This window comes from Gopherus flavomarginatus, chromosome 11 (genome assembly GCF_025201925.1).
Source record: "Gopherus flavomarginatus isolate rGopFla2 chromosome 11, rGopFla2.mat.asm, whole genome shotgun sequence".
Taxonomy (NCBI): Eukaryota; Metazoa; Chordata; order Testudines; family Testudinidae; genus Gopherus; species Gopherus flavomarginatus.
In genome coordinates, this window is record NC_066627.1 from 12,440,213 (window position 1) to 12,512,301 (window position 72,089).

The 72,089-nt window shown below is 40.9% G+C and overlaps 2 protein-coding genes and 3 pseudogenes across 2 annotated transcripts; 1 reads left to right on the forward strand and 4 right to left on the reverse strand.

Annotated features, from left to right (window-relative positions):
- Nucleotides 1-3,185: 3,185 nt before the first annotated feature.
- Nucleotides 3,186-4,117, reverse strand: LOC127031243 (olfactory receptor 14C36-like; annotated as a pseudogene).
- Nucleotides 4,118-9,594: 5,477 nt separating this feature from the next.
- LOC127030778 (olfactory receptor 14I1-like) lies at nucleotides 9,595-10,508 on the reverse strand. The gene is made up of 2 exons (XM_050917519.1): nucleotides 9,981-10,508; nucleotides 9,595-9,855 (listed from the first exon to the last, which is right to left on the reverse strand). Exons 1-2 carry the CDS (start codon nucleotides 10,506-10,508, stop codon nucleotides 9,595-9,597), a joined length of 789 nt encoding a protein of 262 aa, XP_050773476.1.
- Nucleotides 10,509-11,552: 1,044 nt separating this feature from the next.
- LOC127031225 (olfactory receptor 14C36-like) lies at nucleotides 11,553-12,488 on the forward strand (annotated as a pseudogene).
- A 10,723-nt stretch (nucleotides 12,489-23,211) lies between these two features.
- Nucleotides 23,212-24,148, reverse strand: LOC127030779 (olfactory receptor 11L1-like; annotated as a pseudogene).
- Nucleotides 24,149-65,965: 41,817 nt separating this feature from the next.
- LOC127030780 (olfactory receptor 10A7-like) lies at nucleotides 65,966-67,009 on the reverse strand. The gene has a single exon (XM_050917520.1). It carries the CDS (start codon nucleotides 67,007-67,009, stop codon nucleotides 65,966-65,968), a length of 1,044 nt encoding a protein of 347 aa, XP_050773477.1.
- Nucleotides 67,010-72,089: the final 5,080 nt, after the last annotated feature.

The following is a 72,089-nucleotide window of genomic DNA, read 5'->3' on the forward strand; positions in this document are numbered from 1 at the left end:
GGGAAAAGGACATTGCCAAATGTACTTGGAGGTGGGTCTTTTGCTCACGGTTTGTGTTATAATCCTGTTTGTGGTGTTCCCCCAACATAATGCCACATTGTTTCCTTCCTTTATTAAAAGGATATTGCTACACTCGGAGAGGGGAAGTATTGCCTCCTAGAGGCGCCTGGGGGGGGTGGTATGTAATTATCCCAGGTCACTGGGTTGGGGCTCGATCCAGTTTTGTATTGTGTTATTGAAACGAAACCCCTAGATTCTGAACCCGGCCCTTGTTGCTTCCAGCTCAGAGAGGCAGAAGGGTTACAAGTGTATTTAGATTTTTAGAAAGCCTTTGACAAGGACCCTCACCAAAGGCTCTTAAGCAAAGTAAGCTGTCATGGGAATAGAGGGAAGGTCCTCTCATGGATCAGTAACTGGCTAAAAGATAGGAAACTAAGGGTAGGAATAAATGGTCATTTTTTCAGAATGGAGAGAGAGAAATTGTGCTGTCCCCCAGGGGTCACTACTGGGACCAGTACTATTCAACATATTTATAAATGATCTGGAAAAAGGGGTAAACAATGAGGTGGCAAAATTTGCAGATGATTCAAAACAATTCAAGAGAGTTAAGTGCAAAGCAGACCGTGAAGAGTTACAAAGGGATCTCACAAAACTGGATGACTGGGCCAAAAATGGCAGATAAAATTCAATGTTGATAAATGCAAAGTAATGCACATTGGAAAACATAATCCCAACTATATATTTAAAATGATGGGGTCTAAATTAGCTGTTATCACTCAAGAAAGAGATCTTGGAGTCAATGTGGATAGTTCTCTACAAACTTACACTCAATATGCAGTTGCTATCAAAAAAGGCAAACAGAATGTTGGGAATCATTAGGAAAGGTATTGCGAAGACATAAAATATCATATTGCCTCTATATAAATCAATGATGATCCCATATCTTGAATACTATGTGCAGGTGTATTTACCCTATCTAAAAAAAACATATATTGGAATTGAAGAAGGTTAAAAAAAGGGCAACAAAAATGATTGTGGGTATGGAATGGCTTTCGGTATGTGGAGAGATTAATAAGACTGGGACTTTTCAGCATGGAAAAGAGACGACTAAGAGGGATAATGATAGAGGTCTATAAAATTATGACTGATGTGGAGAAAGTAAATAAGGAAGTTTACTCCTTCTCATACCAGGAGAACTAAAGGTCACCCAATGACTTTAATAGGCAACAGATTTAAAACAAACAAAAGGAAGTATTTCTTCACACAAAGCATAGTCAACCCATGGAACTCTTTGCCAGAGAATGTTGAGAAGGCCAAGAATATAGTATGGTTCAAAGAATTAGATAAATTCATGGAGGATAGGTCCATCAATGGCTATTAACCAGGATGGACAGGGATTATGTCCTATCTTCTGTTTGCCAGAACCTGGAATGGGTGATGGGATGGATCACTTGATGATTTCCTGTTCTGTTCATTGCCTCTCAGGCACCAGACATTGGCCACTGTGAGAAAACAGGATACTGGCTGGATGGACCTTTGGTCTGACCCAGTATGGCCATTCTTATGTTCTTATGATGTCTAGTTTCATATGTGTTCCAGGATTTGAGATTCTCATTACTTAGAACCTCCATCCCATTTAAATAACCATAAAATATTCTGTGATATTGATATCACGGTTCATAGAGAGAAACCTGTGAAATGGGCACCCAGCTGGGAAATTGGCTGATGAATATATAGAAAATCGCTAGGTAGCATAACAGAGATAATGAGGAATCAGAAAGCAGGAAAAAGCCTAGTTATGGACACCCACCCAGAGGAAGGATTTGCTCCAGCAGGACACAGGCCTCCTCAGAGGTATCCCAGGAAAGAGTGGGGAAAAGTGTTGTCATGTCTGTAAAAAACTGGGTTGTATCTCTCAGAATTGCCCCATCTATCCACGGATGGTGAGAATAGTCCCAGAACAACTCTCTGTGTTTATGGAGTTAACTTTGTGACTGGTTCAGGCTCTTTGCACACTCAGGAAGATGTAGCTGCATCATTATACCCTATGCATTTTCCCCCTCTCAGAGCAATTGTCTCAGGCTGCCTATAGATTGAGGTAAGTGTTGCACTGGTTAACTGAAGACAGCCCACTCCATCCCATGAGTGATTGGCTCATGCAAGACTCAGGGAGACATTGCTCTATTGATTACACTTGGCTTTTGTCTTGGGGAACATTTTCAAGCTTTTCTTCTCAACCATGAGGACTAGAAAATGGCTATAGTTTAGGAAATGGAAGCTGAGATTCTCTTGTAATGTCTTGACTCCTGGAGCTGAAGCCCTGGACACTGGTTTATAGTCCTTAAATTTTAATCAAGCCTTAAATGCTTTCCTAATACCACATTTCTGTATGCAGAGTTGCTTATGTTGGGACATTGTGTGAACTTGAACTGGCAAAGGATATAGTCTCTATAATTGTGTCTGGGTGGAGGCAGTTGCTGAGATAATGAAGGAGAGGGGACGTGTGCAGAAGGTAATCTCTCTAATAACATTAAAATAATTGTTTAAAAAGGAACTCAGCTAGCCACACACCTACAGAAACTTTTTTTTCAATTCTTCAACCCTAGGGAAAGGAAAACCTCCAGTTTCTCCGAAAACCCCTTTAAAGAGATTATGACATTGACATCTTGAATAAATGACAAAATAATCTGATTCCTACATTTAATCAAACATATTCCACCCTGCAAATTCCTACTGTAACAAAAAAAAGTCATCAATGAATCAACAAAATGAAAAATAAAAAAGAAATAATCAAGTAATCAAACAAGCCAAACCTCTCAAACTCCACCCACAATTTTTACCTCCAAAAGAAGAAGAGAAAGAGATTACACGTTCACTAGTGACTTAGCTATGGCTGTTATTATTCTGTGCAACACGCTCAGATAGTATGGCAATGTTAGCAGTATAAATCCCAAAGAGAGAGAGGTGTGTATGTACATTTATGGATAGATATTTAGATTCTGATCTTATTTACACTGGTATAATTCTAAACTAACTAATTTATCTTCAAAGGAATTAGTCTGGATTTTATGAATTCATAAACAGAGTGCACCCTGTTTTTTCAAGGAGAAAATTTTGTCATCAGTTGATTATATCCAAGAAGAATCTCAGAATGATATCTCAATCAAGGAGCAATGATGGACATTTTAATTCTTGGTGAATAACCTCCACACAATCAGTTTCTTTAAGGCAGCTTTGATCTCCTTGTTCCTCATGCTGTAGATGATCGGATTCATCACTGGAGGCACCAGTGAATAGAGAACACCCATCATGAGATTCATATTTGATATTGAGCTGGAGGTGGGTTTCAGGTAGGCAAAGAAGACAGTGCAAATAAACAAAGAGATCACAGTGAGGTGAGGAAGGCAGGTGGAGAAGGCTTTATGCTGGACCTGCTCAGAGGAGATTCTCAGCACGATTTTGAAGATCTGAACATAAAACACAATTATAAAGACAAAGAAGTTTAAACCTAAAAACCCACTAAGGCAAGCAGTCCAACTTCACTGAGGTAAGAGTCAGAACAGGCGAGCTTGAGCAGCTGAGGGATTTCACAGAAGAACTGGTGGATGACATTTGTCTGGCAGAAGGGTAACCTGAAAGTGTTCCCAGTGTGCATTGCAGAGTAGACAATACCACTAATCCAGGCACTGGCTGCCATTTGGACACAAGCTCTACTGTTCCTTACACTCTCATAGTGCAGTCATTGGCAGATGGCGACATATCGGTCGTATGCCATGATGGTGAGTAAGGCAAGATCAGTTGAAGTGAAGATTACAAATAGAGACACTTGGGTGACACATCCAGGAAAAGAAATTACCTTGGTGTTCATGAGAGAATTGACCATGGATTTAGGGATGGTGACGGAGATGGAGCCGAGGTCTAGGATAGATAGATTCATCAGGAAGAAGTACATGGGGGTGTGAAGATGGTGGTTGAGGGCTATGGCTGAGATGATGAGATTACCCATCAGGCCTGCCAATTAAATCATCAGGAATGCCACAAAGTGCAAAATCTGCAGCTCCCAAATGTCAGAGAATCCCAGGAGAAGGAACTCGGTCACCGTGGTTCGATTGGACATTTTCTTTTTCAGTTCATTGTGTGATGGCTGCGGAGGGAATCAAAAAGACAGTGGTGGGAATTACAGTGACAGTAGGAGTGGCCCTGTTTCCATGAAACGATATCTCATAATGTGAGTGTCAACAATGCACAGCACTCATCACTGCTATTAACTAGGAGCGGTGAGTTATCACACGTGTAAATTGGTGTGTGTCCCTTAAAGTCAATGGAGCTGCATCAGTTTGCACCATCTAAAGATCTGGCTCAGGATGTGGGTTAATAAAACGTCGTGTGAAGGATAGAGCAAAGCACAACGCAATGCAACATTCTAGCCAAGATTGATTCTTTCTTGCTACAAACAGAAGATTGTGAACTTGGGCTTGAAACTAAAATGCCAACACTGCCTGATATCCACTTTCCAGGGAAATATGACATAGACTCACTTAATATGCTTCATTAGGGCGCGTCTGGTATTGATTCTACTGCAGGACCACATAGATTACCTACTGCCTGCTTATGTATTGATTTATGATACAAAAGCCCACTTCTATCTCTGTGTACCGATGAGAATTTCTCAGCTACCTCACTGCTGCATCGTTTACCTCTGTCATGTTATGTTTGTGTGAGTCATTGGCCATCAGGAGACTTGGGTTCTTGGCTCTGCCACTGACCTGCTGTGTGATCTAGGGCCAGTCACTTCTCTATGCCTTTGTTTCCCCTCCATCCTGTTCTCTGCCTTGCCTGCTGTGATAAAAGACTGTGCCTTCTTATGTGTATGTTCGTGCCCCCATTTACAGCATTTGTGTTTAGCGGGCAGCCGTGTAAGACAGAGGATTTAGATTCTAATCCCATTGACTTTTTCTATGTCCTTGGCACGGATAAGAGAGACAGGCTTTGGCTGGGGGCTTCAATTCTCTGTTCTTCATTTAAGGCACTAGTATGTTTAATACCGATGCTGTTTACTGCCAACTTTGCTGCTTACTCAATTTTATGAGTCACCAAATATCCCTTTGAAATAGAAAAAAAACCATCATTGTAGTATAGTGACTGGGTTCAAATTTTATTATTATTGCACATCATCAATGTTCCCACTCCCGCTTACTTCTAATTTCTAATCTGGGATATTCAGACATTTTCTGTTTAAATTATTTCAAAGGAAAACTGGGTTTTCAAATAAAGAAATATTCTGAGGAAGCCTATGTTATTCTTGAAACTCATGTATTGGAAAACTCAAAATACTTTTTTTTCTTTATTTTAGTGAAAATGTTTCTGTTTCCAGCAGTTTACCTGAAATTGTCTGGATATCAATGAACAAAAATAAAACACACACACACAAAAATGATTTTCACAACATCTATGAAAAGTCAATGGTTTATTGCTGAGGGAAAATAAAATAAAAAAAAACAACAACCCTCAGAGCAGCTGTAAATGTTTAATTAAATCAAATAAAAAGCCTTGAAGAGTTCCAATTGTAACTCCTAGTTCTGTTATGAAATTTGACTAACATATAAATGCTAAAAGTGTGATTGAAATAAGAAACTTACTGTGCTGGTCTTTGTGGAATGTTTCCCGGCCCATGACACATGAGACACTTCACAGCCAGGGTCCTTCGGTCATTGCCTGTCTGTATAAATAACACCCTAATCGCCCTGTTATCCAGCAGCTGTTTCACTGTTGCTTCGCCATGTTTCCCAAGCAGCTGGGTCTCTCTGCAGTTCCTAGCAGGCAGGGACCCACTCCACAGATGGGTGCTCGCTGCTCCCCATCTCGGGCAGGCTTGGCTGAGAGGTGAAGGACTAAATAGGATGGGGGAAGAAATCTCCTCCCATCACTGAACACTGATCCTGGCTTGTTCGAGCTGCTTGTTCACAACCCAGGATGTCCCTGTTCTGGGGCAGGGGCCTAAATAATTGGAGGCTTTGAGCTGAGCTCTGAACTCACCTCAGGAGTAAACAACACTGACAAGCTGCCCTAGCTGTATCTGACCCCCCAGAGGGGGAACACAACATGCCCTGGATCTCACATGATGGCAGCACCCTGAAAGGATCCCTAGATACACATAAGGCAGGGCTAAGCCCCAAAGGGTGTCGGAAGAATATTACACAATAAACTATATATTTGTAGCACAGACATGTGACCTACAACAGCTCAGAGCCCAGTGGCAACAGATCCCCAGCTGGCTGGAATAGCCTGTTCCTTCATTAATGCCACATAATTAGCTCTGAGAGAGTAGAGATTTTTTTTCTCCTGCTATGCATCATCAGCTCTTGGGATGCACCCAGCAGAGGAAGCCACAGTTCAGGCTGCCCTTTCTATCTGATGTTGGTCACTAAGAAGCAGTCAGAGGCAAACACAAAAAGCTCCTGGTTACATCCTAAACTGGTGTAAATTGATACAGTTCCACTGAGTTCCGAGTAGTTAGGGCTCTTTACGGCAAGTGGAAATTTGGCCATTTGATTCCAATGCAGCCAATCTGATTTCCATTAGCTGGGGATCTGGCCCTAAGATGCCCATGCAGCTATGTCAGTTTTCACCAGCTGTGGAATCTGGCTTCATTAACTCCACTGGAGCTACTGCTGATTTACCCCAGCCGTGGTTTTTGCTCATTAACACCAATGGAGCTATGGCTGATATTGACCTGCTGGGGATCTCGTCTCATTAAAACAGTTTCAAATCCATTTCCTTTGCCTGTGAAGCTGAACTGAAGAACTTTTAGTCGCAAAAAAAGGGCTTCGTCATGTGGACGGGTCCAGGCTTAAATCGAGGTAATGCTCCTAAATTTGACCATAAATCGTAGTGTAGACCAGGCCTCAGGCAAGAGCAAAAACAATTGATGCAGGATAGATTTACCCCCACAGGGTTACCAATCTGTAAGTTCTCAAAGGCCTCTAGAAAGGCATCATCGAGATGTTGAGAGATTTTCAGAAAATAAAGTGTAAGTTCCCACTACTTGTTTTAGTTTTACACAACCCTAGGTCAGTTCCTAACCCCATTACACCCCATCCTTGACCATCACTTCTTAATCATCCATTTACCTGAAGTCTTTTCCATTAACCTTGTCCATTGGTGACTCCTCTGAGACGTGGTCGCCTTCCTCCATAGGGGTGGACAACAAGAGGCCTTCACACTCATTCGGTCTTCCTCATGAGCAGTTGAGTTTTGGGGTTAGGTTCTGGCGTATCCAGCAATGGTTGAGTCAAAGGGCCCTCGTCGGAACTGTCGCTGATGTAGCGCTTTTTCCACACAATTCCAAAGATGCTCCATGTTTCCTTTCAGCATTTCCACAATTTCTAAAACATGCATTCTTGGTAAGAAGTTGACTCTTCTGCCCGATGCTGGGATTAATGGGGTGGTGGTGCTGTGCTCTGATTGGCACAATACTTGTATGAGGTGAATTTAAAATATTATTTCTTTTATTTATCACTTTTACAGTGCAAATATTTGGAATAAAAAATAGTAACATAAAGTGAGCATTATACACTTTGTATTCTGTGTTGTAATTCAACTCAAAATATTTGAAAATGTAGAAAAACATCCAAAATATTTAATAAATCTCAATTGGTATTCTATTGTTTAGAAGTGCAATTAAAACAGTGATTAATCTCCATTAATTTTTTAAATAACATTTAATTTTTCAAGTTATTTGCATGAGTTAACTGTTATTAATCAAGTATCAGGGGTAGCCGTGTTAGTCTGGATCAGTAAAAGCAGCAAAGAGTCCTGTGGCACCTTATAGACTAAAGACATATTGGAGCATGAGCTTTCGTGCATGCATCCAACAAAGTGGGTATTCACCCATGAAAGCTCATGTTCCAATACATCTTTTAGTCTAGAAGGTGCCATATGACTCTGCTGTTATTAATCGATAGCCCCAATTTCTAGTCAACACAGCTTCAAGCTCACAGACAATGCATTTCTTATGGTTCTTGTAAATGAGCTATGGACTAAGAACTATTCACAGAAATTCTTTTATATGTAATGCTGAATAATGAATTCTCTCAAAGAAATCATGAGCTGAAAATTAACATTCATTGACAGAAAAATGGCAAAATAATTGCCATCGATTATTAATGTTTATCTATCTATCCATTGATCTATCTCTCTAGCCACATATTCTGCTTTTATCTGTTGTACATATAATGTACACAATTATGCACAAACATGATTTATTATTACTACTAATAATATTAATAATTAATAATAACAACAGTCAGCTTCTGTGATCTAGACACATTTAGATCCTTGTGTGATGAGAAACCACTGGCCAAATCCAAATCAATCCTTTGAAGTGAATGACTAAATCCCATTTGTTACGGTTACAGGGATAGCTGCACCTCTGCTTTCTTCTCTGGTGTCTGAGTACACACCCTCAGGTCTCAGCTTTGTGCCTGTCCCTCTATTAGGATGCAATCATGTGATTCTTCCCCTTCAAATTAGTTCCCAACCTGTAGCACCTTATGCACTGACTATGATTTCTCCCACTGGGTTTGATACCAGCACTTATTCCCAAAGAAACTGTGACCAGTAGCAGGTTGAATGACTAGCTGGCCTTCTCCATGCAAAGAATGATTTATGAGTAAAGCATAACTATGAGAAAATATGAGAGACCAATTCCAGCCCCATCACAGCAATAGTTTATAGGACAAACATTTGGTCTTTTTATCCAGACTCAATTTGACTTTTGGAAACATTGTTGTAGCTTTCTCTCCCAAAAGGCCCTTTTCATCATAGCAAGAACAATACTGTATTTAATTATTTAAATTAAAAATATAATAAATGTAATTAGATAAGGGTCTAGATGCCCTAACACATCATAAATAACACAGTAAAATCTCATCAGCATTAAAATAATCTTCAGAACTGGAACCCAGCTCTCCAGACACCTAAAAAATCTTTTTTTTCCCCCAAATTCTTCATCAATGTGGAAAGCAAAATGTCCAGTCTCTCAGAAGACTCCATAAAAGAGATTAGGACATTGACACTTTGAATATATGGCAAAATAATGGATAATTTAACCAGATTTATTCCACCCTCCCAAACTCCTACCCCCAAAAGAAACTAACCAACCGATCAACAAAATGAACCACAACAAATAATAAACAAGTAGTCAAAACACACAAGCCAAACCACTCATACCCCAAGCACAAATTTTACCCCAGAGACTTCAACAAGTCCACTGGGGGACTTAGCTGTGGCTATTGATAGTCTGTGCAATGTGCTCAGATACAGTCATGGCAGCAGCCGTATAAAACTGATAAATAGATTAGATTAGATTAGATGTGTATGAAATGTAGGCATAGATATATAGATTCTGATCTTATTTACACTGGTGTAATCCTTCACTAACTCATTTAACTTCAGTGAACTTAGTCTGTCTTTTATGACTTCATAATTGCACCAAGGAGAAAGATCGTCAGTTGATTATATATATTTAGGAATTCAGAATGAAATCAAAGACAAGGAACAATGACGATCATTACAATTCTTGGTGAATAACCTCTACACAATCAGTTCCTTTAATGCAGCTTTGATCTTGTTGTTCCTCATGCTATAGATGATCAGATTAATCATTGGAGGCACCAGAGCATAGAGAACACTCATCATGAGATCCATATTTGATGTGAAGCTGGAGATGGGTTTCAGGTACACAAAGATGCCAGTGCAAAGAAACAAAGAGGTCACAGTGAGGTGAGGGAGGCAGGCGGAGAAGACTTTAAGCTGGCCTGGCTCAGAGGGTATTCTCAGCACAGTTTTGAAGATCTGAACATAAGACACAATTATAAAAACAAAAGAGTTTAAACCTAAAAACACACGAAAAACAAGAAGCCCAACTTCACTGAGATACGAATCAGAGCAGGTGAGCTTGAGCAGCTGGGGGATTTCACAGAAGAACTGGCTGATGACACTGAATTGGCAGAATGGTAACGTGAAGGTGTTCCCAGTGTGCAGTGCAGAGTAACAATGCTAGTAGTCCAGGCACTGGCTGCCATTTGGACACACGCTCTCCTGTTTATCACTCTCTTGTAGTTCACTGATTGACAGATGGTGACATATCGGTCATATGACATGACAGTGAGTAAGGCAAGAGCAGCTGCAGTGAATACTAAAAAGAGAAAAACCTGGGTGACACATCCAAGATAAGAAAGCAATCTGGAGTTGATGAGGGAATTGGCCATGGATTTGGGGATGTTGACAGAGATGGAGCAAAGGTCTATAATGGACAGATTCACCAGGAAGAAATACATGGGGATGTGGAGATAGTCATCGAGGGCTATGGCTGTGATGATTAGAAGATTCCCGATCAGGGCTGCCAGGTAAATCACCGGGAACATCACAAAGCGCAAAATCTGCAGCTCCCAAGTGTCAGAGAATCCCAGGAGAAGAAATTTGATCAAGGTGATTCGGTTGGACATTTTCTTTCTCAGTTCATTGTGTGACGGCTGTGGAGAGAAGGACAAGGACAGTGGGGGGATTACAGTGACAGAGGGAGTGGCCCTGATTCCCTACAGCAATATCTCTTAATGTGAGTGTCAGTGATGCACAGCACTCGTCACTGCTGTTAACTAGGAGTGGTGAGTTATAACATGAATGGAAATTGGTGCAGCTCCCTTAAAGTCAATGGAGCTGCATCAGTTTGCACCATCTGAAGATCTGGCTCAGGATGTGGCTTGGTATAATACAATATGAAGGATGGAGCAAAGCACATACAAACCCAAAGATCTAGTCAAGATACCTCCCCTGTTGCTCCAGACAGCAATGAGGGGAGGGGAAGTGACTGGCCCAAGGTCACACAGCAGATCAGTGGCAGAAACAAGAATAGAATCCAAGTCTCCTGATGGCCAGTGACCTGCACAGCCATAAAATGACAGAGGTAAAAATGCAGCAGCGAGGTAGCTGAGCAATGCTACTAGCTCATGAGTACACAGAGATGGAAATGGGATCCTGTGTCACAAATCTATACGTAAGCAGGCAGAAAGCTGTCTATGTGGTGTTGCAAGGGAATAATTACAGACGAGATGTCATGCAGGAAACTGAATTACTGTATGTCATATTTTCTTGGAAAGTGGATATCAGACAGTGTAGGCATTTTAGTTTCATGCCCAAGTCCAGAGCCTCCTGTTTGTAGCAAGAGGGGATCCAGTTTAGCTAGAATTGTTGCATTGGGATTGTACTTTACACCATCCTTCACATGGCATTTTGTCAAGTCATATCCTGAGTTAGATCTTCAGATGGTGCGAACTGATGCAGCTTCATTGACTTTAAGAGAGCTGCGCCAATTTACATTCATGTGATAATTCACCACTCCTAGTTAATAGCAGCGACGAGTGCTGTGCATCATCGACACTCAAATCATGAGACACTGCTGAAGGGAAACAGGGCGACTCCCATTGTCAGTGTAATCCCCATTGTCTTTGTCCTTCCCTCCACAGCCATCACACAATGAACTGAAAAAGAAAATGTCCAGTCGAACCACGGTGACAGAGTTCTTTCTCCTGGGATTTTCTAATATTCGGGAGCAGCAGATTTTGCACTTTATGGTGTTTCTAGTGATTTACCTGGCAGCCCTGATGGAGAATCTTTTCATCATCACAGCCGTAACCCTCAACCACCATCTTCACACCCCCATGTAGTTCTTCCTGGCTAATCTGTCAATCATAGACCTCGGTTCCATCTCTGTCACCATCCCCAAATCCAGGATCAATTCCCTCATGAACACCAGGGTGATTTCTTATCCTGAATGTGTCACCCAAATCTTTCTCTTCGTAGTCTTCATTGCAGCTGATCTTGCCTTACTCACCATCATGGCATACGACCGATATGTCACCATCTGCCAATGACTGCACTATGAGAGAGTGATGAACAGGAGAGCGTGTGTCCAAATGGCAGCCAGTGCCTGGATTACTGGTATTGTCTACTCTGCCCTGCACACTGGGAACATCTTCAGTTTACCCTTCTGCCAGTCCAATGTTATTAACCAGTTCTTCTGTGAAATCCCCCAGCTACTCAAGATCGCCTGCTCTGACTCGTACCTCAGTGAAGTTGTGTTTCTTGCCTTTAGTGTGTTTTTAGGCTTAAACTGCTTTGTTTTTATAATTATGTCTTATGTTCATATCTTCAAAATTGTGCTTAGAATCCCTTCTGAGCAGGGCCAAAATAAAGCCTTCTCCACCTGCCTTCCTCACCTCACTGTGATATCCTTGTTACTTTTCACTGCCATGTTTGACTATCTGAAATTCACCTCCAGCTCAGCATCTAATCTAGATCTTTTAGTGGGTGTTCTGTATGCTGTCATGCCTCCAGTGATGAATCCGATCATCTACAGCATGAGAAACAAGGAGATCAAAGCTGCATTGAAGAAACTGATTGTGTGGAGGTTATTCACCAAGAATTAAAGTGTCTGTTATTGTACCTTGACTGTGATTTCATTCTGAGCTTCTTTATGGATATAGTGAACCTATGATGAAATTGTCTCTTTGAGAACATAGGTTCCAATCTGTTTAGGAACTTATGAAATCCAGACTAACTCCACTGAAGTCAAATGAGTTAGTTTAGAATTACACCAGTGTAAATAAAATCAGAATCTAAATATTTATCCATGACTGTACATACACACCTATCTATCTGTCTTAGGGATTTATACTCCTACCATCGTCATTCATGCTGCACAGGATATCAACAACCATAGCTAGGTCACTCCTGGACTTCATGAACTTTCTGGCCCTTCTGCTTTTTTGGGATAGAGATTGTAATTGGGGTATGAGACAATTGGCTTGTTTGTTTCCTTGATTCTTTCTTTTTCATGTTGTTTCATTTTATTGATTCATTGGTTGACTTGTTTCCGTGTTCCAGGCGACTTTTGGAGGATAGGAATTTGCAGGGTGGAATATGTTTGATTAAATGGGTGTATCTGTTAATTTTATCATCTTTTGAAAGTGTCAATGTCATAATATCTTTGAAGTGGTTTTCTGAGAGACTTAAAGTTTTCCTTTCCCCAATGACGAAGAATTGAAGCAAAGTTTCTGTGTGTGCCTGGATAGCTGAGTTCAAATTATTATTTTAATGTTGGTGGGAATTTTATTGTCTTATTTTTAATGTGTTAGGGCACAAATTATGAGTATTATCTTTTTTTATTTCAGTAAATAAATACTGCATACTTCTTGCTATAGTGAAGAGGTATTTGGAGAAAAAGCTATTGCAACGTTTCCTAAAAACAAGTAATAAAGCCAGTTTTTATCCTACCAAACTACTGCAATGATAAATCTGGAATTTCTCATATTTTCTCTTATGTTATGCTTTATTCCTACAGTGGTAAATAAATCGTAAGTTGTATGGAAAAGCCCGGCTAGTCACTCAACTTACTACTGGTCACAGCTCCTATGGGAAGAATTCCAGGTACCAAACCTGGTTGGAAAAATCATCGTTGGTACACAAATTGCTATAGCCTGGTACCCAGTATGAGAGGGGATGAATCACGCTATTCCACCCTAAGATGCAAAGGTGCAAAGCTGAGACCTCAGGGTGTGAACTCAGAGACCAGAGCAGGGAGCAGAGGTTCAGCTAAACATGTAACCATAATAATTGGGATTTAGACATTTGTTTCAACGGGTAGCATACATATGAGCAAGTATGTTTGTGACCTTGGCACAGATAAATGGCCTACTGATTGCTCTTTAGATCTTGTTTTCCTAAGACCCAATGGTCACTACAAGGTACACCACAAAGAACATGGAAGTAACAACCAAAAACCAGTCTGATTCCTTTGATCCACTCCTGATTTTTACACAGAAGGGAAAGAAGCCTCCATTCGGGCTTTCTAATGGCCTTGGAACAGGTATAAGTGGCAAAGCAATTTAATAGGCATTGCTTGGGCACAGAATGAAAGCTTGATTTTTCCATCTCACAAAATGCACACCAGTTTAACTCCAAGATTGGGACAGATCTGCCGCTGAAGTAAACCAGCCCAACTGCATTGACATCAGTGGAGTTAATCTGGATTTGCATTGGTGAAACTGAGAGCAGAATTTGGCCCATTTGTGTATAAACTGTGTTGTCATGGAAGTAGCTAACATGGACTGGGAGACACAAACTGAAAGAGTATTTATTGGACAAAGATAGACAGTTAATTCTTGGTGAATAAAGTCCCCCCAGTCAGTCTCCTCAATGCAGCTTTGGTGTCTTTGTTCCTCATGCTATAGATGATTGGTTTCATCACTGGTAATGGTTGGAAAGAACTGGTGAGATGTCCTCTTTATTCCATCCATTTTTTTGGGGGGTGGGAATTCCATTTCCCAGTCGGTCCTCTTTCCTCAAAAATATTTGGTTTTTCTTTGAAAGATAGAAAATCCAGCAGAAAAAACATTTTTTTCCGGTTTGGGCAGTTTTGGATGTTGATAAAGAGGCACTACTAACTCAAGAGCATCAGGTCCATCTCCAGTTAAAAGGGTCAGGTGCTGACAACCCTAACCATTCCTGGTGGTATCTTCAAGGATGCTAAGGTACGTATAAACACGGGGACTAGACTGTAGCTACCTTTTCCCCTTGAAGAAACAGCACCAGCTCAGAGCTGAAGCAGATTGTCCAGGTAATGTGGTGGGGGGGAACTGTTCTGTGGCTTCTGAGCCCTTTCACCCATCACTAAAAACCTAATTTTCAGAAGTATCAAACCACCACCCTCCCTCACTGCATTGCCCAGGCCTGCTTCCACTTCCTGGTGTGATCCACTGAGTTCATCCTCTTTGTTGTCATGTCCTTCAAACACTATGTGACCATCTTCCACCTGCTGTAATATGCCAACATCATGAACACTCGTGTCTGCATCCAGTTACAAGCTGCCTAATGTACATGGGGATTCCTGGCCTTGATTGTGCTCACTGTCCTGGTGGCCCAGATGCCGTACATCTTCGGTTAAACTAACTGTTGTGAGCCACAGGCCGAGAACCAGCAACACTGTTGTCATAAACAGATAGCTAAGGGTTAATGTCTCTTTCACCTGTAAAGGGTTAACCAACAGTGACCTGCAACACCTGACCAGAGGACCAATCAGGAGACAAGATACTTTCAAATCCCGGTGGAGGGAAGCCTTTGTTTGTAGTTTTTGGGTTTTGCTTTGTTCTCTCTAGGCTCTGAGAGTGACCACACACACCTACAGGCTATCTAATCTTCTGTTCCAATTTTGTAAGTACAAAAGTAGAAAGACAGTTTAGTCTTTTTATTGTTTTTCTGTATTTGCAACTGTGTATCTGGCTGGTAGAGTTTTACTGTATATTTGGCTGGAAGTAGCTTAAATTGTGTTTCTGCTGGAGAAAGCTTCTTTCTACTGTCTATAAGCTACAAAAAACCCTGTATATTTACCATCTTGATTACAGAGACAAGTTTTATGTTTTTTCTTCTTTTATTAAAGTTTTCCTCTTTATTAGAATCTAATTGATTTTTTGGGTATCTTTTGTAAAACTCCAGGGAAGGGAGTCTGCGCTCACCAGGGAATTGGTGGGAGAAAGGAAAGGGAGGAGGGAAGAAAAACCTGCTCTCTGCGTTTATCTCTGTGGAATGTTTCCCAGCCTGTGCTGAATTAGACACTTCACCACCAGGGTACTTCAGTCATTGCCTATCTCTGTATCTGCCAATAACACCCCATCTCTGTAGTATCCAGCAGCTATTTCCCTGCCACTTCACCATATTTCCTGAGTTGCTGAGTCTTTCTGCAGTTCCTAGAAGACAAGGATCCCCTCCACAGATAGACACTCCCTGCTTCCCTCCTTGGACTGGCTTGGCTGAGAGGTGAAGGTCTAAATAGGATGGAGGCAGGAAGCCCCACCCAGCTGTGAAACTGATTCCAGCTTCTGCAGGCTTCAAACATGGTCACAACCCAGGATGTGCTTCTTCTGGGGCTAAATAATTGACTCCTGTCTGTGGGGCTGTGAGCCCAGCTCTGATCTCACCTTAGGAGCAAACCACCATGACAAGCTGCCCTTGCTCTACGTAACCCCTCAGAGAGGGAACAAAATATGCCCTGGATCTCAGGTGGTGGCAGCACCCTGAAAAGATGCTAGGCTAAAAACAATGCAGGGCTGAGGCCCAGAGGGTGTCTGAAGGAGATTACAGAATAAACAATATATTTATAACACAGACATGTGACTTACCATAGCTCAGAACCCAGTGGCACCAGAGCCCCCGCTGGCCTGGAGGAGCCTGTTCCTTCAGTAACTCCACATAATCAGCTCTGCAAGAGCAGAGATGTTTTTCTCCTGCTTTGCATCAGCAGCTCTTGGGATGCACCCAGCAGAGGAACCCACAGCTCAGGCTGCCCTGGCTGTTTGATGTTGGCCTCTAAGAAGCAGCCAGAGACAAACATTAAAAGCTCCTAGCTATGTCCTAAACTGGTGTAAACTGATACAGTTCCATTGAGTTCTGATTAGTTAGGGCTGTTTATGCCAAGTCAAGATTTGGCCATTTGATTCCAGTGGAGTTAGTCTGTTTTCCATTAGCTGGGGATCCGGCCCTAAGGTTCCCAGGCAGCTATATCAGTTTTCACCAGCTGGGGAATCTGGTCTCATTAACTCCACTGGAGCTACTGCTGATTTACACCAGCTGTGGTTCTTGCCCATTGACACAAATGTAGCTATGGCTGATATTGACCTGTTGGGGATCTCATCTTGTTAAACAGTTTCAAATCCATTTCCTTTGCCTGTGAATCTGAACTGAAGATGAGGCAGTAGGTTAATGTTGAGCTGTTGTGTGAACTTGAACGGGCAAAGGAAGTGGTCTCTATATTTGTGTCTGGGAGGAGAGGAAGTTGATGAGATCACAATGGATAGGAGATGTGTCCACAAGGCATCTCTCTATTGATATGGCCCGGGATCTGAGAAAAAGTTGAAAGCCCTCGGTCAAAGGGCATTCACATGAACATAGAAGTCTGCCGGTGGGAGGGAGGGACAGGTTTCAGGGTTGGGGCCTAAGAAAGGAGGAAGAAATTGTAGTCAGTGAGCTGATTATGAGCTCGAGTTGGAAATTTTCTCACAATATGGTTTTGTTCATCAGAAAATGATGTTTCATGGAAACTCTGTTCGCAGCAAAGAGTTGGTTGGTTTTGATGACTATTCTAATTTGATTGCTTTTAAAAGGTTCAAATTTGTTAAAATGTCCAATTTTGACATTTTTCAATTTGAAAAAAAAATTCATTTGGAAATTTCAGTTAATTCATTCTCAAGAAAAGTGAAAAATAAAGGATCAAAATCAAAATGAAACTTTGCCCTGGAGCATGGGGCGCAGATCACCTGCTAGGATCACATGGATGTGCTCCAGCTGATTAGTTCCCTGTCCTTGCCAGGGCCTAGGGCACAGGTGAGACCTCAGTCTGCCAAGGTCTAGGTCTGTGGCTTACAACAATGCAGTCTGCTTAGGACTGTAATGTATTAGTTTAATTGAAATCATTGGGCTCTACACAGGGGTAACTGGGTGGGATTCAATGGTCGGTGATAAAAAGAATTTCTGACTTCGTGCTTGCATCATCCCTCCTGGCCTAAAACTCTATGAAACTATAAAAAGGATAGAAACCAAATATTTTGTTTTGACCCAATCTGCTTTTTTTTTATTTTTGTTTTGTTTTGCTTTCAGCTTATCTGTTTGAAAAATAATTCAATTTTCCCATATGGGAAAATATTTCAAATTTCTTGAAAAGCCTCACATGATGAGAAACTCCCTTTCCCAACAAGTTCTACTCTTCAACTTCTTTCCTTTCAATAACCCACTAAAAGGTTATTATCTTAGCAGGTAGGAGCTGCAGGGAGATAGATAGCAGCTTTTGGCTTTAATACAGGGACTCTGCTAAGTCAATATGCACTCACAAACATGGTAATATTTACTGATAAATAACCAGTTATGTGCATTTTGAAACGTACACACAGCAATGCACACTCACAAAACACACACAGCACTTTGCACTGGTAAACACACAATATTATCATTCAGAAGCAATCATACACAAATGGAGGCTCAGAAATCCACTCACAGACCCTAACAAGTGCTGATAAAGCACATATTCATGTATGTTTCACACATGATGTTATACATTCGTAACTTCACACAGTGATTCACAGTCAGAAACACACATTCTCAAAGAGATGCAGATCAGTGTAAAAACTCAATTGCATATTGATTTCCCAGGAGTACTTTCAAAATAACGTATACTGACAAAAGCACACCTATTCACACAATACTGTTCCCTAGTAGATACACACAAGGAAATGATTCTGATGAACTTAGAATGTAATCTTAAAAATGAACACAAAGACCTGGTCTGTACTAGAAATGTTTACCATCAGACGAGTGTCGGTTTGGATCTGTGATTTTGGGAGTGACATTTTTATACCAGGATAAAGTAAAATTTTAAGCAATTTTATTAGTGCAATTAGTAAAGACACAAATGCTCCCAGTCAAATAAAATTGCAGCAGTAATATAAGATTAAGCTGATACTTAGTATCATTCCTTACATAGAATCACACTGTTTCCTGGGAATTTGGTGGTTAGAGACAAGCAGTCATCTCTTCGGTTGCTGGCCTGCCAAACTAGTCCGATGGTCCATATCTCCCCCTTACATTTGGGCCTGGGCGAGTAGAGGGTCTGATAGTTACCATATATATTCACAGATATGCCCAACTCCTTTGCCCATATATAAGTTCCTCACCCTAAAAATCTTGGGGGTCCTTATCCTATAAGTTCGTATTTTAATTATTTTCATTTATTATCATATTGGTCAACTCGTTGCCAAGGTAAGTTCATTGCTAATCATCTGCAAAGGATTCTATCCTAAAACATCCAAGCCCAGTATCAGTTCAATGTTTCTGTGGTTACCTGATGTCATTTTATACAAATATCCCCCATAAGAACAATGTTCCCAGTTTTCCATATCTCAGAGTCATTGTGGGGCCACTTATTTAAGCTAAGGCTCATAGATGTCAAAGCCTTCTGCTAACAGGTTCACAGGCTATAGGCCTGTAGGTTCCTTTTGTTCCTGCTGAATACAATGCTAAGCTAGCTCTTTGGGCTACATCATCAACTGAGGATGAGTGTGATCCTGGATCTCAATTTTATAGAGTTAACTTTGCAAGCGGATCAGGCTATATGAAGACTCAGGCGGGTGTCATCATGTCAGTTTCACTCAAAGCAGTCTAATCTCCTCAGCATCCTTGGCTCAGGCTCTCTGCTCATCTCCATGGGCTCTCCCACCCCCCTCCTTGGATCTTCAGAGCCTCTGAAAGGAAGGAAACTTGCCCATTCTTAGCTCCCCACCTAAAGGGGCTGGACATTCCAAGATGCTGGCTCATATGTGGGGCAAGGAGGGAGCTACAGATGCTCTCAAATTGTCAACCCCTCCCTAAGCCTTGCTCATGCAAGGGGATGTATAGAGAGTGGTCCACATCTTTAGATGGACACAGGCCCCCCAGATGCTGGCACACGTGGGGGGAAGCAAGAGGGGCTTAGACACTCGAGAGTGAAAAGGCCCTCCAATCCCAGCTCATATAAGTGGGGCAGGGAGGGGGCAAGGGCCTGCTTAGAGGGGCAAGAGTCCCCTAGATTTGGGCGCAACATGAGAGGGGAACATGTGGGGCTGACAGGTTCCCCTGCTCTATTTTTCACTCAGTCCCCCTCCTACTCACCCCACATCCCCCTGCCCATTCTCTCATTTCCCCACATCCCCTAACACTCACATCTTCCTCATCTGAGCCCCCAACCTCTCTTCCCTCCACTACCAACCATCACCACTTATCGCCCTCCCCATTCCTCCCTGCCTTTGCTGCAGTAAAGTTTAAAACAATCCGAGTAACCATTAGGATTTTAGGCCACTTAGAAGAGTAGAGCTTTAAAACAGTAAAAAATGGAGAGAATGGAAACTCTCTGGATGTTTAGTTCTGTATTGGGGTGCACGCCCTGTAAAAAGTGAACATTCCTGTTCTTAAATGTCCTTCTAAACTTGGATATACCAAAGAGTTAACAGGGGCCATGCACTGACTTGGGTAAAACTCGACAAATTAAAATCATTTTGACCTGTATCACCTCCAAAGTTTGAGCTGAAGCGCTGTGCAAGAATAAACAAACAAACTTTTGAGAAAAGGGCTATTTTATTCCAGAGCTGATATCTCTCCAAAGCCCAGCTCAACTGACTCCAAATCTAGAACACTACCCCTACCCGGAACCCTCCCAAGGCACACCAAACTTCAAAGGAATCCAAGTTAGCATGTTGATGTTAGAGATCTTAGAAAGGGTGACCTTGAAACAGTAATTATGATGCAAGTTGGTAAGACAACTCCCACCTTTTCATGTTTTCTGTATGTGCATATATATCTCCTCAATATATGTTCCATTCCATGCATCCGAAGAAGTGGGCTGTAGCCCACAAAAGCTTATGCTCAAATAAATTTGTTAGTCCTAAGATGCCACAAGTACTCCTGTTCTTTATGATGCAAGTTATGCTATACTAGTGCTGCCGTGCCAAGATAATGCTTGTGATAAATAAAGGGAGGGGTAGCTCTCTTTTATGAAAACACAACCAGCCAGTTAGCTATAAAATCCCTGTTAGTAGCTGTTCTTTACTTATTTTACCTGTAAAGGGTTAAAAAGTCCCACTGCTAGGCATCAGTAAAAGGAAGTAAGTGGGCAACTGAAACTGAATAAGAGAAAAGAATAATAATGCAGAAACACAACAGATCTATAGGCCCAAGCCTATAAGAATTAGTGTAAGTGCTTAGTATAAAAGCAAGGCCTCACTGCCATGATAAGAGTAGGTTGCTTAATCAAGTAAGCAGCTGGTACCAGTTTTATGGTGTTGGGGGAGGTGGGGTTAACAACAATAGATGATCAGCAGCTGTTTAACCATCAGTAGTCAGGGCAACTAATTGACATATATGGTAACAAGTTTAAACTAATGAATATATTAATCTATAGGATAAGGACACCTCATTACTGTGAGTGTGAGGCACTGAAGATATGGGTAAAAGAGGAAGGAGTTATTCATGCATGTGACTGATAAACATTAAGGCCTATAAATTCTTCGCATGGATTAGGCTATTGGAGTTCTCCATTAGCATGATGGAGCTAAACAGAAACTTTCTCAGCCCTTTGAGTCCTCTCGAAGTGTAGAGTATTCCCAGCTAATGGTGCTGAACATTATAATGGGGTAGTATTATTTCACCTTACTTGTGTGGATTGTTTTACAAATCATAGTAATAATTAAAAAAATTTCACAATCAGAAAAAGTGTTCCTGGAGTGTGAGTAGTTGTCACAGATGGGCACAATGCGGCTCCCTGCTAAACAGTAATTCTGATAATACTAAGCCTGATCTTGGGACAAGAGCCTGCCATATTTCAGAGTGTTAATTGGGAATGCTAAATAATTAGGGAGATCAATACATAATCAAAAGCTCAGGCAACAGTAGAGAAGTAGTGCAGGGCAGAGTAGTCTACTGGTGGCAGAGGGCAGAGACGTCAATGGTTGGTGAAGGAGGTGAATTTTACAGTTGATGAATGGGATGTCTTTTATGGTAAAGGAAGGAGAATGTTATGGGGGATAAACTACTGCAAAGCGGGAGAATGAGTCAAAATGTCTTACAATGCTGTGTATAGGCTAGCACTTTGGGGTATGTCGTTTTCTATCTCTCTCTACAAATAAATAATGCACATAGTGCTGTTACTGCATTCTATGGCATTTCACTGCCTGTGTGTTTCAGAGGTAACTCCAGAATCAGAGATTTTGGTCTTGTGAGGAGCAGCACAAATTAATCTCTCATGTATATTGGCCAGGCAACATTAGCTACAGGTGGTGATGTGCCCTTTTCACCATGAATGGATTAGGCTCACTGAGTGCTAAAGCACCACTAGGTGTTGGTAGAGGAGAAAGTTGATGTTCTCAACAGCTGGGTTTCTGGGACCTGGGCATGTCAGTGGCTTTAGACACCACCCCGTTGAGTAGAACAGAGAGAGATCACCATCACCAGGGTCTGGCATGGAGTGAGGATGCAGTGCCACCTCCCATGTTTTCAGTGCTATTTAGATCACTACTACAGAGATTTTCAAAGCTGCCTTGGCAAATGGGATGTCAGTCCCCATTAATTTCATTCAGATCTGAGCATTCAAAATCCTCTAAGTGGGTTGCAATTTCAGCCCAAAAAACTAGAGAACGGTTAAAAAAAAACAACAAAAAACAAAAAAAAAGCCTCTCTCTCATTTTCCTAAGTGACCCACTACCTCCTTAGAGGAACCTAAATGCTTTTAGAAACTTGGCCCTTTGTCACCTAGGCATCTAAGGTCTTGTCTAGTTTGAAACGAGACAGTGTCAAACGTGCAGCCTAGTCCATTTTAGGGACCCTTCAGCATTGTTATTTGCAGTCGTGTTAATATTAAGACAATATTTGCAATGATTATTTTGAGCCCTATTTTCAAAAGTTACTTTTATTTCATCCCAATCCTGAAAAGTGACCCACCTGGGCAGATCATTAGGTCTTGAAGTTCTTGCACTTTTTTTTTTTTTAGAGCTCCTGGACTGTATGCCAGTAGAGAGATTGTCTTGTGGAATGTTCCTCTCTCATTTCTGATCTCACCAACACACCCTCCAGATATACTGGATTTTTCCTATTTGTTTTATTTATGACCAAAAAAAAATTTCTGATTAGAAATATCAGTGTATCAGTGTCAAACAGATACTCCTTCTCACTTAGAATAAAATATCACAAATAAGAGAAGCATGGTTTATTGGTGAAGCATTTCAAGGTGTTCAGACTGCATGATAATGAAATAAACCAATAAAAAGAAAAATGAGACAACATAAAATCAAAAATGAAGTAGGTAAATCACCACAGCAAATGCTCAGGTTGTGTTAACTTTGGAATGTGTGTGAATTTATTTGGGTAAACTTTATACAAAAAGGATTCAATTTTTCATCAATAGAGGGGTTTGTAAGAGGATAGCTAGATAAATGCTGAGGCCCTTTTACAGTATTCTGGCAGTGTAAAAGAAAATGAAAGTGGATGAAATTGTAATTTACATTCATTTTTATACACCCATTTTGGTATAAAGGCCCCTCAGCGTTAGCCAGAATCCGGCCTCCAAGCTCTTACATTTATTTACACTCTGTGCAGACTGCACTGCCCGCTGATTACTTTCTTTAAAGCATCCCTGAAGTCCTTGTTCCTCATGCTGTAGATGACGGGGTTCAGAAGTGGGGGTGATAATGGTGTAGCACACAGAAACAATCTTATTGATCTCCGAGGGCAGGCTGGAGGTAGGGCGAACATACATGGAGATCATGGTGCCATAGTAGATGGCCACCACGGCTAGGTGTGAGCCACAGGTGGAGATCTTCCTCTTCCCAGAGGAGGACGGGATCTTCAGGATGGTGAGAATGATGAAGAGGTAAGATACTAGGGTCAGCAGCAGACAGCTGACGAGGACCAGGAAGGAAAAAATGAATATGATGACTTCGGTAGTGGAGGTGTCTGAGCAGGAGAGCTTAAGCAATGGAGGAATATCACAGAAAAAGTGTTTAATCTGGTTGGAGCCACAGAAAGGGAACCTGGAGATTCGGAAGCAGGGTAAGAGACCGGTGAAGATGCCAGTCACCCAGGAGACCGTGGCCAGGCGAATACAAGATGCATCGCTCATGGCCACCATGTAGTGTAATGGGTAACATATGGCGAGGTACCTGTCATAAGCCATCACTGCAAGGAGGAAGCACTCAGTGGCCCCCAGGTAGATAAAGCAATAGAGCTGTGCCATGCATCCAGCAAACGAGATGGCCTTCCTTTTTACCAGTAAATTGGCCAGCATCTTGGGCATGATAGTGCTGGTGTAGCAGATCTCCAGAAAGGAGAGGTTATGGAGGAAGGTGTACATGGGCGAGTGCAGCCGGGGTTCCAGCCTTACCAACAAGATGATGACAATGTTTCCTGTGATGGTTAGCATGTAGATGACCAAGAACACAAAGAAGAGCAGGGTCTGCCAGCCAGGAAGACTATGGAACCCCAGCAGCCAGAACTTCACCCCTGCAGTGCTGTTGGTCATCTCCTTGGGAGAGCTAAAATTTGCCTGCAGATGGTAGAATCGCCATCATTACTACTCTTATAACCAGCATCACCACCAACAAAATAATAAATAACAGTTACAACTGGGATTCTCAAAGGGGCCTAAGGGAACACTATAAGCATCCCCACAGTGCTTTCTGTTTCTTTCTTTCATTCTTTCAACTCCCCATTCATTTAACTTCTCATTTTTTTTTGCAAGGTAGTAATTAAATCCAATTATTTAATGTATTTCTTTTGGTACGCATATATTTCAAGTATCATGGAAACGTTCATATTTAGACAGTGAAATACAAACATACCCATGCACAAACATTCCCAAAACTGCTCTCACACAAACTTTCTCACATACAAACACAGTTACTCAAACTTTCACACAGAAAAATACTCCATGACACATGCATTAACAAACACACTTGGACTTTCAAGCACAGAAGTAAATGCCTGAGAAACAACACAACACATATAAATACACCTCACACATCTCACCACAATATATACATAAAATCTCACTCATAAATGCACACTGTCTCACACACACATAAAAGAAAGGAAACATCCTCACAGTAAAATTCACACATATAAACATATATACTCTCACAAACCCACATTGGCACAAACATACACTCACAGCCACAAATGCTCTGCAAATCTCATTCTAGCATCTGAGAGTTATGATGGAATTTCTCTGCTCAAGCATTGTCTGAAGTAACAAAAGTTTGTAAATTTACAGCTGATGTATAAAACAATAGATTGCCTCTCCTCTCATAGTTTTGTTGGCATTGAATATCTCTATCTATCTATCTATCTATTAGAATATTCGTAAATATAGTCAGCATATGCAATTCTGAATATGGACATATCTGTTCAATAAGAAGGTCTATTTTTGCTTAACCTTTTCAATAACCCCATAACCAAATTTTAAAGTGCTCATGGTTGAAAACTGCTTAGACCCAAGTATAGAACAGATAGTCCTGGTAACTTATTTGACTACCTTTGAGCAAGAAATGAGGACATAATCCAAGAATCAGCAGTTACCCCAAAATTAATCACATTTTAAATTGTGGTTGGACTCTAAACCACCTGTTCCCAAGTTCTAAATCACATAGCAAAGAGACTAGCTAGCATCTACCCACTGCTGATCAGAGTTCAGCTTTCTGGAGTCTGACACAGCGAAATAATAACTCTTTCTTGGACTGTACCTTCATTTAAACCCTCGCTTGGCATCTCTGGGACCCACTCTCTGTAACCCTGCTGGAATTCCCGAACCAGAGATACACAAAGCAAGACCCCAGCTGTTCTGTTTTAATGACTGAGGTGTAATCTAAAGCATGTGACATATCAGGAAAAGGATGGAAATTCATATGGGGCCAGATTCAAATCCCCAAATATATTGACTTCGGCTGTTTTTGGATCAGGCTCAATTCAAGAACATTTAGGGTCAGATTTTACATTGATGAAGGCCAATTAGATCAATAGATAGATAGATGAGTGTGTATGGAGATTAGCCATTTACTCTCCCGTAGTGTGATTCAGTGATGCAGCAGACAGGCAGAGCTATAGGAAAGAGATCTTTATGAAGGGAGCCAAATGGCCCCTATTTTAGGCTGAAACTCTGGGTTATGCTTGGAAGCAGTCTGACACTGGGTTGCATTTCTAAGCCTCTGAATCCACATTGAACTGAATCCCTCCTGAAACCTGACCAACTTTCTCCATTTCCAGTCATTATACCACACTCAACTCAGGAAACCTCTACTAATGATTCCTCAGTGTCTGATTTTCCTGTGAAAAGTGACTTTCCGCAGGTGACACTCTGGAGTTCTAAGCTTAGAACTCTGCAGTGTCATTTGCAGAAAGTCACTTCTCTCAGCTACTTCAGAGAAAACTTGATTAGCAAAAATTAAAAAGAGTCTGTTGATTCTCACACAAACTCCCTTCCCCTCCTCATATACTATCCCTGAAATCTCATTTTGGGATTTCATTGACTTTATGACCAAATGGACAGAAATGAACAGGCTCCTAAATATCTGGCTTTGAATTTAGTGCTTGTCTATACACAACTAAAAATGACTTGACTACATTTCTTATGGGAAATCACAGGAAAGTCCCAAATGATAACACACACACACACACCCACACACCCACACACAACCTTACCTGGTGCTTTAAAACGGCTGATTAAAAAATGCTGATAAAAAATTGGAGAAAAAGTGACTGGGATGAAGAATAGAGACAGAAATATGTGAATTAAAACTAGGAATTGTTAAAAAAGGTTTACTCAGTTGCCAAAAAAGCCACCATTTCCCATTTTTGAAAGAAGAAAACATTGTTCAAAAGCCCATCTTGGTTAAGAGGGGAAGTGAAAGTAGCTGTTAAAACAGAAACAAAAATATAAGCATAGCAAATGAAAACAGAGCAGTAGATAACGATTAATATATATTAGAAGCTATGAAAATTGATAAAGGAAGCTAAAGACATGAGAACAAAATCCAGAAATGGCTGGGCTAAGGTAATAAGAAAGACATTTTCAATGATATCTGGAAAAAAAGAATCATCATAATGATATAAGCCTGTCACTAGATGGAGACAGTAACATTGTTGATGATGTAGAAAAATCAAAAGTATTTAAATAACTATTTTTCTTGTCTGTTTGAAAAGAAGGATGATGTTTTTATATCTCATGAGGATTCTGAAGCACTTCTGAGTCCTTAGGTAAATAAGAAGGATATTAATATAGCATTAACCAAAGGATACATATTTTGAATTCAGAAAGTCCAAATAATTTGTGCCCAAAAGTACCAAAATAGTTGGCTGAAGAGATCTCTGGACCACTGCCTTTAATTTATAGAAAATCTTAGAATCATAAAATAGTAGAATATCGGGGTTGGAAGGGACCTCAGGAGGTCATCTAATCCAAACCCCTACTCAAAGAAGGACCAATTTTCTTAATATCCAACCTAAACCTCCCTTGTGATACTGGGGAAATTCAATAAGGCTGAGCAAGTGCTAATTGGGGGAAGGGATAGCTCAGAGGGCTGAGGATGGGTTGTGACTTCCATCCTTGAGGGGGCCATTTAGGGAACAGGGGTAAATATCTGTCTTGGGGATTGGTCCTGCTTTGGTGTTGCAGTGCCCAGTGCTGCACTGCCTAACTTTTAAGTGTCTGGGAAATTGCTGGAACAACACAGGGTTCCACAAAGCAAAGTTAGGCACCAAGGATCCTATACAATGAATGAGGAGAGATAGGTGCCTATGAATGAGATCCTCAAAAGGCAACACAGTAAATGGGTCCACATCTAAGCTAGCCAATGAAAGATGCAGACAGAAAGGTTATGTTCTAGGCCCCAGTTTTCTCACAGAAACAGGTTCCTAAGTCCAGAACCCAGGGAGGCTCTTACTTTGGATTGCCAGGAACTCAGATGGCTGTTTCTTGTGAGAAAGAATTAGGTACCTGCCTTGTTCCACACAAAAAGGCTGATGCTCACCTTAAAGCTTTTAGCCCAACATTTAACATACACTCACCTGGGATTTGGGAGTTTCAAGTTCAATGTCCCTGTGATGGGTGTCTCCCCCCACTCAGGGTGCCACCTCGGACTGTGGTACACCTGAGACCTCTGACTCACCAGTCTGGGTTTCCCCTTGCACTGTGACATTGTGACAATTTGTAAATCCCTCCAAGCTTGCACTTACATCAACCTTCACAGGCAGGGGCCACACCCAGCTGTGTTCATGAACGCTCTGCCAGCCACTGCATAAACCTACAATAGAGAAGCTCCAGGCAAAATACCCCCAACTCCCCAGCCTAGGACTCTACAACTGTACTGTCCTGCCCCAGTCAAAAGCTTGACCTGTATGAATGAATTACAGTTACCCAGTTTGCCCCTCCATCTATGTGGAGAGGAATATGCACAAAACCTTTTTTAACTGAGCTGAGCTCTTTCCCAAACACTTCACTCAAGCCACACTGATTTAGGTTAAAAAAATACAAAACAGATTTATTGGCTACAGAAAGATAGATTTAAGTGATTATAAGTAATAGCAAGCAGATTATATGATTACCCAAAAAATAAACAAAACGACGGTCTGCTTATACACAAAATAGGATTTGAATCAAGCAGTGTCTCACCCTGTTAGATAGTACAACAGTCCATCAAGCTTTCATACACAGGTTAGAAACCCCTTTAGCCTGGCACCAGTACTTCCCTCAGTTCAGTCTGCATTCCTCAGGTGTTTCCAAGTGTTCTCTTGTGTGGGGAGTGGGCTATTGTGGTGATGTCACTTCCCCCCTTTATAGTTTATTCCATATTGAAGGAACCCCTTTGTTTCAAGCCAATTTCCCATCCTAGTTTATGGAAAAATACAGGTACCAAAATGGAATTCAGTATCATGGGATCTGGTCACAAGCCCTTGCCTGCTGCCCAGTGAATCATGGCAGCCATTGTCCATAGGCTGACTGAAGCATCTGCAGGTGAGGATAAACTCTTCCATGGTCCATTGCCTTTGTTGCTGGTCCATTAGCACTGTTGTATCTGAAAGGCTAGTGGTGAGTATTTCCAACTTCACAACAGCTTTCAGTAACACACCTATAGCAAAACCTCATAACTTCACATACAATAACAGCACATGCAATCCAACAGGATATTAATGTTCAATAGATCAAGACTTTTAGAATGATACCTCACAAGGCATCTTTTGTACAAAACATATCATAATTATATGACAATGGTGAATGTGGGGATGCCAGGGTGTTGCTTTGGGGCACAGAGTGTCACAGTCCCCCTATGCCTGAGGAAAGAAAGGATTTATACAGGGGTGTTCTAACTCTTTGAAGTGTGGCCAAACCACTGACCTGTATAATATTCTAATGTAGACCTCCCTCAGTCTCTACTGTTGAAGCTGCTCCACTGTCATTGAAGCAGGAAAACTAGACTAGACTCCAGGTCTCCCACCTCAGAGATGAAGGTCCAAGCCACCAAGCTATCAAATCATCCTTATTGACAGCTTTTTTCTGGCTCAGTGACTCTGCAATTATTTAGCGCACAGTGGAACAGCTTTAACAGGAGACCTGTCCATCGCAATATCCCGTATCTCAGTGGTTAGCACATTGTCCTGAAAGGTGTGAGAAACCCTGGCTCAGATCTTTGCTTTTCCTTTCAGGGAGAGCAGGGAGTTGAACCTTATTATGATAACTGGGGCTAAAAATGTACCCTAACTTTGACCATAACTGTAAAAATTATGTGAAAGTTAGTATGATGTCACTGTCCTAACTTTAGTCCCAGATTTGGACCTTAGCGTCCAAAATATGGGGGTTAGCATGAAAACCTCCAAGCTTAGTTACCAGCTTGGACCTGGTACTTGCTGCCACCACCCAAAAAATTAGAGTGTTTTGGGGCACTCTGGTCCCCCTGAAAAACCTTCCCTGGGGACCCCAAGACCCAAATCCCTTGAGTCTCACAACAAAGGGAAATAATCCTTTTTCCCTTCCCCCCTCCAGGTGCTCCTGGAGAGATACACAGACACAAGCTCTGTGAATCCAAACAGAGTGACTCCCCCTCTCCGTTCCCAGTCCTGGAAACAAAAACACTTTCCTCTTCACCCAGAGGAAATGCAAAATCAGGCTAGCAAATCCAACACACACAGATCTCCCCCTGATTTCTTCCTCCCACCAATTCCCTGGTGAGTACAGACTCAATTTCCCTGAAATTTCCCAGTAAAGAAAACTTTAACAGGTTTTAAAAAGAAAGCTTTATATAAAAAAGAAAAAAAAAATACATACAAATGATCTCTCTGTATTAAGGTGACAAAATACAGGGTTAATTGCTTAAAAGAAATATGAATAAACAGCCTTATTCAAAAAGAATACAAATCAAAGCACTCCAGCACTTATATTCACGCAAATACCAAAGAAAAGAAACCATATAACTTACTATCTGATCTCTTTGTCCTTACACTCAGAAACAGAAGATTAGAAAGCAGAAACTACTTCTCCAAAGCTCAGAGAAAGCAGGCAGACAGAAAACAAAGACCTCAGACACAAAATTCCCTCCACACAAAGTTGAAAAAATCCGGTTTCCTGATTGGTCCTCTGGTCAGGTGCTTCAGGTGAAAGAGACATTAACCCTTAGCTATCTGTTTATGACACGCCCCCCAAATTGCAGACAGTGGGGAAGCTCACTGGCGGCGATTTCCTTCTAGAACTTGAAAATAAACAGATTAATACAACACATGCATATTTACATATACCACTAAGTATATAACTAACAGAATTTTACATTTTAAGAACACTTTTTAACTACTAGAGTCTGGGAAACTCTAACGGGACAGTGCATCAGCAACTTTGTTAGAAGCTCCTGTGATGTGTTGAATTTCAAAATGAAAATCTTGGAGAGCTAAACTCCAACGAAGAAGTTTCTTGTTGTTCCCCTTGGCAGTATGAAGCCACTTTAGTGCAGCATGGTCAGTTTGTAGTTGGAACCGCCGTCCCCAAACATATGGGCGTAGCTTTTCCAGGGCGTACACAATGGCATAGCATTCCTTTTCACTGACTGACCAGTGACTTTCCCTCTCAGACAGTTTATTGCTGAGAAACACGACAGGATGGAAGTTGTCATCTGTTGCTTCCTGCATGAGCACTGCTCCTATACCACGCTCAGATGCATCCGTGGTTACTAGGAATGGCTTGTCAAAGTCCGGGGCCCTGAGTACAGGGTCAGACATGAGCATTGCCTTAAGTTGGGTAAAGGCCTTTTGACACTCATCAGTCCACTTAACTGCATTTGGCTGGGTCTTTTTGGTCAGGTCGGTCAGTGGGGCAGCGATTTGGCTGTAGTGTGGTACAAATCGCCTGTAGTATCCGGCCAAGCCTAAGAAGGATTGGACCTGCTTTTTGGACCGTGGGACAGGCCACTTTTGGATAGCATCCACCTTGGCCTATAGGGGGTTTATGGTTCCTCTACCCACCTGGTGCCCCAGGTAAGTCACTCTGTTTTGGCCTATTTGACACTTTTTGGCCTTAACAGTTAGTCCAGCCTGCCTGATGCGCTCAAAGACCTTTTCCAGGTGTAGTAGGTGTTCGGGCCAGGAGTCGGAAAAAATGGCCACATCATCAAGGTAGGCAACTGCAAATTCTCCCAGTCCAGCTAGTAGACCATCTACCAGCCTCTGGAAGGTGGCGGGTGCATTTCGAAGGCCGAAAGGAAGGACATTGAGTTCATACACCCCCGCATGGGTGACGAATGCTGACCTCTCCTTGGCAGGTTCATCGAGCGGTACTTGCCAGTACCCCTTGGTTAAGTCTATTGTAGAGATGAACTGGGCACGTCCCAACTTCTCCAATACCTCATCGGTGCGTGGCATTGGATAGTTGTCCGGACGAGTTACCGCATTTAGCTTATGGTAGTCCACGCAAAAGCGTATTTCCCCATCTGGTTTGGGTACCAGAACCACTGGAGATGCCCATGCACTGGTAGATGAGCGGATTATACCCATCTGTAGCATGTTCTGGATCTCCCGTTCTATAGCAGCTTGGGCATGAGGAGACACCCGGTAGGGTGGGGTTCTGATTGGGTGAGCATTACCTGTATCAATGGAGTGGTATGCCCGTTTAGTCAGTCCTGGGGTGGCTGAGAATAATGGGGCGAAGCTAGTGCACAGCTCCTTGATTTGTCGCCGCTGCAGACGTTCCAGTGTGGTTGAGAGGTTCACCTCTTCCACGCCACCGTCTTTTTTCCCGTCATAGTAGACACCGTCAGGCCACTCAGCCTCATCTCCCTGGACTGTAAACTGACAAACCTGTAAGTCTCTGGAATAGAAAGGCTTGAGAGAATTAACATGGTACACTTTAGGCTTTAGTGAGGAATTGGGAAATGCTATGAGGTAGTTTACAGTTCCCAGGCGCTCTTGGACCGTGAATGGCCCTTCCCATGATGCTTCCATCTTATGGGCCTGTTGCGCCTTCAAGACCATAACCTGGTCTCCTACCTTGAAGGAATGTTCTCTGGCATGTCTGTCATACCAGGCCTTTTGCTCTTCCTGAGCATCCTTTAGGTTCTCTCTAGCAAGGGCTAAAGAGTGTTGGAGGGTGCTTTGTAGGTTGCTTACAAAGTCCAGAATGTTAGTTCCTGGAGAAGGCGTAAACCCCTCCCATTGCTGCTTCACCAACTGTAATGGCCCCTTAACCTCGTGACCATACAGAAGTTCAAATGGTGAAAACCCTAAACTGGGATGTGGTACAGCCCTGTAGGCAAACAGCAACTGCTGCAACACTAGGTCCCAATTATTGGAGAATTCGTTGATGAATTTTTGTATCATGGCCCCCAAAGTTCCATTGAACCTTTCTACCAGGCCATTGGTTTGATGGTGGTACGGGGTGGCAACCAAGTGATTCACCCCATGAGTTTCCCACAGTTTTTCCATGGTCCCTGCCAGGAAATTAGACCCTGAATCTGTAAGGATGTCGGAGGGCCAACCTACCCTGGCAAAGATGTCTGTTAGGGCCAGGCACACAGTGTTAGCCCTGGTGTTGCCTAGAGCTACTGCTTCTGGCCATCAGGTAGCAAAGTCCACTAAAGTCAGTACGTACTGCTTTCCTCTGGGTGTCTTTTTTGGGAAAGGACCCAGAATATCCACAGCTACTCGCTGAAATGGGACCTCAATTATGGGGAGTGGCTGGAGAGGGGCCTTGACCTGGTCTTGGGGTTTTCCCACTCTTTGGCACACCTCACAAGACCGGACATACTTGGCAACATCCTTGCCCATCCCCTCCCAGTGGAAGGACTTCCACTCGCTTGGCCCGCTTCACCTGGTTGGCCAAGTCTTCTCCCAGTAGCATGGGGATGGGATAATTGTCATAGACTGCAAAAGTCCACATTCCTGACCAGCCTTTGTACTGGACAGGCAGTTCAGTTGTAGGCAAGTCTACAGCTTGTGACATGAAGGGGTAAATTGTAACTTTGGCCTTTGGGTTGATGAATTTGGGGTCAACAAAGGATTGGTGGATAGCTGACACTTGTGCCCCCGTGTCTCTCCACGCAGTAACCTTCTTTCCGCCCACTCTCAAATTTTCCCTTCGCTCCAAGGGTATTTGAGAGGCATCTGGGCCTGGGGATCTTTGGTGTGATGGTGGTGTAATGAATTGCACTCGCATGGTGTTCTTTGGACAGTTGGCCTTGATATGTCCCAGTTCATTACACTTAAAGCATCTTCCATCTGATGGGTCACTGGGCCGAGGTGAGTTACTGGAGACTGGTGAGGTGGAAGAGTAGGGGGTCTGTGGCTTTACTTGGGTGGTATGTGGGGTCTTTGGCTGTCCTCGGTTGTAGGGTTTATGGTCGGTGTGCCCTCTGGGGTATTCGTTCCCCTTGACAGTAGCTTTCTTGCTTTCTGCCACTTCCATCCATCTGGCTCCAATCTCCCCCACCTCAGCGAGATCTTTGGGTTTTCCATCTTGTATGTACCATGTGATGTCTTCAGGAACACCATCCAAGAACTGCTCCATTTGTATGAGGAGGTGCAGTTCTTCCAAGGTTTTAACATTGTGTCCTGATATCCAGGCCTCATAATTTTTTGCAACGTAGTAGGCGTGTTTGGGAAATGACACATCTGATTTCCACTTTTGGGTTCTGAAGCGCCGACGGGCATGATCTGGGGTTATCCCCATTCTGTATCTGGCCTTGGTTTGAAAAAGTTTATAGTCATTCATTTGCTGCTTAGGCATTTCAGCTGCCACCTCTGCTAAAGGTCCACTGAGCTGTGACCTCAATTCTACCATGTACTGGTCTTCGGGGATGCTGTACCCAAGACAGGCTCTTTCAAAATTTTCCAAGAAGGCCTCGGTGTCATCACCTGCCTTGTAGGTGGGAAATTTCCTGTGCTGTGGAGCAATAATTGGCGCCGGGTTGTTAGTGTTGGCTGGCACATGCAGCCCAGCTTTTGCCAAGTCCAGTTCATGTTTTCTCTGTTTTTCCTTCTCTTCATTTTCTTTTTGTTGTTTTTCCATTTCTTTTCTGTTGTTTTTCCATGTCTCGGCAGTGGGACGCCTCTTCTTCTTCTAGTTTTCTTTTGTGTGCTGCCTGTTTGATTTGTTCTTCTCTTTCTTTCATCTCCACCTCTTTTTGTTTTATTTCCAGTTGTCGCCTGTGTTCAGCTTCTCTGAATTGTTCTTTGGCCTCGATTTTTGCCTTAGAAGTCATGGTTCCTGTTTTCTTGGGTTGGGGTGCCCTCCGGTGTTTATCTTCTGCACTGCAGGCTCTGTTGCCTCCTAGAGTCTGCCTAGCAACAGTGCCTTTAGCTAATCTTCAATGTTAAGTAAACCTGAAAAACCACTTTATTTGCATGTATATAGTGCTGGTAATGACTCTCAATGGGAGTGCTATTGCATGACAAAAGACCTGTAACAGCTCCTTAATGGCTTCTTGCTTAATATGCAAGCCACAAACTGCCAGAGAGAGCAGAAAAAAAAATTCTCTCTGGTTTCTTTGAAAACCAAACCCTCTCTGCTAAAAAGTCCCTAGCAGAGAAAAGAAAAATATAATATTCCTACTGGCTTCTGGATTCTATCCCACCACTGCACACCATGTCATAACTTTAGTCCCAGATTTGGACCTTAGCGTCCAAAATATGGGGGTTAGCATGAAAACCTCCAAGCTTAGTTACCAGCGTGGACCTGGTACTTGCTGCCACCACCCAAAAAATTAGAGTGTTTTGGGGCACTCTGGTCCCCCTGAAAAACCTTCCCTGGGGACCCCAAGACCCAAATCCCTTGAGTCTCACAACAAAGGGAAATAATCCTTTTTCCCTTCCCCCCTCCAGGTGCTCCTGGAGAGATACACAGACACAAGCTCTGTGAATCCAAACAGAGTGACTCCCCCTCTCCGTTCCCAGTCCTGGAAACAAAAACACTTTCCTCTTCCCCTCTCCGTTCCCAGTCCTGGAAACAAAAACACTTTCCTCTTCACCCAGAGGAAATGCAAAATCAGGCTAGCAAATCCAACACACACAGATCTCCCCCTTCCTCCCACCAATTCCCTGGTGAGTACAAACTCAATTTCCCTGAAATTTCCCAGTAAAGAAAACTTTAACAGGTTTTAAAAAGAAAGCTTTATATAAAAAAGAAAAAAAAATACATACAAATGATCTCTCTGTATTAAGGTGACAAAATACAGGGTTAATTGCTTAAAAGAAATATGAATAAACAGCCTTATTCAAAAAGAATACAAATCAAAGCACTCCAGCACTTATATTCACGCAAATACCAAAGAAAAGAAACCATATAACCTACTATCTGATCTCTTTGTCCTTACACTTAGAAACAGAAGATTAGAAAGCAGAAACTACTTCTCCAAAGCTCAGAGAAAGCAGGCAGACAGAAAACAAAGACCTCAGACACAAAATTCCCTCCACCCAAAGTTGAAAAAATCCGGTTTCCTGATTGGTCCTCTGGTCAGGTGCTTCAGGTGAAAGAGACATTAACCCTTAGCTATCTGTTTATGACAGTCACAATAACCTATAATAACAAACTCTTATGGGAGAAGGTTTGAAAGGGAGACAGAAAGACTGAATTAGTCTAAACAGAAAGCTCTTGTTGATATAATTCACAGACTGCTGAAATCATGCTTGCTCAAAACAAGAGATGTAGAGCCATAAATTAGTGAACTAAAATTGATGTGTTTGATATTAGGCCTAATTGGTGGACAAAATAATAAGGGGATGGGCTATTCCACCCATTGCTCCCCTTTGTGAGTCCTTAAAGAAGGTGGGGGTAATGAAGAATGGACACAGGCTACTGGAGCAAGCGTCATCATCATAGTTGCCACCCTTATCATCTTCCGGGACCTTGGGCTTCCTTTGTCTTCATCCTGAGAGATGTCTGGACCAGACCAGGCCAGAGAAAGGGACACAGATGAGTCCAACACCTCAACCAGCTCCAGCTGAATCCCATTGGCTGGCTGCAATGAAAGGACATTAACAGAGCAGCAATAACAACCAACTCATCTCAACCAACTTCTTTTATTTTACCTGAAAGGACAGTTATTACCACCTTTGATACCATCTCTGAAACTGTCAAACAAGAGGTGATTTTTCCTTCTTCTATAAGCTCTCTTCAGCTAAAGGGAAAAGGAACAAGGGATGCTGTTAAAATGAAAGCTTTATTTAATACTTTATGCTGAGCATGCCTATTGGATCAGGTCCTGCACATTAAGTAGGTCTTTGCTTGCCTATCTTATGACAGTTCACCTATCACACTGGGGCTTCTGTGAGAGTTAAGTGTCTGGACTCCTAGAGTGAGCCAGGACTGCCCATACTCAGTGGCAGAAACAGAGATGCCTAGGAAAATTTGACCCTGAAAACATAGGCACCAAGATTTTGGCAGAGTTTTGTGGGTTGCAGTGAAGCCTAAAACAGGGACTTAGGTGACTGAGTCATGTTGTGAGTCACTTAAGTACCTGGAAGCTTAATTGTAGATCTTCATGTTTGGAAATTTTAGCTTAAGGAAATATCCCCAGATAGAAAAAAGAATCCATCTCAAGTATTCCTGGCACACTGACTTGTGATCAAAGAATGTAGCCACCATCTGTTGGCACAGATATAGATCTGCTGACAAAGGAATAAACATCTAGAGAAAGAAACATATATTCTTTACTATATACATTTAAAAGTGCCAAATGAGGTCAGGAGTCATTCTCCTAGTCATTGTATATACATATTTTATATACTCCAAAAATCTTTTAATCTAAGATTTATCGAAGTTTAGGGCAGTTAAGTGCCCAACTGCTACTGAAAATAAATTAGATTTTTTAGATGCATAAATTTTGGAGTCAGAGGAAATCATTTAAATAATCTCCTTCTGACCATCTGCATAGCACAGATTAGAGATTTTCACGCAGAAATTCCTTCACTGAGCTTGTTACTTGAGGTTAAGATAGAGCATATAACTGTAGAAAGAGCTGAATGCTTAACTCCCTTAGGGTCCTTTAAAAATACTAGTCTAATTAAATAAGAAAGAAAGGAAAGATTATTGTCCCCATTGTAGAGATGGGCAAACCAAGGCACAGAAAACCAGATTTGTAAAGGTATTTGGGTACTTGCAGGGATTTTCAATAGCATCCATGTGCCTAAAACTCATTGGTTCCAATGGGTGTTTGGCACCTAGTTACTTTTGAAATCCCACTAAGTGCCTAAATACCTTTACAAATCTGCCTGAATGACTTGTTCAAAGACACAAAAGGGATCCACTTCAGATGGATAGAATTTGAGATAAGGTTTTCTGAGCTCCACTTCACTGCTTTAACTCAACTCCAGATGTGTTCCTTCTCAGGTTCAAAGCAGTGTAAGATATGCTGTAGACTTCTGTGAAAGGAAAGTTCAAGGCCTTGACAGTGAAATACCAATAACTTTTTAACAATGCCCACTGAGTAACCTTAGAAAGTTACATGATCAAGGTTGTTGATATATAAAATTAGATAGGAGAAAGCACATGAGGATTCTGTAGGAAACAATCCTTCTACTGAGCCAAGAGGATGGGCAAGACACTCCAGGGGGTCTTGACCTCACTTGCGTCTGTGAGTCTATAATTTATAATGCTTTTTGGATCAACTCTTTGCAGATTAAGCAGAACAACTATCCTGCTGCAATCTGTATCATCAGAAAGGTGAGGAGACCATACAATTAGAACATCTCTAAGGCTTGGGAGGATGGACAACCAGCAGAAGTTTTTCAGAAACTGAATTTTTCAAGGTCTGTTTTCTTCTGGAGATCTGCTGCGTCATGGAAAGAACATGATGAATGGAGCAGTTCGGTAAGTGCATGTCAGAAAGAAACAATTTGTTTAATATCCGAATATGTGTCACCCTGCATGAAACACCTAGATACAGAATGATGCCTATCCTTTCTCTCTCTGTGAAAAGAATAGACACTATTTAACATTTCATTTATAGTTTCATTGGCAAAAAAACAAACAATAATGCCAAAAAAACCCAAAAAACAGTGAGGGATGAAAAATAATAGATTTGAAGAAGGAATAGAAGTGCAGTTCATAATTTTGAAGAGAATATGTATTTAAGACCCCAGTCATGCAAAGACATATAGGTGCTTTACTTTACAAACTGTGAAAGAGCTGTTTGATTTTCCCATTGATTTATCTGAACATATTTAAAATATTTTATGACTTAATTAGAGCTTACCAAAAATTGAAAACATTCTGAGGAAATGGACAATTTGAAAGATTTTTGTTAATTCATTTCTTTGTCTTTTTGTGTGATTTTCTATTTTTTATATTTTCAATGTAACTAAAAATATTCTGTACATGTGAAAGGATTTTCAAAACATTTTAAAAGAACAAAGAAGAAAATAAATCTTTCTCAAAAGTAAGATGGATTAAATTTTCACACAGCAAGGGATTAAAATTGTTCCACTTAAAACTCCAGTGAACTTTTATAAAATAAATATAAATAAAAACATCCATATGAAAAATATTTTTAAAAATTTGAATTTCAAAGATAAACCAAGTTTTGTTTTGTTTTAGAATTTTAGCTAGTGTTTAGATTTATTTCTGCGGAGTACGAAATGGTAAAACCCCATTGTAGAGATGTCAAAATGATTTACCAAGGCTAAGCAATATTCAAAGGGAACTAAGGGAATCATAGAAGATTAAGGTTGGAAGAGAGCTCAGGAGGTCATGTAGTCCAACCCCCTGCACAAAGCAGGGCCAACACCAACTAAATCATCCCAACCAGGGCCTAAAAAAAACCTCTAAAGATAGAGATTCCATCACCTCCCTAGGGAACCCATGCCAATGCTTCACCACCCTCCAAGTGAAATAGTGTTTCCTGATATCCAACCTGACCTCCCGCACTGCCACTTGAGACCATTGTTCTTTATTCTGTCATCTGCCACCACTGAGAACAGCCAAGCTCCATCCTCTTTGGAACCCCCCTTCAGGTAGTTGAAGGCTGCTATCAAATCTCCCCTCACTCTTGTCTTCTGCAGACTAAACAAGCCCAGTTCCCTCATCTTCTCCTTGTAAGTTATGTATCCCAGCCACCTAATAATTTTTATTTCCCTCTGCTGGACTCTTTCCAATTTCTCTACATCCTTTTTCAGTGGGAGGCCCAAAACTGGATGCAATACTCCAGATTTGGATTCACCAGCGCCGAATAGAGGGGAATAATCACTTCCCTCAATCTGCTGTCAAAGTTCCTAATAATGCAGCCCCATATGCCATTAGCCTTCTTGGCAACAAGGGTATGCTGCCTACTCATATCCACCTTCTCATCCACTGTAATAACCAGGTCATTTTCTGCAGAACTTCTGCTTAGTCAGTCGATCCCCAGCCTGTAGGAATACATGGGAACTTGCTGAGTCTGCAATGCATCCCATCATCCAGATCATTAATAAAGATGTTGAACAAAATTGGCCCCAGGATAAACCCCTGTGGCACTCCTCTCGATATCGTCTGCCAACTAGACATCGAGCCATTCATGACTACTCCTTGAGCCCAACAATCTAGCCAGATTTCTATCCATCAAATAGTCCATTCATCCAATCCATACTTTTTTAATTTGCTGGCAAGAATATTGTGGGAGAATGTACTGAAAGCTTTGCTAAAGTCCAGATATATCATGTCCACTGCTTTCCCTGTATCCACAGAGCCAGTTATCTCATCATAGAAGGCAATCAGGTTCATCAGGCATGATTTGCTCTTGGGGAATCCATGTTGACTGTTCCTGATCACCTTCCTCTCCTCCAAGTGCTCCAAAATGGTTTCTGTGAGGACCTGGTCCATGATTTTTCCAGGGACTGAGGTAAGGCTGACCGGTCTGTACTTCCCTAGGTTCTCCTTCTTCCCTTTTTAAAAGATGGGAATGATATTTGCCTTTTTCCAACTGTCTAGAACCTTGTCCTATCACCATGAGTTTGCAAAGATAATGACCAATGGCACTGCAATGACATCAGCCAATTCTCTCAGAACCCTCAGATGCATTAGATCTGGACCCATGCACTTGTGCATGTCCAACTTTTCTAAATAGTTCTTAAACTTTTCTTTCACCACTGAGGGCTGCTCACCTCCTCTCCATTCCATGTTGCCCAGGACAACAGTGTGGGAGCTAATCTTGTCTGTGAAGACCAAGACAAAATAGCATTGAATACTTCAGCTTTTTCCACATCATCTGTCACATCGGAATGGTTTGTTCCTGCACCTTCAGTAAGGCTTTTTTAAAATAGAGCCAGCTTTCCTGGACTCCTTTCCCCCTCATATTAGCCTCCCAGGGGATCCTGCTCATCAGTTCCCTAAGGGAGTCAAAGACTGCTTTTCTGAAGGGTCTGTATTTTGCTACTCTCCTTTCTTCCTTTTGTGAGGATCCTGAACTCAACCATCTCAGGGTTGCCCAGGGAATCAGGAGTTCATCCATCCATACTGAGGAAAATGTTTACATGTATGTTTAATTTTAAGCATGCACTTTCTACCTGAATCAAGATGGATTCCAGCATGTGCTTGTAAGGTTTTGGGGGCAGAAAAATTTCCACCAGCCTTGATAAGAAGTTATGATTTTATCAGGAATTTTAAACCTTTATTTTAAAAGAATCTGTTATTAAGATAGAAAAAAACCAAAACATAGAATATAAACTTTGAGTAGCTGCTGAATTTCCATGGTGGGTTGATGTAAATTAGGACTGTGCAGCCAGAATAAATATTGAACATCAAGTGTTATTATTTAGGTTGTTACATGAGAATATATCTAGAAGTAATAAGAATAATAATTAATAATAAACATAAGTGCTTAAGGCTTAAATATGTTTGAAAGAGCTTGACAGACAGAAATGCTCCCTGAACTACAGAATGTGGTCAAAAAGGAAGACATGGTGGAGCATGTGTTTAGCATACATATACTTTCTCTCCATTCCACCATCTTGTATTATCCATATGTTGTTTTCTACTGAGTATATTCACCTTATTTGTTCCTGCATGCAGGTAAAGTGACAGACATGGACAATCAAAGCACAGTGACAGAAATCAGACTCCTGGGCCTCTCGAACTTCCCAGAAATGCAGCCATTACTCTTCATGAGCTTCCTGATTACCTACCTGCTGATCTTGGCTGGCAACCTCTCCATTTGCTTGACTATCTGGGTGGATACCACTCTGCACACTTCTATGTATTTTTTTTCTAGTCAACTTGCCTGTCTTAGAAATCTCATACTCTTTTGTCACTCTCCTCAATATGCTAGTGACATTTGTTGTCAAGATTAAATCTCTTTCCTTCTCCATTTGCATGGCCCAGCTGTACTTTCTCATCTCCTTTGCTGGATCTGAATCTTTTCTTCTTGCCCTGATGGCTTATGACCATATGCCAGCCTTTGCAGTATGCAGCCACCATGAACCACAGGACTTGTATGTGCTCTGCCATTGCTATATGGATAGGTGGTTTTGTCTACTCAATGTTACATACGTTCTTTATAGCCAGGCTACCTTTCTGTGGTCCCAATGAAATCAATCACTTCTGTGGACTCCTCCTTTGATCAAATTGGCCTGCATGGACACCTATTTTAATGAGGTGCTGGTTTTTCTGCTCAGTGCAGCAGTAGGTAGAAGTTGCTTCCTGCTGATTTCCACATCATACACTTACATACTATCCACCATCATGAAAATCCGCTCAGCCCAGGGCAGACACAAAGCCTTCTCAACTTGTGCTTCCCACCTCCTCATCGTCCTGCTGTTCTATGGCCCGGGTTTCTTCACCCACCTCCAGCCCTCCTACAGCTACTCCATGGACACTGGGAAAGTGATCTCTGTGTTTTACACTGTGGTCACACCCATGCTGAACCCAATGAGCTACAGCCTCAGGAACAAGGATGTGCAAGCCGCTTTCAAGAAAGCCATGGGAAGGAGTAGGAAATAGCATGAAGAGGGAGCCAGTTCTTTCTTTGAATGCAACAATATGTTTCCAAAAACAGGGCTCCCTAAATTATTTGGCAGCTGATTCAGAGTAGGGATGGAGAGAACTTGACTTTTTTTTCAGTTACCTCAGCCCCAAGTCTGGTGCATTCCCATTTAGCATAGATACCAACCGAAGACATTCCCATCTATTATGGCAGTGTACCTCGCCATTCTCACTCGCCAAATACATTGATTTATTACACTAATCCCATTCACCCTGTTGCCGGCAGATAACTGCCTGAGGCCAAGCAACAGCGGGGGGGTCCGTTGCCTGGTGTGCCGCGCCAATAAACACACCAGGGTGGAGAAGCAAACAACCAAATTTATTTGAGCTCAAATAAGGTACCAGGGAGAAATAACAATCTCAGATCCTGCACATCTAAAACAAGCAGTTTCTTCCTTTTATATTCCAGTTGTTTATTACAAAGCTTTCTTGCTGACTAGCTGATCTTTCACTCCCCTGTACTTTCCCATCCAGCTGCAGTATCCTTTCTCAGTCAATCTTTTGTCTTCCCCTTTCTCCGTTGCTGAGACATGTATACAGTATCTTAAAACGACCTTGAACGTGCTCTAGCCTAGGTTCAATGTGTTACAGCAGAGAACTGGCTATTACAATCAAAAGCTAACTGCTAATACTACATTTTTGCAGCTATTAGTACATTAGGTTACACAAAGTGTTTAACATGGAGAAACATTGGTTCATTGAGGCCTACAGCAGGAGGGCTTCATTGACACTTGTGGTCTATTACCCTTTCTGAGTTACCTAGGGTTATGCCAGAGTGACACCAACAACTCCCTCCTTTGAGAATACTCAACAAACTTTTGGCTGAGTGTTCTCACGTATAAAGGATAACATGTGATTAAGCTTTAGGGAGCTGGAGTGCTTTACAGCAAGCAAGCAAGAGAAGAGTAACCATACACAACACTACACCAGTGAGCAGGAGGTGAACAATACCTTCCCCTAGTTCTCCCAGGTTGAGCAACCAGCCCCATAGGGAATCAGAAATAGTAGGTTTCCTTTCCTAGGCCTTCCACTGTTCAAAAGCCTGTTTGGCTGACAGGATGTACTTGTTAATATCCTGTGAGCTTTCTGGGACATAAGTACAGTATTCATCCCCTATAAGAGCTCACACCCTGCCCTGGGAAGCCACACTTCCACCCAGGAAGTGTCCACATATGTCTCCATGATCACAGATCAGATGGTACTCCTGATGCATCTGTAAGGGCAGTGGGCCAAGTCTGGTACTCAAGATCACTCCGAATGGCCATCAGCTGGTCATTCAGGAAATCCCGAATTCCTAAACATACTAGATCCCACTGCAATGCCTTCCCAGCCTCAGTTATATTTAATACCATCTTTTCTTGGTGTAGTACTATAATACACCTGTTATTTAACTATTCTCAGGTACTTTCAAAAGGCATTCCCATTAATAGCATACATTATTAGTCACTGGAATGGTTTCAATATGGGTAAAATTTCTAGTAGCAGAACAAACTTTTTGGGTACTTGTTATTTAAAATCCAATTAGAGAGAGCTATATATGCTGAAGGATTTATCCAAAACACAGGGCGTAGCCTGTAGAATAAACCCTAAAATCCATTCAACACCACATTCCCAAACATGGGTCCCACAAATGTCTTCCCACCAGTGTATAATTCTTTGTTTCTTCACCAGGGTCAGTTCTTAATGTCCTTTATAGTCAGGAATTCCTGGACTTTGGCAATTTCAGTGGAGCGAGTGTTCCTTCTTCTTTCCCAAAACAGTCGTGGTGCAGCATCCTACAGGGCAGAGGTTACTAGCACATAACCCTACAATGGTTTTGATTCTTCTAGAAAAATTCAAAGGCACAGTAGATCTGTCAGTGGATAAGGGAGAGGTTACTAGCATGTCACCTTGTACTTTTTTCCTGCTGTCCAAAAGGCACAGTGGAGCTAGGAGGTGAACTAGGCTAATCATCAGTAGGAGAATTCTCCCAATGTGGAGTGGTCTTTTTGCAGTGAGAATCTTGGGTCCAAGCAGTCAGTCTTTGGCACTTCACAGCGGTATTGGTAGTCATCAGGACTTAAGGGCCTTTCCAGCATGGAGCCAAGGCAGTCTTTCATCGGTGGATCTTTACATCAATCCTGTCTCCTGGTTCCAAGGAGTGGCAGGGCTGCTAGGGTCTTTTGGGTAGCGCTTCTTTACCTGTGAGAAAAGAAACTTAACACATTTCATTAGTGCCTGGCAGTGTTTTTCAGATCTCATAGCTGTGTGGGCAAATTCAAGCCCTCCTTTTCCTAGTTGTTAGCCAAGTCTTAACTGTGAGCAGTGTTCTTGAATGGAGTCAGTGTCTTATCTATAGCCTGAGCTTGCTAACTAATCCTTTTTCCCAGTTAACTCATTCTGTTCTTTGTTCTTCTTTCTTTCTTGTCTTCTTTTAACCTGCAAAGGAAACTTCCACTTTTTACTTATACACCTGTTTCCCAACAATGAAGACATAAACATTGTCATTATACAGTACATTAGTCTTATTATTTAATATATGCCACACACACCCTTCTACTAAAATAACCTTATTACAGAGCTTTGGAGCAACAAGCCAGGACAAGCACACCCACTTTGAGGAGTTAATTCAATTTAACCTCTAGTCCAATAGTTTTCCACCATCCCCAGCCCTCTGGCTAGAAATCTGAGGTAGCCAGAAAGATCCCATATACAATATGGGGAGTGGGTTAACTTTTCATGTCCTTGCTTTCAAAGACTGTTGGTATGCAAATTTTAACAACAATTTTTGCAATTAACAGTTTGACCAATGAAGTTTCTTTTCCTTACTTAAGGAAATGCATTAGACTTTAGTATATTACATTCTCCTGATTTATCCAAACACTTTGTATTCCAAGTTGAACAAAACAAGTATCTGCATTTTAATTTAACCTTTTTATTTGATTTTAAACTAGACTATTTTATAAAAATATTAAACACAAAAATTCTGGCCACAAGACAAACACCACAAGACAGAACATAGAACACAACATAATTTCTATTGTGCCAGTAAATGCATGGTATGTTGAATGCTGTTCAGCTGGCATCAGTTTTCTCTGATTATCTGAAAGACAAAAAAACAAGAGGTCTACCCACCCTTTCTGGGCAGACAATCATCACTTGAAATATACAAATACCCTTGTTGACCTCAGGCAAAACAAAGGAATTACCTCATATTTTCTTGTATTTGTTTCATAGGCAGCCCAGGTTTTCAATTACATAACACTGTATACATTCTTCAGCTAATTTAACTAAATTGTTCATAGCCAAACCAAATGATTGTAATTCAATAATTTCTTTGCCTGAATTTATTTACAAACATTTCACAGACACCAAAAACCTTTTTTCTTTAGCATTTTCACAAAGTTCAACTGCTGTTCCCTCCAGCAACTACAGAGTTAACTTCGCACTCTCCCTTAAATCACTAGCTTGTCTCCCAACAGCCACTTTTATCAACTTAACTCACCATTCCAAGTAAGTCCTGGGTATTTGAAATCTCCATGCTTACACTTACTGACTCCTTCCTTCCACTACACCCTTCAAGTTTTCCAACCCGTTTTCCAGTCTCTCTGTCTGTTGCCTGCCCGCGTGGGCCCGATCCTGCTTTTCTTGCTGAACCGTCCCTTCCATGGGCACCAACTTGTTCCACTACCAGTTTAGCTAGGAGGGTGGGCTTTTCAACTAGCTCCCACCCTTCCTGGTCTCTTCCTTTAAACATTCTTACTTACAAGACTACCCAAGTCCTCCTTCACGAGGCTTGTCACCTGGACAAAAACACATGGCCCATTGGGCAAAGGCCATTTACTTAACATATAATCCAAACCCCTTTAGAGAGTTTACCCAGAGATCCATGCATCTGTCTGCTGACACTTAAACAGAAAAGAGAATTACACAGAGAGCAGAGGGAATTACAGTTTAAGCCAGGTTTTCCCACTTCTATACACTGACCACTACAGGGGACGGGACAGAAGGATCTCAATTCAACCTCAGAGCTTTCTCGCACGCATGACTTCCACTTGGAGGAATTACGAACGAGAGGTTCAGCTTCGCCCACACTCCCAACGACCAAATGAACAGAGCAGAAAAACAACAGTAACCGGTTAAACAGAACAGAACCAGAACCAGATAGTGTTTTCTTATCCTATTAAGGCTCACTTTTACTCATGCAGTTCTCAACATATAACACCAACAGTACCAAGCCAAGTAAACATAAAACAACAAGGGTAAAACAAATAGATGGTGTAAATTCTGCAGGGCTCCCCCCTTCTTAATTGCTCACCAAACTGTGACAATTTTCTGTTACCAATCTATCCCTCGTGTCAGGTGATCAGGCTGACACTACAGGATCGTTGGGGGAAGATAAAGAAAACACACCATATAACTGAATTTTAAAGCTTCATTAATAAAATAATAAAACAACAACGGAGAGTGTTGGGAACACTCCCACATCACTCAGGAAAACATTAATGCCCCAAGCCCCTTTCATACCCATACATGTACGTCCAGACTGGCCACTTCTGTGTATAATGTTCAGAGTAGGGGAAGAAGTGGACAGGAGCTTGTCCAGCTTGTCCAGAATTTCCATCATGCTTTTGCTCTTGGGAGGGCTGTTCTCTTACACCCTGGAATCTCCTGCAGTGTCTCTTTCAGAGGTTCCAGTCCAGGTCAGCTGCCTGTGGCTTCTTCGGTATCACCAACCCACACCGACTCCAGGGTCACAAAGGTACACTGTGGGATCTTACTGGACAGTTAAGCTTTGCAAATGTAATCTCAGTTCTGTAACTTGTATTGCCTTTGGTTCGCCTCTGTCTATATTTTTTTTTTCACAGCCAACGGGGGCTGAAAGCAGCCCCTCCCTGCACCAAGCACAGTCCGCACCGATTCCTGACCCTGAATGCAGAGCAACACCCCCCCTTCCATCCCTGGGCCAAGATGATTTTTAAATTAACCCGTTCCTTTCCTCAATAGACAAATGTGCTCACGCTGTGTCAGGACTTTTTGGTGATTAAACGCTCCTCTTCGATGTATGGTCTTATCTAGATTGAAGTACCTTCTAGTGGGCATTGTTTAGATGGATTTTCACGCATGTAAATATTCCAATTCTCTAAATACCTGCAGGTTGATGAACCATAAGGTACATACATGTAATATGCAGGGGTACCCTTAGGGAGTGAGATAGAATGTTTAGACTGCCCCCCACCCATTTTCCACTTACACACACAGGGAGGGTGCCCTGTCCACGCTAGCGGCTCATAAACTAAGGATTTTTCCCTACAGGGTACTCACAAAGGAGAGGCTAACGAGGATGGCCACGACCCTCCTACACCTCCCTTCAGCAAAGAGCGTCGGCCAGTCTCTGGGAGATGGCACTGCTTACTCTGATTGCATCCAGTGAGATGATCAGACTGTCAGTAGCCCACACAGAAAGGAAAGGGGAGGGAAGATGGGTACACACACTCCTAGACCCAGGTAGCTTCCTCACCAGACGATGCCAGGCCGAGTCAGCCCACCATGGGTCGGATCTCCTAAAGATCCACTAGTTACCGGGCTTGTGTTAGAGTAGTCCTGGTCACGAGCTTTTGCTTCACAGGGTACTCTGGGCGTCTTCCGGTAACAGTCACTCATACTGGCCCTCTTTTTTTTTTTTTTTTTTTTAGCAGCTACACCAGGGAGAGAGTGCACTAGGACATAGGGTCTCCCTTTTCTAGACAGGTCCCTCCTTTGTCCCTGCACTATCCCTAATTTGCTTTTGGATCCTTGCACTCCGCCAGACAGGGGGAAGAACAGGAGCTATGGTTTTTTTTTTTCTTTTTTTTCTTTTTTTTAAACCAGAGCTTTTCATACAAACAGTTTCAGAACCTACCTGTTCACTGACAAAACAGGAGTAATTGTACTGTAATTTATTGATCCTTCAGGTGGCCACCTTTCCTGACCCTCTAATTTGTACTCAGGCCAGTCCCCTGTACAAAACCTTTGTAACCTATTCTTGGATAACGGATCCGATCCAAACACCTTCCAATTCTCCAGAATGCATTCTAGGGGGGAGCACCTTGCCTTCCCCACCTTGCTCTGCCCCTACCCCGTGTCGCAGGTAGACGCTGGGCGTCCCCAGGTCCTAGCAGAGAGAGTCCGGACAACCGGACTTTTCCTACCTTATCCAAGGGACTGGTTCCTCACCGTCGCCCGGGACCAGTTCCACACCGTCACCCACAACTGCTTCTCCACTATTTGAGTGCGTTGCACAGTTGTGCCCTCTGGGGTCGCTCACACCGCGTCTCCGCCAAGGCCCCCGGTGAAGTCACCAGTATGCACTGGGCGTCAGTCGTCGCCGCTAAAAGTTGACCTCCAGAAGGGATCCAGGCAAGGCTAATTTTCGCCTCGAGCCCCACATTGGGCGCCAAGAACTGGTGCCGGCAGATAACTGCCTGAGGCCAAGCAACAGCGGGGGGGTCCGTTGCCTGGTGTGCCGCGCCAATAAACACACCAGGGTGGAGAAGCAAACAACCAAATTTATTTGAGCTCAAATAAGGTGCCAGGGAGAAATAACAATCTCAGATCCTGCACATCTAAAACAAGCAGTTTCTTCCTTTTATATTCCAGTTGTTTATTACAAAGCTTTCTTGCTGACTAGCTGATCTTTCACTCCCCTGTACTTTCCCATCCAGCTGCAGTATCCTTTCTCAGTCAATCTTTTGTCTCCCCCTTTCTCCGTTGCTGAGACATGTATACAGTATCTAAAAATGACCTTGAACGTGCTCTAGCCTAGCTTCAATGTGTTACAGCAGAGAATTGGCTATTACAATCAAAAGCTAACTGCTAATACTACATTTTTGCAGCTATTAGTACATTAGGTTACACAAAGTGTTTAACATGGAGAAACATTGGTTCATTGAGGCCTACAGCAGGAGGGCTTCATTGACACTTGTGGTCTATTACCCTTTCCGAGTTACCTAGGGTTATGCCAGAGTGACACCAACAACCCCATCTAAGGGCTTAAAATATTCCCAGCCACCACATCCACAAGAGAGGCACCATTCCATCCATGATTCTGATCTTGTGAGATCATTCTAGAATCATGAGACTTTGCTGTGACTGTTCAGCAGCATTTATCTCATGTACTTTGTACTGAAAAAAAATATCATTACTAACCCCCTGGGCACTTTATGATTATTAAATTATTTCAGTAATTAATTAATTCATTTTGTTTGGTCTGAGCATGTGCGCTCTGTGTGGCCAGACACCTAAGCACCAGTCTGATTTATGAACTGGGGGAAGATAGGAGTGTTAAAGGGCTTTCTCACCCCCTCCCCTGGTTCTTGTCACACTGACAGAACGCAGAAGACCAGAAGTCCGAAGTGCAGGCAATGCAATGTTTATTGGGGTTAGTTCCAAGCAAATATATCCATAGCTCTACACACCAGCAGAGTCGGTTTCCCATTGTTCCATTCTGAGCTATGAAACTGCAGAGCATTTACCCCGTGTCCCCCTTCCCAGGTCTGATGCCATAGAGCCTTTACCATGCCATTCTTCCCAGCTCTGATGCTGCAGAGCATTGCCAGTGTCCCTGTTCTTCGTTTCCCATTCCCACCACCTTAGCAGGCTCTTAGCAGGCCCAAATATACCTGCAATACATGCCCAGAGTCCCATCCCTTTTGGGGTGGGAGTGAAATTGTGCTATGGTCCGAGACAGGAATTTGGGGGAAATAGGAAATGGGGAATGGGGACATAAATGTTAGGGCGCTTTCTCTTCATCCATCCCTTGGGTCTTGTCACAGACAGAAATCAGTGTTTATATTAAAATATATACATGCATACGTATGATTGTGGGGGCAGGGGAAGAAACAAGAAAATGCCTCCAAATGAAGAACTCAACGCCACCACTCTCTTCAGCACAAAGCCTCCAATATGTAAAGTGAGGAATTGGAGTTGAAATTAATGGATGTTTGTCACCTATTAAGTCATCTGCTGAGTCAATGCTGACCTCATTTCCCCAACATGATACTAAAGGATGAGTAAAACCCCCAACAAATGTGAAATTTACTGTAAAACATTTTGTTTTTAAATTAAATTAGTTCTGGATCAAACAACACACACGCACGCACACACATACATATAATAAAATAAACGTTTGTGTGTATATATATATATATATATATATATATATATATATATATATATATTTACTTTATTGTGTATATTATATATAATATACACAATAAAATAAAAAAACAAATAAATGATAAAATAATATAATATACAATGAAGTAATATAAAGTTAAAGTAATCTAAAATGTAACATTGGAAATGGCAGAGATGCTTAATGACTTCTTTGTTTCGATCTTCACTGAGAAGTGTGAAAGAATGTCTAACATGCTTATGGGAAGGGGGTAGGTTTAGAAGATAAAATAAAAAAAGAGCAAGTTAAAAATCATTTAGAAAAGTTAGATGCCTGCAAGTCACCAGGGCCTGATGAAATGCATCCTAGAATGCTCAAGGAGTTAATAGAGGAGGTATCCGTGCCTCTAGCTATTATCTTTGGAAAGTCATGGGAGACGGGAGAGATTCCAGAAGACTGGAAAAGGGCAAATATAGTGCCCATCTATGAAAAGGGAAATAAAAACAGCCCAGGAAACTACAGACCAGTTAGTTTAACTTCTGTGCGAGGGAAGATAGTGGAGCAAGTAATTAAAGAAATCATCTGCAAACACTTGGAAGGTGGTAAGGTGATAGGGAATAGCCAGCATGGATTTGTAAAGAACAAATCATGTCAAACCAATCTGATAGCTTTCTTTGATAGGATGACGAGTCTTGTGGATAAGGGAGAAGCGGTGGATGTGGTATACCTAGACTTTAGTGAGGCATTTGATATGGTCTCGCATGATATCCTTATCGATAAACGAGGCAAATACAATTTAGATGGGGCTACTATAAGGTGGGTGAATAACTGGCTGGATAACCGTACTCAGAGAGTAGTTATTAATGGCTCCCAATCCTGCTGGAAAGGTATAACAAGTGGGGTTCTGCAGGGGTCTGTTTTGGGACCGACTCTGTTCAATATCTTCATCAACAACTTAGATGTTGGCATAGAAAGTACGCTTATTAAGTTTGCAGATGATACCAAACTGAGAGGGATTTCAACTGCTTTGGAGGACAGGGTCAAAATTCAAAATGATCTGGACAAATTGGAGAAATGGTCTGAGGTAAACCGGATGAAGTTCAATAAAGACAAATGCAAAGTGCTCCACTTAGGAAGGAACAATCAGTTTCACACATACTGAATGGGAAGAGACTGTCTAAGAAGGAGTATGGCAGAAAGAGATCTAGGGGTCATAGTGGACCACAAGCTAAATATGAGTCAACAGTGTGATACTGTTGCAAAAAAAGCAAATGTGATTCTGGGATGCATTAACAAATGTGTTGTAAACAAGACACGAGAAGTCATTCTTCCGCTCTACTCTGTGCTGGTTAGGCCTCAACTGGAGTATTGTGTCCAGTTCTGGGCAGCACATTTCAAGAAAGATGTGGAGAAATTGGAGAGGGTCCAGAGAAGAGCAACAAGAATGATTAAAGGTCTTGAGAACGTGACCTATGAAGGAAGGCTGAAAGAATTGGGTTTATTTAGTTTGGAAAAGAGAAGACTGAGAGGGGACATGATAGTAGTTTTCAGGTATCTAAAACGGTGTCATCAGGAGGAGGGAGAAAACTTGTTCACTTTAGCCTCTAATGATAGAACAAGAAGCAATGGGCTTAAACTGTAGCAAGGGAGATTTAGGTTGGACATTAGGAAAAAGTTCCTAACTGTCAGGGTAGTTAAACACTGGAATAAATTGCCAAGAGAGGTTGTGGAATCTCCATCTCTGGAGATATTTAAGAGTAGGTTAGATAAATGTCTATTAGAGATGGTCTAAACAGTATTTGTTCCTGCCATGAGGGCAGGGGATTGGACTCGATGACCTCTTGAGGTCCCTTCCAGTCCTAGAGTCTATGAATCTATGAAAAAAGAATTATAATTAACCAATGAAACAAAATAAAATATAAATTTTAAAAATTAGAGAAAATATATTTAAACTGAAATATCTAAAGATTACTCTCCTATAAGGATGGCTTTGAATAATTTTTTCCTTTCAATATTATTCAAATAAATATATAAATTAAATTGACTGAAATCATTCCTACATAATATTTCAATTTTTATGAATCAACATTTTCCATGCGTTGTTTACTATCATTTCACTTTTTAAAAAGCACTTAACACTAAGCTATCTGTATATCAAAGTTTACTTATCCACTATATTTCATTTGATTTTGATTTTTACATTTCCTTTATCTTTTGCTTCTAATTTTCATTTTATAGATTATATTATTTTACATTAATGTATACTATAATATGATATGAAATAAAAAATATAAATGGAAAAAATATAAAATGGAATGAAAATCATATAAAAAGGATACATGAAATTTTATGTATAAAATAATGTAAAAATAATAATAAAATTAAAATATAAAATAATTAAAATAACACAAAATATATACATAATGTATAAACAAACATGAACAAAACCTATTATAAAATAGAACTATTTTTTAAATGTAAGATAAATGGAATTACTAACAAAAAAAATGTTTTCCAATGAAAAATTGAAACACTCCTGCCCAATAAAGGCCAGACATGCTGAAACCATTTGTTTCATTTTTTTTTCAATTGTCACTTTTCTGTGGAATGTTTCAATTTTGAAGAATCTTCATTTTTCCAGCAGAAAAACTTTCCATTGGAAAACTGTTGATCAGTTCTAGTCACCGTAATTCACTTTTCTTCAAGCACCTAATACTATTGGTTTCTTTGCTCACCACTTGATGCAACTGACTCCCATTGGTTTCCCAAAACCTATGAGGATCTTTCTGCAAGAGATTAAGGTGGCAACTTGGGGTTCAGAAAGTGGTGATATGCCCCTGAAACTCCATTAACTGTGCCCTCCCTTCAGACTCACTGTTGACCCCAGCATGGTGCTAGTATGCGCACTGTGCTGCCAGTAGAGGGATGATGGTATCAGAAGAGGAGATATCCCACAAGAAATGATCCTAAAGCTACAAGCACTGCTATTGGGGTGTTGTATTGCAGAGCACCAGGTGGGCAGGTCAGTACTTGCCCAGTTTTAGTCCTCAGCGTCCCAGTGAGACGCTGCATGGAGAAGAGTTTGGGGTCTCCATAGAGGTGCAATTCTCCCCTCTGAGTGAGAGCTGATTTCAGAGTACCAGTGGTTTCTCTTTCAAGAATGCCTAACCCACTTAGCCACTTTTGAAAATCCTAGTCTGCATCTTTGAGTTCCTAAATAGCTTTGGAAATCTAGCCTATGGTGTGTCCATCTATGTCATGTTGGTTAACAGACTCGTTTATCACATAAGGTTAAGGAATTCTTAAGGATTTAGAAACACGGGGATTGCCATAATGGGTCAGACTTGTGGTCCATCTAATCCAGTGTGCTGTCTGTCTGAATTTAATAATGCTTGTAACATCCTTTAAGGATCCTTATCTAGTCTCTTGCCCTAGATGTCATCATAGCTATCTGAAGGAACAGCAAGTGCTGACAGTGCTCGGAAATGTATGCAATATCATTGCATCCCTGTTGATCCCAAGATACAATAGAGAGACAAGGTGGATGAGGTAATATATTTTATTGGGCCGACGTCCATTAGTGAGAGAGAGAGAGAAGCTTTAGAGCACAGAGCTCTTCTTCAGGTCTGGGGAATGTACTCAGAGAGTCACAGCTAAATACAAAGTCCAATAAAATATATCACCACTACCCACTTTGTCTCTCTAAATATCTTGGGAGGGACATGGCTACAACAGTACTGCAAAATAACAATGGAAGATATCCAATTTTGCTGTCCAAAATGGTAACTCCACAACATGTAGATAAAGAAGCAAAACTTACCAGCGACATCTGCTTCCTGGGCAAATGCAAGAAATAAAACATCATCCCTAGAGATGTCACCCATCTATAATGCTTTGACCACTCACCTTGAATGGGCCCTTGAAATATGTGTTAGCTACTTATGCTTAACTATCTGTTTCACTTTGTATTATCTGTGACACTCTGAGTAACCTTCAGGGTACATATCATATCCAAAGTCACCTTAACTGCCTTCTTTGAGCAATGACCCGATAGTATCTATATCCCAATAACATACATAACACACATAACTCGCACATTCTGCTTTTCCATTCCAGGGTCCACCTGCCTGGGGGGGCTGACCAGAGTGGGGAACAAGTGGGGCCCATTTGGAGAGTTGGCTATGTGCGTGTGTGTGTGCGGGGGGGGAATTGAATTTCATCAGGTTGATTTCGACTAACATCAGGCCCATAAGAAGAACTCCTGTACCCCAGGGAGACAAAGCCCTCTGTCATCCTAAAACCCTAAATCCCCCCTCCCTAACTCCCAAGAGGTCACTGCCCCACCCCTGTATGCTGATGCTATTTAATCATACTGATTACCTCAATGGAAATTAGAGTTGGTAATTTTTTTTGGCCCAACAGATCACTTTTCTAAGAAAATTGCTTCCAAAGGATCATGTCAATTTCAGGGAAAATTTCATTTTGAAATTGAAATTACAAAATAAAGTAAAACCATATAAAATACAAAAAATTATATCAGAGGAACTAAAATGAAATTATGCAATAAGTAGAAAACATGAGTTTAAATAGAAAAATGTTATAAATAAAAAAGAAAAATGTAAAATAAAAATAACATTTATTAAAAACATAAAAACGAACATTGAAATTGAAACCACAAATGTGACTTTTGCTCTCTGTCAACATTTCTGGGACTACTCTTAAGGTTAGCACAGGATATTTTGACTTAGAATAAAAAATAATTTGAATCCATGTTTTACAGGCAAAAAGGGATCTCAGCCTTAATGATAGATCTCAGCCAGGCCTCCATAGATAGATAGATAGATAGATAGATAGAGGGGATGTATGGGGATAGATAGAAAGTAGGGTTATCAATTAATCACAGTTAACTCATATGATTAACTAAAAAAAATAAAACATGATTAAAAATGTATTCATGATTAATCACAGTTTTAATCACACTGTCAAACAGTAGAAAACCAATTGACATCTATTAAATATATTGAATTTTTTTTACATTTTGATATATATATATATTGTATTCTCTGTTGTAATTAAAATAAAAATGTACATTTTGATTACTAATATTTGTACTGTAAAAATTATAAATAAAAGTAATATTTTTCACCTCATACAAGTACTGTAGTGCAATCTTTTTATCGTGAAAATGCAACTTACAAATGTAGATTTTTTTGTTACATAACTGCACTCAAAAACATAACAATGTAAAACTTCAGAGCCTACAAGTCCACTCAGTCCTACTTCTTCTTCAGCCAGTTGCAAAGAAAAACAAGTTTTTTCACATTTACGGGAGATAATGATGCCTGCTTCTTATTTACAGTGTCACCAGAAAGTGAGAACGTGCATTTGCATGGCACTTTTGTAGCCAGCATTGCAAATTATTAACGTGTCAGATATGCAAAACATTCATGTGCCTCTTCATGCTTCAGCCATCATTCCAGAAGACATGCTTGCATGATGAAGACGCTTGTTAAAAAATAATACGCTAATTAAATTTGTGACTGAACCCCTTTGAGGAGAATTGTATGTCCCCTGCTCAGTTTTACCCACCTTCTGCCATATATTTCATGTTATAGCAGCCTTGGATGATGACCCAGCATGCATTGTTCATTTTAAGAACACTTTCACTGAAGATTTGACATAATGCAAAGAAGGTACCAATGTGAGATTTCTAAGGATAGCTACAACACTCAACCAAGGTTTAATAATCTGAAGTGCCTTCCAAAATCTGAGAAGGATAAAGTGTGGAGCATGTTTTCAGAAGTCTTAAAAAAGCAACACCCGGATGCAGAAACTACAGAACCCAAACCACCAAACAAACAAACAAACAAAAAACCAACCTTCTGCTGAGGGCATATGACTCATATAATGAAAATGATATTCATCAGTCCACATTGCTTTGAATGGTTATCGAGCAGAACCCGTCATCAGCATGGACACATGGTGGTTGAAGTGTGCAGGGAAATATGAATCTTTAGCACATTTGGCATGTAAGTATCTTGCATTGCCTGCTACAACAGTGCTATGAGAAGGCCTGTTCTTACTTTCAGGTGACATTGTAAAGAAGAAGCAGACAGCTTTATCTCCTGCAAATGTAAACAAACTTGTTTGTCTGAGCAATTGGCTGAACAAGAAATAGGACTGAAGTTGCAAGCTCTAATATTTTACATTTTGTGGGGGTGGGGGTTGTACATAATTCTATATTTGTAAGATCAACTTTCATGATAAAGAGATAGCACTACAGTACTTGTATTAAGTGAATTGAAAAATACTATTTCTTCTGGGTTTTTTTTACCATGCAAATATTTATAATAAAAATAAATATAAAGTGAGCACTGTACACTTTGTATTCTGTGTTGTAACTGTAATCAATATATTTGAAAATTTAGAAAACATAGTATTCTATTATTGTTTGTGTGATTAATCATGATTAATTTTTTTAATCACTTGACAGCATAGATAGATAGATAGATAGATAGATAGATAGATAGATAGATAGATAGTCTTCTTAAATTTTAGGGCCAGATTTCCTGATAATATCTAGTTGTTTTGGGCAGAATTCCCAATGAAACTGGGATAACATTGATTGTAAAATCCTTGGGACAGGGACCATCTTTCTGTTCTTTGTTAGTATGATGCCTAGAACAAAGGGTTCCCAGTCCATGGGGTCCCTAAGGTGCTATAATAAAAACAATAATAATTAATAATAAATAAAATAGAAGAAGGAGGAGGAGATTTTGCACTTCCAGAGAACTACCTAGAGTGTACTCTTGGATCTGTTTCTTCCTTTGCAGGTGACTGACCGATTTAGTTATCTGGGTTACTGTGTATTGGAAATGTGGCTCCTTGAGATTCCACAACCAGATTCCATGATAGACTATGAAGGGGATAAGGATAATATACCACCCAGGTCCTGTGAGTGATAACTGACAAGCCACCCGCTTGGTCTGTCTGCCTGAATGCAAGCCAATGTAAGCAATCTGGCACCTAAAGATTCTGTTGGGGGTAACTCTCAAATGTGTGAGACCTATTAGTACCTGTTAGGAAATAGTAATGCTTTTAGTTCTTTCATTCTGTATATTTGATTTATATATATTAACAATTCTTTAGTTTTTTTAACTTCAACAAAGAGTATGTCTGAAGTCTAAGGCCTAGAACACTGGTCTTGACCAGTACGTAACTCTATTTAGGAATTTATTCATTATGCTCTATTTAGTAACTCTAGGGTGCCTTCATGTCTATAAAACTCCAAATATGCTTGGGAACCATCTCCTTAACATATATATGAAATGTGGACATAAGCATATACAGACTTGGGAAACTAATAAGGGATTATTGTTATAACAGATGTTTTCTGTTGGGGAAATCCACATGGAAGAATGATTGTGGGATAAGTAAGACCCACTGAGAGATATTTCCTTGAAGAATTGTTAGTCCTCTCAGTTGTAAATAAACATGCCTTCTGACATGAGTCAGGTAAACTGAGACTGTATAGAATTGACATCAGAACATCTGTTTTTGGAAGAACATTCTTGGCAACTAGGTTTCCTTTGTCTGAAATCTTATATAATGATAGTGATATGAAATCTTAGGCTGGGGGCAATGAAAACTGCACTTCCCTTCCAGATGCAAGAAAAATACATATCCTGCTCTTAGTCTGACAACAAAGGGCGGTAATGTGTCTATTTACTTCTGCATTCTATACAGTGCTGTACTAATCTCTGATTAATAATTTTAGACTAAATAATTTCAATTGAGTCTGTTATTTTGACAATCTCAAGTCATTAACTCAGACATGCAACAGACCTTGGTGTGATGAGCTCAGCCCTGGTTTGATCTCTACCTGTGCTCAATTTTTTTTTTGGTAGACATCATCCATCTTTATAAAAGCTGTTTGTTTTGTTTTTTTGGCAGGGGCTGTATCTCCAGAACCCGTTGGTCAAATGGCCCCAAATTTAATTGAGCAACCCTATCCCAGATCCCTACGAGAAACCTCACGTTTCAAAGCATTCTGAGCAACTGTGTTGATTTTAGAGCACTTAGAAGAATCAAGCCTTAAACAGAAAGCTGGTTTTAATCTTAGCTGTACCAGATGTGGTGGTCTGCTATAAAGTTCCAGGTGAAGGCACTACTCTCATTGGCCACTCAGTTCTTATTCAAACAAAGCTCCTACTGGGTTTATTTCTGCAGGAATTTGTAGGACTAGAGATTGGAGTAAACACCCCAGTCTTTGGCCCAGTGCTCGTAATGTATTGCTATTCTTGGACCAAATTCAGCAGTCTTTATTTGTCACAATACATCCATGTAAAGCTCAGGAGAGGCTGCTTTGGCTGTGGAGGGACTGGTTACAGGGTCCTGATTCTCAGCTGCCCAGCCCTAACAGTAAATTAAAGATGCACGGGCAAGTAGGCAGATTACATTTATTCCACTGATTGTCAGGTCCTATCTCCCTCCACCATTCTCCTCTCTTGCTATTCCCTGTGCACTCTAGCTCTGGCTCCCACGACCACAGCACGCGACTGCCTTGATACACCCCCTCCACACCGTCTGCCTCAGCTCATGTAAGAAGTGGCACAGTTAGGCAGTAGAGCTTGCATGAGAGTCAATGGAGCTGCCCTATCAGCTTTATGCCTGCGGAGCTACACTTGGAAAATTCTCCAGACACCATCTCCAGCCACTTCTTGTTCACTTTGTGCCTCCCTAATGTAAGTGAGTCTAAGTGAATTTAGCTGACTGGACTTTCTTGCCCACTGGGTTAAATAGTGAATATTCAATATTAAATCTGTTTATATTCGGTCTTGACTGAGTCAGAAGTGTTACTGGTTTCAGTGGACTTGTCCCAATCTCTGGCTCTGGGTTTGCAATGGCCGACATATCTGTACATCTTTACTCCTGCTTGCATGTGTTAAGTTAAAGAAACATGTGTATGTCTTTGCAAGATTGGCGCATATACCAGAGCTGCAATTTTAGCTTGGAGCAAAGCCAATCCTTCCTATTTAAAAATCACAAGTAAGGCCTTGAACAAATCATGAGATTGGCTTAAAATCATGAGTTGTTGTCTATCTAGATATCTAGAAATCATCAGTATCAGTATCAGAAACAACATATGTGGCGTGATCGCAGTTGGGCCACGTAACCACCTATGTGTTCAGTCTTCCCCGGACAGCCAATGAAATGGTTGCATGCAAATTAGCTATACTGTAAGGGTGGTGGTTGGTTGAGTTAGCGCTGAAATCCCAGTGTTTTAGAACTCTGGGCATGACATAGATACATGCCTTACGGTAGCTGTACATCAAATAGGTGTAATCTGCAAAGTCAAATGGCTGAGAACTTAAAAAATGGATGGGAACAGACCACAAATCCCATTGGTGATTGAACCTCGTGGTATTCTGAACAAAAAGAGACCTGAGATATGTTTTGACAATCCTGGAATCTAACTATATACATAAACATAGAGTCCTTTGTAAATGTCTTCCGTTGCATTTCTTTCTTCCTTTCTTATGAAAAAGGAGTTTGACTTAACTCCCTGACCTCTGGAAAACATTTTACTATTTTGTTTAGTAATCCTTTGGCGTGCATTATTTTACACCCTACACCTCTAATTAAGGCCACAACCAGTGTCTCATTATATAGCTGATGTTGAATGTCCCTCTTGAAAATAAGTATTAATAATAACAATAAAACCCCAACAAGTAACATCAAACAAAACATGAAACACACAGAAAACCTCAAGCCTTTACCTTTTTATTGTTAAATTGCACTGACAACTGGCCTTAGTACTCAATATTTCAGGTAAAAGTAAAGGTAAACGTTTCAAAAGCACTTATGATCAGATTTTGAAAGGTATTTTGGCACCCAAAGATGCAAGTAGCTGCCTAGTGAGATTTTTCAAACCACTCAAGGTCCAGGTTGTTCGAGTGAGTTTGACACCTAAATATTTTTTAAAATCTGGATCTAGATACCTAACTCCTATTGGGAGCTTGATGCCTAGGCACTTCTGAAAATCACCTTAGGGGCTTTCTGTATCTTCAGACATCTAAATACTTTAAAACAGGTACTAAATTCCAAATCACTTTTTAAAATGGGACTTGGATGCTTTTGAAAATTTACCCTGAAAGCTTTAAAAGCTTTCCTTTTTAATGTTTATTCAATGTAATGCAGTTAATTAAAGTAAATACAATTTTGAGATTGGCTTCTGCAATAGAGAACTAGCCACAGTGGTAACTGCTTTAGAAAACTGTCTTACTACTTAATTTTCTAAAGGTAACAAGTACATTGGTTCATTTACAAATGGCAGAAAGACTCAGCAGAAAAAGCATCACACCCATCATATTTACTGATGTACATAATATCTATTGTGAGCATTGTTGTGAGTGAAAAAATATGTAAAAATCAATAGTCAAAACATTATAGTACAAACCGTGAATTTGCAGATCACACCTACAACTGGGAAGTTCTATTCTTGTCCATCTGTTCTGACATCTATTAGACACTCAGATAGGGAAAAATGTACTCTGTGTAAGAGAATGTGCTATGGAAGCAGCAGATGTGTTTCCATAGTCACCATTGTGTTCCAATTTGCACTAATGGCACAGCGAAACTCTGTTAACCAGTTTAAATACTGTTTTTCACTTTTAAAAGTGCTACATTGCTCTTCATAGGCTCATTGAATTTTCAATATTTTTTCAATGTTTATTTTTTTTAAACATCCTTTAAATACAACTGTATTGAAACTCAATATATGCTGGTCAGAGCAATTGCTTTGGCTTGAATAACCTCACTAAGTTTAATTATGGCATAATAATTAAGGCTAACTGAAATATAAAACTTGGGAAACTCAAAACCACTAAAAGGAAATACTTTCCCTCCCCACAAGTAATTAAACTGTGGAACTGATTGACACATTAAATGGTTCATGCCAAGATCTTAACAAGATTCAAAAAGGGATTGGACAATTTGATGGATATCAAGAAAAGCCAGGCTTAAGTGATAATCACATACGTTTTGGAAGGGATGTTAAATTTCATGCTTCAGCGCTTACACCAGCCTCTAATTACTAGAGATTCAAGATGATACCTAATGTAGGGAACTGATTATCCTTCAGCTGCCTATGGCTGGTCCTTACACCTGCCTCTGCTGCATTTGGTTCTATCCACAGTTGGAGACATGATGCTGGATTAGAGGCATAACCTGATAATTCCTATGTCAATTCCTGTCAGTTCCAATGCTTCTATTGCATAGTCAACAACAAAACAACAAAGTAATCTGCATTTAAAAGGAGATATGAATTACTTGCTTCAGTGAAAAGTCTGAGAATTAGGAGGAAGGACTATAAAACACTTCCTTGTTGTGTATTCTGCTGCCCTTTCACCCACTGGAGTTTGGTGTCACAGCCACTAAGTAATGATGGGTAAGTGATCACAAAGGGATTTTTCAACATGAGTGCAGTGGGGGTAATGAGTCACAATATGCCCCAGATAATTTCCAACTGCGTAAACACAAAGCATTACCCAGAACAGGCTCTGAGCTGGATTTATTCTCCCAGACTCTCAATCTCTCTCCTTATTTTGTAATGGGAGAGAGAAGATTAAATGGACATAAAAGAGACATTAAGAATTGTAACATTCAAAAACCAGCTGGAGAACACTTCAACCTCCCTGGTCACTCAATTACAGACCTAAAAGTTGCAATACTCCAACAAAAAAACTTCAAAAACAGACTCCAACGAGAAACTGCAGAATTGGAATTAATTTGCAAACTGGACACAATTAAATTAGGCTTGAATAAAAACTGGGAGTGGATGGGTAATTACACAAAGTAAAAACTATTCCCCATGCTAATTTATTTTTCCCTTTTGTTACTCACACCGTCTTGTCAACTGTTGGAAATGGGCCATCTTGATTATCAATACACAAGTTTTTTTTTCTCCTGCTGATAATAGCCCACCTTAATTGATTACTCTCATTATAGTTAGTATGGCAACACCCATTTTTCCATGTCCTCTATGTACATATATTTTCCTACTGTATTTTCCACTGCATGCATCTGATGAAGTAGGTTTTAGCCCATGAAAGCTTATGCTCAAATACATTTGTTAGTCTCTAAGATGCCACAAGTACTCCTCGTTCTTTTTGCTGATACAGAGTAACACAGCTACCACTTTGAAATCTCTGATTTCAGTATGCTGTTATCTAGGGCGGATTGAAATGTTTCCATCAAAAACAATTTTTCAGTGGAAAATTAGATTTTCACCCTCCCACCTCAAAGGGGGCTAGAGCCCAGACCCAGACAGCTACACAGCAATGAAACAGCTCCACAGCCTGAGACCCAGCTGACACAAACGAGCCATGGGTGTCTAGTTGATGTGTAGAAGTACCCTGAGAATTCTAGCAGTATAGAGACAACAATTTCTTAACATGGATTTTTATTCCTTGCACCAAGAGCCCAAGCTGATGAGATGTGTGCATGTGTTGAGGGGGGGAGACGGGCAGAGGCAAACAATCCACAAAGTATTTGGTCCACTGATGACTTGTTTGATGTCTATGGGCCTTCCTTTGTTGGAGAGGAGATGACATATTTTGTGGTAAACTCATATTTCACACTTAGTAATGCTTCTTTCTTGACAGTTTCAGAGCAAACACTTTTACAGTTACAGAGCAAACGCTTCAATATTAGACACTGAGAACATGGATACAGACACTATAAGTGAGCTTAATGCAGGCAGCAACTCACAAGTATTGCACAAATTCTAAACACATCTTTATAAATCTAATACTTATTTAACAATACAAATGCATGGGTGAGCCTGACTCGTCTCCAGCTGAGCATTCATCTGGGTTCAGTGAGGCCTTGGCATGAGTTGGCACCTGGTCTGCCAGTGTCACAGTTTGCATCCTGCATGATTTTTCTCTTTAGAACGATGGGCCTGAGCTTTCACACTCCCTTTCTTCCCCTTGTTACCCCAAAACAGATGGGTGTAAACCTGAGACTCGATTCTCTGACAATGAACTCAGTTCTGTAATTCTAATTCACTAACATTTAACTTAATTCAATATAGTTCCTTCAGGATATGTATCAGAATTACAGAAACAGAACAAAACCAGTCTACATTCTCCTAACAAAGCCCAGATCCCTCTATGTATCTGTATGATACTCAGGGCTTGTCTACACTGTGGGGAATATAGCAGCATGTACAGTGATATAGCTATGCTGTCATAACCCTATAGTGTGGATTCAGCTTACCGTAATGAAGAGGTTTTCCACCATTGTTAGAACAACACTCCCCAAGTGATGGTACCTACATTGATAGCTAGGTTCTTCCATTGACTTAGTGATTGCATTTCTCAAAGAGGTGAATTACCTGCATAGATGGGGAAAAAATCTCTTCCATTGATGTAGGAAGCATCTATACTATTGTGCTGTAGTATCATAGCTGTGCCACTGTAGGAGTTGTAGTGCGGATATACACTAAGTCCCTTGATGGGTTTGTCCTAGGTATCTCATCTACCTAAATACTTTTGAAAACGTGTCCCTAAATAGTGGTAAAGTGTATCATAGTCTAGCCCTTTATGATTATGGTTATTATTATTGCTGTTTTTCACTATGCTATGCCAGTGACAAGCAGCAAACCTCTCCAGGTGCTGTGATCACTCAGCCATCAACATGTGGAGACCAACACTCAGCTAAATTGCATTAATCCTCTCTAAGCCACTCATGAGCTATATAAAGAAAGGCACCAAAAAACCACCCTAGCTCCCAATCTTGCAACCCAGAAATATACCATCTTATACTGCTAAAATCTCCCTTGGACAGTGCAAGCTCATTAATTAGTTCACTTCTCTGACAAAGGGCAGTGGACATGCACCAGTCCATGTGAACCTGAGCTGAGATTCCCCAAGCACTTCAACCAAAACAACACTGTTTTAGATAAAATATAAAACAGATTTATTAACCACAGAAAGATAGAATTTAAGTGATTATAAGTTGCAGGCATAGAGATCAAAGTTGGTTACATAAGAAATTAAAAATTAAATTGCAGACTAAATTCTACAGACTAAGCAAGATCTGAATCAAGCAGTTTTTCACTGTAATAGATGATACAGGCATCTAGAAGATTATATAAGCAGGATCCCTTTCCCAGCTGGGAATCAATCTTCCAAACGATCTTCCAGATGTTGAGATGGGGGAGGAGAGAGGCCAAGTGATAATGTCACTGTCCCTCTTTTATACATTCTTCCAGCTGCTATAAAGATCCTTGTGAGATGTGGGGGTCAGGCAGCCCACATTGGGTATATGGCCTCTCTGAGGAATCTTTTGGAGAGCTGATTCTTTGATGAGCCATCAACAGATGTCTTGTTGATCCTGATATAAATCTGCTGTGTCAGTTATTCCTTTGTTGCCACTGAAAGGCTGGCTGTGGGCATCTCTTAACCTCGTAATGTATTTCAGTAATACACACATAGCAAAACTCCATAACTTCAGGAACAACTTCAGGTAACACATGTAATCCCAAGTGATATTAACAGTGGTGAATATGGGGGTCCAGGTTACTAATTTGAGGTACAAAATGTCACAGGGCCCAATTGGGTAGGCAAGCTTGGAGCATGCCTGTGAGACCGGGCCCTGTAGCAATAGTATAGTCAAGAGTAAACATGGGTAAATGGAGTTTACCCAGTTCTCATTTGGGAAATATGGACTTTAGTTAGAGTAGGTTATCCCTTCTTTATTTACCACATCACCACTGTGAGGTAGGTGGATGAACACCTTTCTTTCCCCATTTCTGAATCATTCTATGTCTTAGGCATCCAGATGCCTGGCATGGGTCATCAGTGTGTGTGCAAAAATGTAGGTGCTGAACAATTTTGGTGGAAGCTGAGCAGGGGGGTTGTGAATCCCAGTGGGGTTTGATTCTGGGATTTAGGTGCCTAAAGTGACAATGAGGTGCCTATGTTCTCTTGTGAATCTAGCCCACGGGATCTAGTATAAGGACTCTACAGATGGATCTAAAAGAGAATCCATGGACCAAAGATCTTATAATTTTATTAAGAAGAAATTTAATAGCTGAGTGAAACAGATGTAGGAGAACAGGACAGCAGTACTATAAGCATGTTTAATTTTCTATAGATGAACTGTGAGAAGAATTTCTCAATAGAAAAACAGGGCTCAGATTGCCAGCTTCTGTAACTTAGCATAGTTAAATTGGATCAAGGAATCATATCTCCAGTACGTATAAATAGATATAACACAAATGAAGTCAAGAAGATTGATCCCTAGCTTTTCTATATCAGTGTAACTCCACTGAAAGCATGCCAGATGCCAGATCTACAGCTGGTTTTACTTGGCATGGCTCTACTGAAAGCAATGTGCCAGGTCGATACCTAGCATAAATCCATGTGGCCCAATTGGAGTCAATGGATCTTTCGCAAGCTACACCAGCTGAGGATCTTGCCCTGACAAACAGACATATTACACATTACCAATACATTTATAGATACTTCGATTTCACTGCTAATAGTCATCATGTGTTATGACTGAGATTTTCAAAGGTGGTTAAGGGATTTGATTTCAATGTGTGTTAGGCACCTAGATTCTTTTGAAAATCCCATATGCCCCACATACCTTTAAAAATCTCACTTTATGACAGTTTTAAAAATCTCAACCTCAGACACCAAGTTGACATTAATCTCTTCCTATTTGCAATTTCTGACCATTCTCCACACACTACTTTTCACTTCATTATTCTTCAGGGTGTAGATGATGGGGTTGAACATGGGAGTTAAGATACTGTACTGGATGGACACCACCTTTTCCAGAGTTAGAGAGTAGCTAGAGTCAGTTCGTATGTAGCTTATAAGCCCGGTCCCATAGAACAAACCAACCATGATGAGATGGGAGGTGCATGTGGAGAAAGCTTTACATCTTCCCTCCTTGGAGGGTATCCTCAAGATAGTGGAGATTATGATCATGTAAGAGACCAGGGTTAACAGGAGGGAGAGCATTCCTAAAATTATAGTGAAGGCAAACAGCACCATTTCATTGATAAACGTGTCAGTGCAAGAAAGTGGTAGTAGAACCTGAAGCTCACAGCAGAAATGGTTAATTTCCATTTGCCCACAGAAGCGTAAGTCAGTTACAAGGAGAGTGTTGACAAGGGAATTTAGCAAGCCAGCTATCCATGCACCAACTGCCATCCACATACAGACAGGTTCACTCATCATTTCCAAGTAATGCAGTGGCTCACATATGGCAGTGTATCTGTCATAAGCCATCACGGCCAAGAGGTAGCACTCCGTGGTAGCTAGAAAAAAGAAAAAGAACAGCTGGGCAATGCACCCATGGACAGAAATTGTCTTTTTCTCTGCTAGGAAGCTCTCCAGCATTTTGGGTACTGTGACTGAGGAGTAACAGATGTCGAGAAGTGATAAATTACTCAAGAAGAAGTACATGGGGGTGTGAAGGTGACGGTCAGCCCAGATCACCAGCAGTATCATCATGTTCCCTAAGAGAGTGATTAGATAAATAGCTAAAAACAACAGGAAGAGGAAAATCTGGAGACGTGGCTCATTGGAAAGACCCAGAAGAGTAAATTCAGTCAGTGTGGTTTGATTCTCCATTAGCATGTTCAGAATCGTGATATTCTGCAGTGATAGGAAAACCAAGAAATAAAGGTCAACAGTGTCATTAATGGATGAAGAAACTGTTCTTTCCAAGATCCAGATTAAATCTGCTCTCATCTTTTTCAGAGACCTTCTGCTTGTTCTTGAAGATACAACTGATGTCTGGAATTATATGAATACTTCAAAAGTAATTAACTGGAATATTGTATTGCTTTTGCTTTGTCCAGATCTGTGTTGTGTTTGCTAATTCATGATGCTGATCCTTTGCAGGGATTAAATTTTATTTTTCATGGTTAAGGGAGTTTTAAACAGCATACAGGTCTGCACATAGAAAAACTGTGTGTTTTGTGATTAGCGTTCAGAATCATAAAAAAAAAATTGAGAACAGTGAATTTTAATCATATGGGAAAGAATGTTTGGATGATTCAATTTTCCAGCTCAGATTTTGTCTTTTGTTTACATAAGATAAATAAATAAATGATTTATGCTGGTCCAATAAAGAGACCAAAACAGGAACATATGACCAGTGCAAATCCAATCAAAACTAAACAACAATTCAAATAAATACTACATCTTTGCAAATGAGAAGGTACCTGAGAACAATTTCCAATTAGAAAACAAGGAGAATTTTTTCCCAATAAATTATGCACTCATAAATATTCACTCACTTCAAATGAGTTTTTCAGATTTAGATGAGATATCTAAAGATGGGCGAATGGAGGGATAGGTGAGAGACAGTTGATTAGATAGCTACACGGGTGTATAAGGGGATAGATAGATAGATACTCATTCTACCAGTATTTAAAGGCAATGATAGTCAAAGGGAGTTAAGGGGGAGTTACAAGCCCAATTGCCAAGGACTCAATGAGACTTGGACACCTATTTCCCTCAGGAACCTTTAAAAATCTCAGCCATTTTAACCTTTTCCTTTTTGCTGAATTAATTCTAGACTCCTAGTGACTTCCAATATGCCCTTCTTTCTTCTCTTCCTCCTTTCTCCTTGGAACAGAGATAATTTCTTTCCACAGCTCCTCAGGTAGAGAAGGATGAACTGCATCCATGCTGGTGATAACCTGTTGTCTAAGTGAAAAGTCATGTAAGTCTTTAACAGCTGGCATTTTCCCTCATTTCCTAGTACCTTGCTTTACTGTTTTCTATCAATCTATTTACCTCTCTGTCTCTCTCCCTCTCTGAATATTTATTTCTCCATCTGTTCATCCGTCTGTCTGTCTTTCTCTCTCTCTTTCTGGTCACCCCATACGTATCTATCAATCCCTCTATCTATAAATCTGTTTCTTCGTATTCTGTCCATCTGTCCCTCTTTGACACACAAACTCTTTTTTCTCTAAATATTGATCCATTCCTCTCTCTCTCTCTCTCTCTCTCTCTCTCTCTCTGTCCCCACTCCATTCATTCGTCTATCTAATCAACTATCTCTGACCTATCTATCTATCCATCTACCTATCCATCTATCATTTTTCTATATTGCCTGCAACCATAACATTTAAACATGTGCTATGCAGCAATAAATTAGTTGTGGCATAGCTGAAATTGGGACAGACAGAAGATCATTACATTATTAAGTAAGGGATTACATGGACTGCATCTATTGAATATTGATAATTTTTCAAAGAAAATTTGATGGAAGTCACAACTGGATTACTATCCTACCAACATGAGTTGCATTTATTCTCCCAATTAATCTCATTGAAGTCCATTGGCTGGTTCTCACTTGGTGTGAATCAGTGTTTTTCTATTAACATTTAAATGCAGATAATTGACTCACACCAGCTGGGGATTTGGCCCTGTGAGCATGAAAGGGGTTTGATTTATAAATTTGCCAGGGTGCTGGTTAGATTTTGAAGCTGAAATCTCACAAAGTAGATTTGGCAGTATATTAGAATCCAATAGGATAACCTCTTATTGAGTCCAGGGAGAATTTTCTTACTAAATTAATGCTGGGGGGTTTTCAGGTCAACTTTTAAACTTAAACTATATTTCTCAAATCAAGACATTTGCTTTTTCTTAACCTATCAACAATTCATTAATTCACTCAGAACCAGAGTATTATTACTATATTATCATTCAAATGTAATCACAAGCAATTTTGTGTACTGCACACAGAGTACAGTGCTGCAAGCAACAGACTAGAGCTGAAGCTCAGAGGTTACAGCAAAGAATAATGTAAATTGCAAGATTTCTCATGACATTTACTTATGATCAACAATTCTCAATTCTTTATTTATTACACAGTTTTAAGGATGCACTTGCCTTTAAGACACTTTGAAGACAGTGGTTACTTCTCTTTGACTAGATTGGTCTAAAAGGGACAAATTTAGAATATTAAAAGCAATTGTTTAAAACAATTATTTTCTAAAATATGATTACTTGAGGTCTCAAAAGAGAGTGTAGATTCAACAAGATAACGTGCAGTTATTTATGTTAAAGTAGAGAAGAGGAATTGCAATCTTTGAGATGAAATCTTACTTCTTCTTATCCTCTTAATGGTGAGATGGGGAGGAATCCTTTCCACATGGCTGGTTCAGGCATTGGGTACACTTACAGTTCTACTTTTTCTTGTATTGGGTTCAGTCAACTCTCTTGAGCACATGGTGAACTCAGTGTATATATCCTAGTTTCAGGGCTTCCAGAAGAGGACCACCCTCTGATTCCTATTGGACGCATGCCAAGTGAGTCCTGAGATTTCAGCTCTCTTAATTTCTTTGCTGGTTCCACTAATATCCAGTAGATGGTGATGGTGTATAACAAATTTCCATAATGTTTTTATTATTGGAGGCTTTTTATATTTGATTAATGTCAAGGATGATATTTCATTATTTGCACCTACTATAATTGGGAGCTTTCCCTCTTCTAGCAATTTCTCTTACTATCCCAAAATTATACACTGGTTTAGATCTTCTGACATTTCTCCTTCCTTGTGCCAGGCAACTCCTATAGAGTATAACAATGAAAACAAGGAATGTGCTAACATGCTTCTGCATTTGGAGGACATACTCCATACATTCTTTGATTATACTAATCCTTTGGCATTATTTAGGACTTAGAATAGAACAAGAGCTCTGGGGTAGCTTGAAAACTTTTCTTGCTCACCAACGGAAGTTGGTCCAATAAAAGATATTACCTCACTCACCTTGTCTTTTTAATATCCTAGGGCCACCTGGCTGCAACAACACTGCATGCAATGGAACAAGAGACAGTTTCCACATATAAAAAGATGTAGATCTGATTCACCAAGCAAACAAATGTGAAACAGTATATTTCTAGTTGTTGTTTTAACTTCCAGCATCCCCTCCCATCTCTTCTTGATCCACTCAGTGTTAATAATAGAAGCATATAAGATCAGGTTTAGAAGAGACCTCAGGAAGTGATCTAGTCCCATACCCTGCTCAAAGCAGGACCAACACCAACTAAATTATCTCTGCCAGTTTGTCAAGCCAGGCCTTAAAAACCTCTAAGGATGGAGATTCCACCACCTCCATAGATAACTCATTCCAGTGCTTCACCACCCTCCTAGTGAAATAGGTTTTCCTAATATCCAACCTAGACCTTCCCCACTGCAACTTGAGACCATTGCTCCCTGTTCAGTCATCTGCCATCATTGAGAACAGCCTAACTCCATCCTCTTTGGAACCCCCTTCAGGTAGTTGAAGGCTGCTATCAAATTCTCCCTCATTCTTCTCTTCTGCAGACTAAATAAGCTCAGTTCCCTCAGCCTCTCCTGATAAATCTTCTCAGTGCTCCACTTGGCAAAAGAAAGCAGAGTTTCACCTTTGTTTCTTAACATGGAGTTGTTTAACTAGCTTGGGAGGGAGAAAGAGCTTAATGATATGGAAATAATGAGATATTCTTCTTTAGGTGATTAACTAGACCTGCATTTGTTCATTTTGTTCTTATATCTGTGGAGGGGAATGCCAAATCTTGGCTGATTTGTGGGTCATTTGAGAAAGAGTCTCACATTTACTTATTGTCTTCATAGATGGATCCTATTGTGGTATAAACAGAGGTGGGATAGCTTTTCTCATTTTTGAGGTCCAGAAGGAGTCATTGGTTATTAATCATTCAAGGCATAGCATTCCCAGGGGAGAAAAGGTGGGGGAGTTGCATTGTAGGTAAGAGAGCAGTATGACTGCTCAGAGCTCTGGTCTGAAACTGCAGAAAAACCTGAGAGTCCTCTGGATTAAGTTTAGAAGTGTGAGCAACAAGGGTGATGTCGTGGTGGGAGTCTGCTATAGACCACCAGACCAGGGGCATGAGGTGGATGAGGCTTTCTTCTGGCAACTAGCAGAAGTTACTAGATCAAAGGCCCTGGTTCTCATGGCAGACTTTAATCACCCGGATATCTGCTGGGAGAGCAATACAGCAGTACACAGACAATCCAGGAAGTTTTTGGAAAGTGTAAGGGACAATTTCCTAGTGCAAGTGCTGGAGGAACCAACTAGAGGCAGAGCTCTTCTTGACCAGCTGCTCACAAACCAGGAAGAATTAGTAGGAGAAGCAAAAGTGGATGGGAACCTGGGAGACAGTGACCATGAGATGGTCGAGTTCAGGATCCTGACACAAGGAAGAAAGGAGAGCAGCAGAATACAGACCCTGGACTTCAGAAAAAGAAGACTTTGACTCCTTCAGAGAACTGATGGGCAGGATCCCCTGGGAAAATAACATGAGGGGGATAGGAGTCCCGGAGAGCTGGCTGTATTTTAAAGAATCCTTATTGAGGTTGCAGGAGAAAAAACCAACATCCGAAGGTGTAGAAAGAATAGTAAATATGGCAGGTGACCAGCTTGGCTTAACAGTGAAATCCTTGCTGATCTTAAATGCAAAAAAGAAGCTTATAAGAAGTGGAAGATTGGACAAATGACCAGGGAGGAGTATAAAACTATTGCTCAGGCATGCAGGAATGAAATCAGGAAGGCCAAATCACACTTGGAGTTGCAGCTAGCAAGAGATGTTAAGAGTATAAAGAAGGGTTTCTTCAGGTATGTTAGCAACAAGAAGAAAGTCAAGGAAAGTGTGGGCCCCTTACTGAATGAGAGAGGCAACCTAGTGACAGAGGATGTGGTAAAAACTAATATACTCAATGCTTTTTTTGCCTCTGTCTTCACAAACAAGGTCAGCTCTCAGACTTCTGCACTGCGCAGTACAATATGGGGAGAAGGTGACCAGCCCTCTGTGGAGA

Coding starts and splice junctions, on each gene's coding strand:
- LOC127030780 (XM_050917520.1), bottom strand. CDS start 67,009: ATGAGAGCAGATTTAATCTGGATCTTGGAAAGAACAGTTTCTTCATCC.
- LOC127030778 (XM_050917519.1), bottom strand. CDS start 10,508: ATGTCCAACCGAATCACCTTGATCAAATTTCTTCTCCTGGGATTCTCT. Junction 9,856..9,980: donor TGTCATCAGCCAGTTCTTCT/GTGAAATCCCCC, acceptor TCTTATGTTCAG/ATCTTCAAAACTGTGCTGAG.